This window comes from Podarcis raffonei, chromosome 7 (assembly GCF_027172205.1).
Source record: "Podarcis raffonei isolate rPodRaf1 chromosome 7, rPodRaf1.pri, whole genome shotgun sequence".
NCBI lineage: Eukaryota > Metazoa > Chordata > Lepidosauria > Squamata > Lacertidae > Podarcis > Podarcis raffonei.
Window position 1 is genome coordinate 40,726,927 of NC_070608.1, and position 72,089 is coordinate 40,799,015.

The 72,089-nt window shown below is 42.3% G+C and overlaps 1 long non-coding RNA gene across 1 annotated transcript; it reads left to right on the top strand.

Annotated features, from left to right (window-relative positions):
* The first annotated feature begins 27,996 nt into the window (after positions 1–27,996).
* Positions 27,997–54,376, top strand: LOC128417491 (uncharacterized). The gene is made up of 4 exons (XR_008331479.1): positions 27,997–28,155; positions 46,935–47,050; positions 51,904–51,994; positions 53,960–54,376. It is a non-coding gene; the product is annotated as an uncharacterized LOC128417491 (long non-coding RNA).
* The last annotated feature ends 17,713 nt before the right edge of the window (positions 54,377–72,089 follow it).

Genomic DNA, 72,089 nt, shown 5'->3' on the forward strand with positions numbered 1-72,089 from the left:
AAGGCGCTGCTGAAATTTGAAAGACCAAAGTCTACCCCTGCCCAAGGAACATATTGAATACTTCTTCCCAGTTGAACCCTCCCTCCTACCATCAGTACTTCCACCTTGTTTTACTACACCTGTGCTAATAGTTGAGTGGGACTTTACCATACTTCTTTTTAGGTAGAATTAAAACCATCCCACTACTTTTCAACAGGCATAATTGAACCTGGTTTAATTTAAACCTAAACCAACATCCTTCTCTTTTTTTTCACTACTTCAAGCATTTGGGGTAAGGGATGAGATTTTATTTTTAAAAAATGATACATTTCTCAGAACCAAATAGCCAGCCATTAACTGGCCAAGATCTTCTTTACGACTAACATAAAGAGCAGGGGTGAGTAACAAGTGGCTCTCTAGTTGTGTTTAGACCAATGGAAATGATGGGACTCAAACATCTGGAGGGCCACAGGTTCCCCATCCCAGTATACAGTTTCTGTAATGAGAGGTAGGGGTGTTATATGTGAAGTGAAAAAAGAACACCATAGCTTAAGAAACAGAGATAAAATTTGCAATGCTAAAGTGCTATGGGGTCAGAAAATCAAAGTGACAAAGAAAAATAATTAATAGGGAATTGAAATCCCTAGAAAAAGAACCTAAGGCACAATATCAGCCTCAAAGCAATCCACAAGAATGTTATTAATTATTTTCCATACAGTCATTTTAGCAGACAATGTTCTTTGCAACTTTTATCTCAGAACACTCTTGTTAGGAAAGATAATATTTCTATTCCCACTGTGACAATATATGTAGCATCACTAAGAAAGATCAGAGGAATCATGTTCCACAATTGGGATGGGGTGTGATTTGCCTGTGATCGTTCATTTAATTCAAAAGTCAACTGACATTTCCAATCTGGTCTCCTCAATTCAAATCCAAAAGCAGACCCTCTGGGGGCATGCTAACTTCAGAAGAGATAAGAGAACAGAAAGTTTTGAAAGCAAATTAATCAAAAAATATTGAGAAGACAAATAAGGAAAGGTCTTAGGAGCCTTTAACAGTACAATCCAATACATGTCTACTTAGAACTAAATCCCATTGTGCTCAGTGGGAACTACTCCCAGGTAAGTGCCTTTGAACTGCAGCCATAGGAGGCTAGACATATAAAGTCACCCATAGTAATTGCTATTCAACTAACTCTACAAAACAGTTCAGGTCAATTTATTCTAGGAGACATGAATAGCTCACATGAATATGGCTAGCAGTCTCTGGACTAGCACATGAAGTCTCGGTACTCTGAGCCAGCACTCATCATAAAAAATTACCAGGAATAGCAGAACAGCTTGGCCACCTATAAATGTTGAGCACCTGTGCACAGCATGAAAAGTCTGATCATCAAGATAGAATCAAAGAATAAGAACCACTGACCAGGGTCATGTGCAGTACAGGCAACTCCCTGTTTCCATGGGGGTTGCGTTCTGGGTCAAAGCATGTGTTGGCAGAGTAGGCATAAGCTTGCCCTGCCCCGTTACACCCCATCCCACCCCACTCTTCCCTCTTCCAGGTTCAAAAGGACTCACGTGTCAGTGGTCATACACCAATTGGACACACCTAAACTCGTCGCCGTCTGTACTCTAAAAAGAAAATGAATGACAGTAGGCTTCAGGGAGATGGGGAAATACTATTGATCTCCATTCAAACAATATGTAAGTAATTGAAACTTATAAAGAAAATTTCCAAAATGGCAGTATTTTTTTTAAAAAATAAAGAAATCGTGCCACAGTTTCCTGCTTAGTGGGATCCCATGACCACATTTCATTCATAAAGCTCAAAGGATGTTTCTCCTTTTTGAATCTTTCATAAGGTGTTTACTAAACAAATAGTGCTGTCAATATTGCCTCAGTTACATATATGTTATCTTTCCTTTTCATCAGTTTTGGAAAGTATGAGTCAGATTCTTGGCATAGCTGCTTGGTCTACCATAGTGAAACAGGAGCTTGTGGGCAAATCACCCACCTCGTTATAGCATCCAGTGCTCATTTTGGTCAAAATGAATTCCAACCACTGTCCCTATATGAAGAGTGGGTGGAATAAAGTAAACTTTATTGCATACAAAGGATATGCAACATGCCTAACAGTTCCTATGTATTTGCCTGCAACCTTCAGCCTTTCAGGATTAGCAGCTATACCTTCTTAATTCAAGGAGGAAAGTATGTGTTGGCCTTTTCCAATAACCTCTCTCGGTGACCCTCATCCAGACTTGATATCTCCACTATTCCCAGTTTACATACATAGAAGGTATTCTGAGGGAGACCAGCAAATATCACTATCCATAAACTGGAATGCTGTGAGCCGCTGTGACAGTAACCTCATGAGGAATTACCAGCCCATCTTCCCACAAGCTCTTTGGAGGTGATGAGAAAGTTCCCTCACCAGCACAATGTCTTGAGCTGCTCGTCCTTGTAGCTTTTTAAACAGTGCCCTAACCCAAACCTGTATTGGCAACTATTTATACTTGCAACTCTGCCAAATATCCCAAAGCCTTACCTCTACCTAAGTCCAGTCAACCATCTGGTTCTAGAACCTGTAGAAGCTGCAGAGGCAGTAGGCAGAAGACTATTATCTTTCATTTAATATGGATCAAGGGGGGAAATGATCCCTGCTTGACCCCAGAACTGGCACTCAACTAGTCTCACACTGGCTATTGGGATGTCATGCTAAGTTCCTACAGCAGTGGAGAAGCAGAGCATCAGTCTTGAATAACGTAGTCTTTCAAAACAGTCTCATCACACAGCCTGGACAAACTCAGCCAACCTATCCTTGAATAGGCTATGGAAGAGATCACTGATCAGACTCTGACAACATGCATAGGCAAAGCCATGGCTGCCACCCTTCTCTTCAATGGAAGCAGGCAAGGTGCTTTGCCCTGATGTTGTGGTACACGGGAAAGCACAAATGCATTCATAAGATGCATTCAGTGTTCCCCTAAGAAAGGTGAAAAACATTTAAGGGCACAACCTGGTTTTTTATCAATAAGTGCCAACCATTCTGAAGCGCTGATTAGCCTGTCCACATTTTCAGGTCACAGCATTTTCAGACAAGAGATCGATGTTATGATGCACAGACTTTTTTTAAATAGGGAACAGATCTGCTTCTTCACATTTGGCCTGCAATTAATACAAGGGGAAGGCGAAAGGGTGATTAAAGAGCAAGTGCAATTTCTGAGGAGCAGGGTAGATTGTGCTACAAAAGCCTAATACCTTGGTGTAGGATACAAAGCAGAGCCATTGCTTCATGATACAATGTGTGATAGTTTGATTAAAGTGAACACCACAGCCAATAAAGTTCTTAAAACCATAAATATTATCAAAGCCATAATATATGGAGAAAGAAATGCAAAGAACAGATTTAATGAGCCCTTGAATCAGACTTCGGCTTCTTGTGCCACAGAATTGTTTTCTCATGTTGGAACTGCTATTTGCTCTAAAGTGATTCTTACGAAAGGGCAAGTTCAGTGTAACCTTTCCCACACGCCTACACTGTAGGGTGTGCGCAAAGCTCACAGAGAAACTTCCATTCTCAGAGAAGTCACCACCCTTAAACTCCCCAGTGTGTCCCTGATTTCAATTTCATTAGCGTTGTTAATTATTTGCATTATTTGTCATTAATATCAAACTACTCAAACTGTTTTCACACCTTCTCTTGTCTGAGGCATCTCTTAATGCCTAAAGGTTTCAGTCTTGGAAACTGAATTGTTTTGGACGCAAAACAAGTGACTGGGGGATTTTGGACAGGATAGTTAAAGAAGACCACCATCACAAGAAAGGAGGTATATCTATATTGAATTTAAGATGGTGCATTTGCTTTCAAAAGGGCTTACTATTTAGGCAGAAGTTCACTGTGGTTTCTATTTTAGTTAAAGTACTTTCCCCTGACCCCAGTGGATTTGTGATAACATTTTTTTTTTCTGGAAACATCTTCTGTGTCATAAATACTACATGACTTCACTATAAGTTCAAGCCAAGAAGTTGGGTTATGAAAGAGCAAGTTCTTCTTCAGACACTATTATATTCCATGTTAGTAACCAGAATATAGGTAACTTGTGGCTTCATAAATTTGAATTTCTTCCCTTCTAGTCCTTCTCTTGGGACACAATTTTAACTTGTGGGGTGTTTTCCAAAAAGGAACAGGGAACCTGCAGCCCTCCAGGTCATCAGTTCCCACCATCCCTGACCACTAGGCATGCTGTCTGGGGCTGATGGGAGATGGAGTCCAAGGACACCCGAAGGGCAACAGACTCCCCACGTCTGCTCTATAACATGGAATGCCAATACAGGGGCTGCCATGGGAAATTAAAAAAAAATTAAGTGCCCAAGGCAATAAGTTGGGTAGCACTGAAAACAAAATCCTATGTAACTTGATGATGCATAAGTTATCTATACTCCAGAGTCCCTGTGAAGTACTAAAACTGATTTTTTTTTCTTTCCTGAGGGGCTGATTTCAGTCTTTTTGGCATTGCACACACAGCTGAAGTGTTGACTTACATGAAGCGGAAAAGGTGCTTTAGTGGTCAGGAAACATGCTCTGTCTCCTGAACCAGGAATGCAACATTCATGCAAACAAGAAAAAAGAAAAGCCCACCAGAAATTCTTCATGATTTATTTTTCTCATATGCCAGCCTGACATTTGTGCTTTTATTTTTTCCCCCAAGCAGACAATCAGTAATATATTAGCACAGGGGCTGGTAATACACAGGAGACTCTTAAGGCATGTGTGATAGAACATTAACTTTGGGAAATATATTCTACTCTGAAGCTGAGCTACTAGAAGGGGGCACAGGCAGACACCAACATTTAGAGAAGTAATATGGAAGGACAACAAAAACTGAGAAATGATTCTTTAAAATAAATAAAAAATCAAATTCTACCACAGTTGCTAACCTCATATGTGTTAATTGCAGCTGAAATTTTCTAAGTAGGTGCTGTGATTCTCCAGTGGTTTGACTTTGCCCCTGGAAGAGCACTCCATTGTCTCTTGAGACAGATGGATGCCAGCAACCAAAAAATGATTCTATTATTCTAGTGGTTGTTAACCAGACACTGAACAAGTGCTTCGTGAGCAACTGGAATTTGAAAGGGCAATGGAGCAAACTCTATACACATTCCACTTCTCTCCTTCCAAATACTTTTCAGAGTCAAGACTCCACTTTCTTTTAAACCCCAACCAATTTTGGTGGATATTCAAAAATCATTAAAATGCTTTATTGGTGTAATGAAAGCTGAAACAATTGCATAGAGCCATTCCTGAAAGAAATTCCAAGAACACAAAACTGGGTATGGCAGGCAGAAGTTGTCCCTGTAATGCTAGGGTACACGTGACTTGATTATAGAAACACACTCCAGCAATGAAATTGAATAAGCTTTTTAAAACATTGAGTATCATACAAGTTGTGTCTGTGCTGAATAAAATGGAACATAAACTATTAATAGAAGCCAGGGTAGCCCTGCTTTGAGAAATGCCAATTTTTTGCTGTCTCCCAGGGTATATAATATATTAGAAATATACTAGGTCCAAACTTCTGTTCTGCAGGAAGGAAAGGCTGTATGTAACTGCCATCATTTGCAGAGGGTTTTGTTTTTTTAGCCTGCTTCAACCCATTTTCTACAAATGCTAACTTCTGGTAGCCCATGAAGTGAAGGACAAGAGGTGCTGTTGGCCAAACATAGCAGCAGCAGCTATGGGATTGTTCCTAGTGTACTTCCTTGTTAGGACCAAAGCTCAGCCCACCATGCCAGCCAGCATAATCTCCAGGAGTTTAGCAGAAAATATTTGCTGTTATCTTCAACTCCTGGCCTAACAAGGGTCTGCAACCCTGACTCATTCCATGGGTCATCAGTTTTGGAATAAAAAGTTGGGAACCTGACTGTAAAATCTGTATTACTTAATGCAACTCTAGTAAAGAAAAGAGCGCTAGTCTGGCATGGTAGATAAGGGAATAGGCTTTAAGCCAGGAAATCCTCACTTGAAATCTTGCCTCCGCTAGGAATTTACCCATGACCTGGAGTATGCCACTTTTTCTTAGCCTCCCATCTATGAAATGAGGGTAATACTGGATGACCTTGCAGAACTGGGATAAACGTGTACAACATGGGTATGGCCACTTTGAAAATGTACCATATAAATACAAAACAATATGCCAGCAACACCCGGTCTCTATACAAAAGAAACAATGGACACAAATCTGACATCAGAAAGGGCAATATTCATAAGCTAGTAAGATAATTTTCCATCTTCTGGGACACTCTGCCAATGATCTGAAGGTGAGCATACTTCAACAAAGGGAGACCTCAGCATGAAGCTGAAAAATGGAACTTCATCTGGAAGTTCAAATGTATCTATTTGGACCTGTATAAAGACAATGGCTTCCTTTTCACCTACAGATATCAGTTAACTCAGCCTTGCCAATTTATCACCTGTTACTGTTGTTGTTGCCATCATCGTCACAGTTATTCTGACTGCATTCCAGCTCCAATATAAGCCTCTGTTATACATTATAGCAAATACATCCCCCCCTCAATAGTTAGGAGATTCATATGACCCACACTTCATATAGTTGGTCTGTGGCAGCGTGATGAAGAACCGGCCTAATCCTCTCCATTCCACAGTTCAGGTGATCTCTCGTGCAAACTGCGCCCTCTGAATAAGAACCCAATAGCACAGAAGCAGGATTCACATGATTTCCCCCTCTTGCCCTTTTGAAGCGGAGAAAGAGGCCTCCGTGCTGTTGGGTGCTGATGTACAAGGAATAAGAATCCAACTTAATTAAGATAGTTATTTCGCCACAGGAGACTTATCAATGCCCTATCCGGACTGAATTATCAGTCTACATGCACAAAAACATCTAATATTAAAAATGTATAAATTTTATGTGCTAACAGCACAGTCCTAAACTGTGACATTTTTGTTCGTTTCAGTCAAGGTGTTGCCCAGCTGTGGATTTTGGAATCCTATACATGTTTACTCAGAAGCAAATCTCACCGAGTCCAATTAATCTTACTCCCAAGTAAGGCTGTATACACTGCAGCCTTAATAACTTTCTGATTTTATACATGCCTATTGCTACCTTCATTCAATTTTCTCTCCCTCAGATTTTGAATCCCCCCCCCTCCCCTGCATATGCTGTAGGTTTCTTTGCCTAGCAACCCTCCTTGCCATATATTGGGAATTATCTGGGTAAAAAACAGCCCCATTCATTGGCGAATATTATAGAAATGCACACACAGGGAAACCCAATTGGTTCAGCTTTATTCCTTCCACAAAACAGTGATTAAAGGAACACCAACAACAGGCAAGCCTTGCCAAAAGGGAATGGGAATTTCAAAGTTTGGGAAGACTTCATGAAGGATATGATACATGTTTCTGGCAACAAGCCAGCAAAGGCAGTTGCCTCTGGATTTTTAACCATGGCGGGTATATATCGAAGAAACCTTGCAGACGGTAATCTGGCCATGTTACACAACTATGTCTGCTGCAGCATTATTAAGCAGGTGTATTTCCAGCTGGAAATAACCATGTCATTCTCCAAATCTGAATCACTGGTAATTTCCATCACTGTTCACCCTTTCCTCTGCCACCTGTACACTCATGTGTTAGTCAGAGGGTAGAGACAGTGTGCCGGCGGAGAACACAGGCTCAGAAAATCAAAGCCAGGAGGCGGGTGATGGCATAAGAGACTGAGTCTGAATTGTAACAAGGCTTCTGACTAACATTCCATCAGGGAAGCGTACAGGAAGCCCGGCAGAGCCAGGAAGGACACTGCCCTGGTGCTTCCTTTCTGCCACTTCAAAAATATCAACTAACAGGCCCGTTCAAGGAGTGCTTTGGACAGATCCTGACATAAACTCTTGGCCTTGGCCTCGTATTACATTGCTGAAAAATGGAAGGAAATAACTGCTAAGAATTATTATTGCAAACTAGGACTCACCTAGACTGGTAAAGAAACAGCGATTTATATGCGTTGCATGTGCGATATAACATTGTGCCACCAAATGGTGATGTGGAGTCCCGTTTTTCTCTACCTGTTTTCCCTGTTTAAATTTACAACACTTTCAACTGAAATGCTTCTTTGAGGTGCCTACATCCAGCCCTAATCTGTACATCTTAAGCCTTTTAGCAACAAGAGCATTGTTAGGGAATTTTTTAAAAAACCAAAGCATGGCATTTTATCTTCATATTGTGCTGCTTTCCTCTTTTGAAAACTTATTTTAGTTTATTGTAGATGGGTAAAGGTAAAAAGAAAAGGACCCCTGACTGTTAGGTCCAGTTAGGGATGACTCTGGGATTGCGGCACTCATCTCACTTTACTGGCTGAGGGAGCCGGTATTTGTCCACAGACAGCTCCCGGGTCATGTGGCCAACATGAGTAAGCCGCTTCTGGTGAACCAGAGCAGTGCACAGAAATGCTGTTTACCTTCCCACCAGAGCGGTACCTATTTATCTACTTGTACTTGATGTGCTTTCAAACTGCTAAGTTGGCAGGAGCAGGGACTGAACAATGGGAGCTCACCCCATCGTGGGGATTCGAACCGCCGACCTTCTGATCGGCAAGCCCTAGGCTCAGTGCTCCCCTGTAGGCCCTAGGCTCTGCGCGTCCCCTGTAGATAGGTAGTTTCTGAATTTTCAACCAGTGTCACATTCTGTAAATGGGAGATCCTGTTATCTAGGGGTAATGGTAACTCACAATATAGGATCATAATAATTTCTTACTGTGCCTCCACAATAAACTAAAAGGCTGCAACTGACATTACCCCTTTTCTGTCCCCCCATCAGAGTAGCAAATTTTGTAATGCAGTTCTCCAAGCAAACAATGTTTAGAAAAATGCATATATTAGGGGAACATATGCATAAAAATGAAGGTATTTTTGAAAATAACATATAAAAATCCACTATATTAGGAGAAATTATTTGCAAAAATGTGTACCTTAGTCAAAACTACACAGAAAAATGCAGAAATTCAAATTAAAACACCAAAAAATTTTCATGAAGATAAAAAAAAAATCACACAAAATTGCTACAGAAATGTGGAAAATTGGGTTTAAGATTGGAAAAATAAACTGAGAAAACTGAAATTGACAGATCGTTCCATCCAGCATCCCAAAGAGTAAGAGATTAATATGGGGGGAGAAATGTGGCAGTGGCCAGGAAGGAATGGGTCCAATTCTTCTTGAAGGCCCTCCTTGAATGTTTTAGCCAGGCTGAAATGTGTCCCTAACTATGGTGATGCCTCTTGCTTGCCTAGATGAAGCATCGGGAGGAGGTGGGTTGGAAACCTCTGACTTCTGTGTGACTGGAATGCAGCTCAGTGTACAAAGGTACAATTGTTGTCCCACCCACTTGCTTCTGTCCCCACCCACCACTTGCCTCTGGAAGGTTGTCCATGAGGAAATGTCTCCCTCAGGCTGGAAATGCTTCCCTAACCCTTAGAGCTAGAAGGTCAAAGGCCTGGGCATTCCACGCAACATATTTTACACCTAAAAGTAGTTTCTTCTTGTTTACTTTTACCACAAAGTGGCGTGTCTTTTGCTTGGTAGGTAGGAGAGAACGGGATTCCTTGTCCCCATATAGTTTACAGCCGTGACACTGTGAGAGATTACCAAGGGAGTGGTTTGGGCTGCCTTATTATCAGTCATGAAAATGGCTTGCTTTGGAAACTCTTTGCAGTATAATTAGAAGCCAGTCAGTTCAGGCCTATATTATGCATTAGAAGATAATGTAAGCACACTATTAACCAGTTGAAATGCATGAACTTGATACTTGCTTGTTTCTTGAAAGTCTTTCAACTTTTTTAAAAATATGAGATTGATTAACCAAGTCTAATTAAATTTATGAATTCAGAGAAAAATATTAAATGTTGTTAACTGTGGAAGGAACATGTGTCCTTAATAGCCCAGCAAGTTCACAAAGACAAATGAAATCAGTTTACAGGAGTTAAGTAAGCACAATATTTTATATATTACCGTTCAATTTGATCCAATTTCAACAATGCTGCATAAGAGTTTCAGAACTAATTTCCCAGACTGAACACTTTTTAACAAATGTTACTACTCATATCATTTCAAAATTGCAGCTACCAAACAACCAGAGCTTCACGAAGAAGATGTTTGCTTTAGCCTTGTGGATGAACTGCTTTTTGCCTCTTTGCCATTTCGCGCATTAAAGAAGCCCTCTCTGTTTTTGCACTACACTCCATTCTATGCTCTTTTAGATTGCAGAGGCTCTGTAAGAGGAGGAGGAGAGGAGGAGGAGGAGGAGGAGGAGGAGGAGGAGGAGGAGGAGGAGGAGGAGGAAGAGGAAGAAGGAGGGAATGCAGGCAGTCCCGAGTTGGATGCCATGGTGAGATTTTCAAATAGCACCAGCAAACAACCCTGACATGATACTTTTCCAGGGAAAACAAAAAACAAAACCACCAGTGAGAACTGACAAAACATATTTCTACTAATGGAGGGAGACTCTATAGATATCAAACTATTAGTAGAGCTAGCAGATCAACAACAATGGAGCCTTCTATTTTTTTATTTGCCCACAACAGAGGTCCCTGCAGTTGAAACTTTATTCTGTAAAGGAATCTGCGCCAACAGAGCACATGATTAACTGGCACCTTGGAAGTCGTCCCACTGAGCACTACACACATTCCTTAAAATTATGGGCTTTCACGATTGAAATATTGTGCTCAGCACTTCACAGGATCCAGTTCTCAGTTATCAAGCTCCCTCATATCCTCTTTCTTATGGGCAAAATCCACCCCAGTGCCAAGGCTCTGTGTAACTTGCATTCCCACAGAAACGTTTAGTCATAAAGCTACTTCAAAGAAGGCCAAATTAAACTCTTCTCCCATTTGCACTCCTTTCAAGCCCCTTCGTATTGAAGGGGGCAGGGAGCACATGTTTTTGAAATCCACACTTTCTCTCCCAAAGGGTTCAGTCAGTAAGACAAGCCTCACTTAGTCTGCCTGTTGTGTTCTCTTGGACCAACACAGCAACACCATTTCAAATATCAGATAGGAATTCCATAAGAATAATACCCATACGATGGGATAGAAACAGAAGAGTTGCAACCTAGCATATTTTCTAAACAGCAAAATGCATTTCAGTGCATAGCAAAATGCTTTTGGGAGTCCACCCTATTTCGTACTCATACTTTATAAATAACAAGTTTTATGTAAGCTATGTGATACTGTGCATATTATAACAATTTCCATGTCAACTACCAGTAGCAAAACTGATTTAACGGTTAACCCCACATTAAAACAAAACTACATGTAACAACAACCTGTTTACTACATTTCATATCAGTGTGAATCCAAGTGTGAATCCAAACTACTTGTTTGCAACTGAGGGCAAAACCTCAAATTCAGAAAAAGCAAGTGGTATAGCCCCCCAGAGACTATAGCTGAAAAAGAACTCTTAAGTCCCCTTTCTCAACCTTGGGTCTTCAAATGTTGTTGGACTACAACTCCCATCATCCCAAACAACTGGTCCTGCTAGCTAAGGATGGTGGGAGTTGTAGTCCTACCACATCTGGGCACCCTAAGTTGAGAAAGACTGCCTTAAGTTCTGATAGAGAAGCAAGAGCTCTGCTTAACTTCCCTTTACTCATACAGGAGTTACTGTAAGATCGTCTCATCTGGCAGCCTTTTTTTCCACTAAATGGACAAACTGTGAGAAATGAAGCAACATGCTGGCATCTGTACTTGCCATGGTAAAATTACTCAGACTTAGGAAGAACAAAGTTGCTTGTACAATTTATTCTAGAAAGGGAAGTGCCTGATTTGTTCTTTTTAAAGCTTCCTTCTCTCCGAGTCTCCACTTAATAAGATTCATGTTTGGCAAGCTACCTGCCTGGCTAATTCTTCATTAGGCAGAACCTGAACTAGGTGCATGCATGAAGGCCTGGCTTTATTGGAGCAAACACAACAAACGTTTTCAAGGGAATCACTGCCAGGAGGGCTTGGTGATGAAGAGAACCCCCCCCCCCAAAGTGCCCCATATTTTATTAGAAGGCAGGATGAGGAAGCCATCCCCCCCCCATGGAAAGCGCACAAATATGAGCTCTCTGGGTGGCAGATTTTACTGCTGGTAAAAATGAGTAGGAACTGTATCATATGATCTGGTTTTCAGAAAGATTGCCTTGAGTTGCGGTTGCGGTTTGAACTTACTTCTCTCCGTTCCTTCGTTGTACGGGTGAAAATTTTGAAACTTAATAAATAGAAGAGGCAATTTGGAAAAGCCAGATTAAAGCAGCAGAAGAGCCATCATTATCCTTAAATCATGGGGTAACCTTTGGGCAGGAACGATAGGAATATATTTTTCGATCAGAAACATCCACAATCCCCTCTTAGTTGAAGAGCAAAGGAACTCTCTGTTCTTCTCTCCCCTGCAGTCTCCTCTCCGTCCTGCTCTCGCTCTCGCTCTCCTTGCCTGCCTATCATCTTGCTCTAATTGTTTCCAGATTTGTGTGGGAGGTCAGGGCCCGGGAGTGCTGCTTCATGCCAAGTTTATAAACAGAGCAGTGTTTCCAGATGGCCACTGGCTCCAGCCTGGCTAGCAGGTTGATTGGGACCAGAATAACAACAGGTGGAGGACAGACAATGAATTCCTTGACACTTATTTTACTCCCTTTGCTTCCCTGCTCCCCCCACCCCACCCCACCCCACCCCACCCCATTCAGCAGCCACCACAGTTATTACCAGGCTCACCAGCAGACCCAAATATATTTCAGCCCAGGGAAGGGATGGAACGCACCAGAGGCAAACAAGTGACTTCCTCATCTCGAGGAAAGAGAAGGGCATGGGGTGAAGTCTGCCTTATTTTACTGCCACAGGCTACTTATTGCTGCTGTTCATTAGAGTTGCATGCTCAGCTTTGCAAAAATGGTGGTGGGGTGGCTCTTAAAGGTAAAGTAAATGAGAACTGGCATACAAGTGTGTGTGTGTGTGTGTGTGTGTGTGTGTATATATATATATAATTATTTTTACTGCATACCTCAGGTGCATGAGTTCTTTTTCTGTCCACCAAGGACCCCACAGTCCACTCTTTAGTTTCCCAGCTGTTGTTAGATAAGATGGATTTTAAAGCAATATATATTTTTAAAATGTTTTCAGTACCCCATTATTGTTTCAGACTGTGTAGGCACATAAAGATGTGCTTTTTTTGTGCACCATATTGCAGTCCAACAAATGGTGCCACTTTCAGACCATAAAACGTAATGGGATGGTGTCCCACACAAACAGAAAAATAAATCTCTTCAAGTAACTGAAGCAACTTCCTCCTTCACTGCTACCGTGGCAAAAATCCTAATCCAGTATTGCTAGCTTTAAAGAAGTTCAGACAGGGAGAGAATGTTACGTCCATTTCCTAATTTCTAATTGCAGACATTTCCTATAGTCCTGTGTGTACCAGTGGTGCACTGCAATTCACTTTACTAAACTGGAGAAACACCGCCTCTGTACTGTTTTACTCAAACTGGGAGCATTTCACTTATTTTCTCTTGCTGAACAGGAGCAGTTTGAAACATATGCCACAAGGAGGAAGCTACTAATTAATGGTACAGTAGCCCTGAAAACTTTAAATAGTACTTTTACAATCCACACTGGGCAGTCTGGCGTTGCAATTGCATTGCAAGTGAACAATTATTTTAAAAAACTAGCCTGAAAAAAATATTCAAAAAAACACTAGAATAGTGTCATCTGGATTCTTCATTTAAAAAGAGTGAATAATAGATGACAATTCCAGACTAAAGAGCTATAATACAAAAGCATCAAGTCTTTGCCTGTCAAGCTATCATCTAAAAGCTAATAGAGAATTGCTAAATTTCACCCTAGTAACAATGAAGCACATCGACTATTCACTGTAATTCTGTATCTATGTTAGAAGTACATAAATGGCAACTTGATTTCTAAACTAAATGTTAAAAGAAACCAAACCATTAAACATATAGATTCGTAATCCATCTGTCTGCTTGACATGTTTGTTTCTTTTCCATCCACTAAATATTTATTTAATATGCTGCATAGACACCTGGGAATGCTGCTGTTATTGTTAAATTCGGGGGGGGGCAGTTCAAAATGTGTCCATTTTTGATAGCATCCCTTTCCCAGGGTTTGTACAAATTCATCCCAAAATGTGTTTAGAAATGAACTACATAGCTGACTTCTAATGTTCCTGCAAGTAGCCAGCTATGCTTCTCCTCAAATAACTTCTGAAACACCTCAAACCAAAATGAAGTTATTTTTCCCTTTCAAAATCTTGGCAGGAGGGTGAAAAGACTTGTGTGGAGGAGGTGAGAAATACCATTTCCAAATGCTGAAAAAGCCAAGTAAACTGTCTGTGGTAACAACCCAAAGTCAACGACAGTACATTATTTATTACACTCATTCAAAACCATTGCTGTACAAAGTTGATGATAAAGAAGTTGAAGCATAGATACTGCAAATATTCTTGCAAATATAAACCTTAACTTCACAATTGGATTGGTTGAGGCTTTGTTCCTAGGATATAGCAAAGGCTACACATCCCTGTGGTAAGAACACTAGGGTTTATTATACTACCTAGGAAATTTCTCAATTTCGCCACATTATTGTCATTTGATAACTTTTATTTCTTAATGCCATTTTAAAAATGTTACTATACATGATTCCTGCATTGCAGGGGGCTGAATTAGAAGACATTTTTGTTCCCTTCCAATTCGCTAATTCTCTGATTCTATTATTATTACTCTCTGTGTTCCACAGACATCATGCAGTGCAATAACCTGTGATATTTTTTTTCCAACCACAGACTACCAGATTGGAGCTACATGTTGCTTGGTTCTCACTGTTATCATGGTTTCTGAATACCGACTAGAAAGCAAAACTCGTTCTATGTCAACGTTCTGTACTGCAAAGTCTTTCACTCAAAAAAGAGAAACAGGCTTCTTTGTAATTATTTGCATTTGGTTGTGTTGTGCATTCTTGAATTGATTTCCCACAGTTATGGTATTTCAACATTCACAAAATGATAAGAGTACAGCATTGTTTCTGCTGAAATCCAAACTTTACTTTTAAAAAGAAGCAAAGGGATACCTAGTAAATGAAGAAATCAGCCATATATGCATGCGACAAGGAGCTTCACTGCAAACTGAAGTCTAGACCTTTTCAATTCCCTTGGGGGGGTCTACTTGTTAGTATCCTGCCTGATTCTTTCTGGCGTCACTTGCTTCTGTGCAAGGCCACAATAAGCAAATGTGCCATATCAGGGACTCGAGTTTTCCAGGTGCAAATAAGCTATTATGAGTGACAATCTTCATGCCCCCTTGTATGCATCTTTGGTAGGGGGTCCCACGCAATATAGTCTCAACAATATAGAAAGCCCCCCATGCTATGCCTCTGGTTACAGCTCATCAGTGAAGCTCAGAGTTCTGCTCAGTGACGCAAGGGAGACAGTGAGTTGGCTATCCATCCATGCTAGTCCTCCTAGGCAACTCTTCAGAAGGGGCGAGAACCATCTCCTTATCTTAACTGATACATGCCTTTCATGTTCCCTCAATAAAGTTGTGGCGTGTTTAACCTATTATTCATATCCCTCTACAATATGTGTTCCTCAGAATAGCAGAGCTTGTGTTGATAGGTGTCTTGGTGCAGACCTGCAGAAGGCTGAGGCATCTTGAAATCAAAGAAACTCTCATTTAAAATCAGTCTCTGTATTAATAGAGTTCCATTTCTTCCATTAAAGCTATTTCTGCAAGCAAGATCAATGGGGAGATATTACAAGTATTTATAGAGTTCAGTAGAAGCCACTGCTAAGTTTTCTTTGTAGTAATGTGGTAGCAAGAGGCTGATATCTTAACTCTAAATGGTAAAAAAAGAGAGCCGTATTAAGCTGAGGATTTGAAATGTATGGGTTTTGACCGCAACAACATAGAAAATGTCCACATTTCAGCCGCTGGTCAAATGTGTCTGAGGTTTTCATCCAGATGATCTTTCCTTATATAGCGATAAGAGTTCCAACCTCACCACCTCTACTTACAGTATTTCCAGAAATCAAACTCCTGTTGCATCATAACACCACACTTTACAATTCCACATCTGAATCCACTGGAATAAGGAAACAGAATCTGCCTCAGCTAAAGGGATTTATTACTTTCTGATTCGACAGTAAACTTGTGGTATTTTTCTTCCGTTCTCCTCACCTAGTTGTACTTTACAGCATTCTTTGCTTACTCAGCATATTACTTAATGCCTGCAATTCCAATTCTCTCTCCCCCCCCCCCATTTTTGTGGTTTCCTTTCCCTATGTTTTTGTTCTTCTTCTAGTGGTTCTCTCAATTTCTTTGTTTTAAGTTCGTGCTTATTCTAAAATGTACCGTGATTTATTTTAGGATATTTATATTTGGAACGGAATTATAGTCTGAAAATTTATGCAATAAGTACATATTTTGGTTGGAGAAATATTACCCTGTCTGTTTTGTTTTGTTTCGAAATACTGTTTACAGTTGACAAGTTGTAATTCAATTACTCTGCTGCTAAACAGGCAAAAAAACAAAAAACAAAAACCCCCAACAATGATAGTTATGGAGACTTACAGCTCAATCCTATGAATGTCTACTCAGAAGTAAGCACCATTCCTGATAGCTGCATCAAAAATCTCAGGTGGTCATAATTGGGCTAGTGAACATGTAGGTTTTTATCTAAAGCAGAAATTATTTGTTTCAAGTTTTTATAGGATGCACTTGTCCTTCAAATATGCCCATCTTCACATTTTCTTAATCTTCTCAAGCACCTGAATTTGTATGCAGAGCAGTTATAATATATCTGCACACTTTCACACAACCATTTCATCACAATTCTGGTGTGATTTATTTATTTATTTGTTGGTTGGTTGGTTGGTTGAATTTATATACCGCCCCATTCCTGCAGGACTCAGGGCGGTTCACAGAATAAAATCAAAACGTAAAACCACAAAATACATAATCAAAATAAAAGCAACAACCCAATGATATCCCCCCCCACACACAAAAAAAACACATTTTAAAAGGGCATAGGATATCAATCAAATCAACCAAAGGCCTGGTTAAAAAGGAACGTGTACCTTTATGGTACAGAATCTCTTCCAAAGAATAACTATGTTTATAAAGTTTATAAACACCTGTAACATGCAACTAAATAAGGTTTTTCAATCCAAAATAAATTGGCTCATTTCAGGACTGGAGACTTACCTTCAGCAAAGTCAATTTGCATGGCTGTAAGCCACAAAATTTATGCAAATGCTTCCCATTTTTGTACACTCTGAAACCCATGTTTAAACATTTAACTGACTGGAGGTCTTAAACCAAATTCTGATAGTAGTTTCATATGTTTCCAAATCAATGGCTCCATGGTGTCTGCGATGTCATAGTACTTCCATATCATGTGTCTGGAAGAGGAATTATATATCTGTTCTTGAACGGCTGACACAACCTTTTCAGAAGTCCTGCTCTTCTATTAATATAAGTCTTTATGGAATAATCACTATTGCCTGTCTCTCTACTATTCTTGTCTTACCATTTTCCTGTTTGGTATTTTATGTTACATGCATTATATCAATTTCGAGTTGCATACCTATTCAAGGAAAGGGGGCTGCAAATGGCTTTTTTCCAGATTTTCTGCAAGTATAATCCATTTGGAGAGGGGGAAATCAGGTAAGGCAAGAATTTGTGGCTAAAGCGTGGTTTTGCATAAACCTACTGTTTAAGTTTGGATATATGTTATTAATCTAACTGCACAGAAATAAATAGTCTGCAATTTATGAGGAAAATGCATTCTTACTCTATATTCAAACCCCCAAGATTGTGTGGGCTAAAGTAGAAAACCTATCAAGAAAAAGAAAGGAAAGGAAAATTACATCTGTAAATCAATCCATACTATGTTGTTTCAGTTGTGTAAATCTTCAAGTAATCCCACATGTAAATTAGGAGTCAAATAATTACTTTTTGTTGTTGTTGCTTCAGAGGTACCATTCTGCTTAGAAAAGCATATTGGCTGGAAAGTACTGATGACAATTTTAAAGATACTCCCAGAGAGGAATGTGTTCTGATAAATCATTAGGCTTAGATGCTTATCTAATCCATTTTTAAAGCAAATATAGTATATCATTGTCCTTTAAGGTAATTACCTCATCCTATGATCCATTCAAAGCATCTTGTCATATGAACAGCCGGTTTGAATGGTACATACACAGATTAGCTCTAAATAATTTTACAGACTCTAACAGGAAATCTAACATATTTCCTAATTATCTGTGCTTTTATCTGTAGCATTTTTCTCATTCATCTTCTTGCTGCTCAGCTTTTCTTCTTTCTTTTTGGCTCTGTATGCAGTAGAAGGTAGATATCTGGCAGGGGTGAATATTTTACCGAAGCATTCTTTTACTTTTTTTGGCATTGTCTGCTTTGACAGAGCCAATCCCATTTGGGGTAGTTTAAATCCAGCGGGCGCGCACACACACACTCAACACACAAAAAGGTGTTTGGTACTCTCAAAGCTGTCTGCGCTGCTGTATACTGTTTATTCAGTGGGCATACAAGCACAGGTCTGTATGCAGCCTTTTCAGGTTCATAAGAATATTTGTGTTAGTGCCTTGTGTTTTGTATCTAGGGATAGTGAATTAACTGCATACCTCTCCTTTAAGAAAAACCTAGCCACCGTTTACCTCCCTCCAACTAGGAGCCAGACTAGATGGGATACCATTATTTTCTTAGAGTAAATAACAGGTGCAGGGGACCCTGGTAGCACCCATTAACCCTTTTGTCACAAGGCAAATAGGAGGCCCAGGGACCTAATCCACAGGTGCTACTTTCTCTTTGAAAATCACACAATAGATGACTGTGTAAATGTTGCCACTTCTGGTTTGGCCCGTGGAGAAACGGGGCACCAGCAACGCTTTTCTAGCATGCTACTAGGGTGCTGTATATCGTTCTATCCAATAAAATGGTTACGCTGTGGAGCATTGAGCAAGATTCAACAAACAAGACAAATGCGGAGACTAGAAGAGCTAGAACAAGTGCTCACAGACTGAACAAGTCTTCAGCTGTTGAAAAGAGAAGGTACCTCAGAGACAGAGGTGCTTAAACCATGTGGGCTAAAAGGCCACACACCCATCATATTAATTCATATACACAAGCCTTATTCACATCTTTTTCATGTAGGAGGCACTCATGTGTAGCCCAAGGAGCAAGGCTGTGCTGCTGGCCCTGCCCTTGCCATCATATGACCACTTTAGCCCCACCCCGACATCCATGTGGTGATCATGGACCTCTGAAGAGGAGACTTTGCTGCTCCTCACAATCAAGATGCCTGAGCAAACAGGGGTCCTGGTTGCATGTAGAGGTTTCTCTTCAGACACCCACACTCAGCATTTTACACATCAGTGTCCTCCATGCAGCATTGCAGGACCCTCTGGAACAAGTGTGCTTTTCTTGATGAGGACAAAACAATGTTTTCCTCACATCCCTGTTAGCCCCACCAGCTCTTCTAAGTGCAAGAGTCTAACTACTGCTCCACTTACTGCGAGATGGTCCTCCCACCAAGTCACGAGTGGTTATCTGTAGGGCAGCTCTGCGATAAATGTCCACCTCCCAGTTTGAGAGCTGTAAGAGGTGAAATAGCAACACTCATTTCAAGAATCCTGAGACAGTTGCTGATTGAAGGCCTCTGAATGCCCCTTCCAATGAGCCTTGTCTCTTAGACCCCCTGCAATAGTGCAAGGGCCTCTATGATAAGTTCTCATCTACCCACTAGGGAAGAGGTTCCTAGAAGGAATGGAGCAGCAGGAACTCTCTTGTACTCCATGAAGCCAGACAACCGAGTTGCTGATCTCCTCCTTCCAGGCATCCAATAGGAAATAGGAGCTTGCTTGCAGAGACTCCTGTCACAATACTGAGACACTGTTCAACATAAATGAATCACTGTTAATTTAATACAATTAAATTAAATCATCTAATTAAAAATTAATTAGAAGTGTCTTCTTTTATTTAAGCATTCCTTTTTCAAAAGGGGTTCAATTATTTTGTTTATATTCATTATTTTTAAAGACAAAATTTCTATAGAGTTCTTTTTATGCAAACCCTTCCTCTTTTTTTAGTTTACCTATTAAGTGATGCTGAGTACATAAAAAGCAGTGTGCAAACTAACAGCAGAATCCTGTTCATGTCTAATCAGAAAAAGCCCCAGTGAATTCACTGAGGCCTACTTCTTGGTAAGTGGGTATAGACAGGATTGCTGATTTAAAATGACATTTCACCAGAGTCAGGCAGCAATGCTCAGAAACCTTTAGCAAGTTGTGGTCCAAATAACACTTTTAATGCATCCTTTTGCATTTGAGAAACCTTAGATGGAATTTGAAAGGCGAGCAAAGGAAACAGGTACATTGGAAAAACAAGATTCCTGAATGCCTGTGTGGGTCTCAAGATTTGTTGTGTGGGGCTCCATACTGCAGTCAATATGCCATATCCTCCAGCTCTCAACACCAGCCTAATCATGTTCCGACTAAACTTATGTTGTATTATTATCTTTAATACAGTAGGATTAAAATTGAAAGGCCCGCTGAGTGTTTTAAAAATTCGACCCATTTCATTTTAGTGATTATGAAGTGTAATATGAAACCCCTATCACAATTTCTCCCTTCAACCCTCAGCTCCTCTGTTTCATTTATATGCCTTCCCCTTTAATTAACTATGAAATAAGATGTCAGCTTCTCATTCCATGCAAACTTCTCGTTCTGCTATTAAAAACCTCATATATTGTTAGCAAATAAATAACTCAAAGATTCAGTTAGGAAATCAGTCCATACAGATTAAAACAACCATATCCTCTGGATGTAGAAAAGAAATTAAGAATCCCCCGAGTTCCAGTTGGCACCAGGATGCACAAGTTATTTGCCGTTCAGTAAAACAAAACTTCCATCTATAATCTTTTTATTCTGTTTTCAGATAATATAAATGGAGGGTTGGAGGGATTTATTTTTTTAAAATCAGAACAGATGAGTTTGGCGGATCTTTTTGTTCTTTTAGATTTTTACTGTTTAAATGGTACATACAATAAACACATATGTACCCTTCTTGTGGGTTAAAGCATCTTCCTATACATTAAAAAGAGGCACTGAGAACTTTAGCAGAGACAAACCGTTTGTTTTTCATTTGGTTCGGGATAATGAATGATAATAATAAAAATGATAATAAAAAGGAACAAATAAACACAAAAGTGCCACTTTTTCCCACTCCAGCCTCAAGAAAGAAAGAAAGAAAGAAAGAAAGAAAGAAAGAAAGAAAGAAAGAAAGAAAGAAAGAAACCACTATAGTAATACTCAGGCTTTTAGCTATTTAGGTGAAAAGCAAAGCTTCTGTTTTTCTAAGGCACTATTTTGACCTCAAGTAGATAAAGCACATTAAACAACAAACATTCTGCAAAGAGTTACTGTGTTCTTCCCCCCATCGACTCTGTTTACATTAGGAAATCTACCCAGGGACTGAGGGGAAGGGGAAGGCGGGAAAGCTGCCTTTCATCGGCTGCTCTCAGTTCCACTGGCTCCAGTTAAAGCTGGCCCCTGTTTCTCGGTAAGCTTACTCCACTCCAGATGTGCCTCGGCTCCAGAGTGGCTGCCATGTACAGTAAATCGGCATCTGAGGGCTCGTCAATCTGTGGAGTAGAGCAATTGTGGTCTCGCCAGGCCGCCCCACTGGCACAAACAGAAAGTTGTGCTGCTAACTGGTGAAGGAGCGCACGGGGGGGGGGGGCAGCAGGGAGAGGAGCAGGCAGGAAGGACTGGGTCGCCGGCAGTGTGTGAGAGGTGAGGGGTTAGTGCCCGACAGAAAACGGGGAGGGCTCCTGGGGAGGTGGTCCTCCTTAATGCATTTGCAAAATTACTCGTAAATGTTTTACGGATTAGAAGCAAAGGGGAATGCTATATAGCGTTTGGAATTGTTGGCCGTCTATAGGTCCCTGTGGAGACGCTGGTTTAGTACGACTTGTAACCAGAGCAAGAGAAACATAAAATAGCTTGGGAAACTCAGCCAATTAGTCATTACATTGTAGAATGTAAAATCGTGAAAAAGAGAGGGGAGAGCAAGCAATGGCTCCAAACCATTTGCGTTTTGGTGTGTATAATAAGAGATATATATAGAAATACATTTCATTTACATCGTGGGAGTAAAGTGGCAAGAACAAGGTGCTTTGTACTAATGATAATGTGGTCATTTGCATGAGTTATAATGTGATCATTCTAACCTAATCCTTTATGTCTGCTCACACCAGCCATGCTGCATTTGGGAACCTTGCTGTGGTGGACCCAGGATGCAGTGAGCACACATTGGTATGGTCACAGACTTTACGTACCTTGGCTTTATTTTCTCACCCTTCTTGCCAGCCCTCTGTTTCCCTATAGGATCACCAGCCATGTTGGGGTTGAATAGGAATTTTTTTGCCTGCTCTGAAGTACTTTTATTCACCTGCTCTGTACTGAATTTGGGAAATATTGGTGTTTAGAAGTCAGTGCTGTAAAATGGATTGATTTGGTTGCATGGTTAAATATGTCACATTGTTGGCACGAAGGTGCAAGTAAGGTTAAGGTGGAGATCACGTAACAGGTCAGCGTCCTTAGGCACTTTTGAAAGTTAACAATGTTTCCAGAGGTCAGCTGTTTAGGGTTGTGGTGCCCATAGCATGGATGTGAAATGTTCCTGAGGCTCAGCTGCTGCACTTGCCCAAAGTTGTGTGGTCCAGGATTGGTTGGGGCAGGTAGGCCTCCCTATTCACCATAAAGTAGGGTCCAGGCTTTTTGCCTCTTGGAATGGGCAGGGTTTGGCTCGCCCAAGGTTGAAATTGTTAGGTTCCTACTCTTCTCATTTGCAGATACTATAAATAAACTGTGGCTCTAATTCAACCCATCACTTGTGTCTCAACTCTTTATTTCTGGATCTGTTCACAAATATATTTCTCTTCTCATGACATTTATCTGCTGTCACTTTGGAGACTGACGAAGTATCTAGGTTATTTTCTTTAGTATACGGTAAGATGCACTTTTATTTCTGGCCCCTTGCTGCCTCCCTACACAGTAAAATGATGCTTTTAGGAAAGTGAACTCATTAACATGGTTTCTGACATAATTAAGGGACATTTGGTTCTGTTTTCTGATCACAGATTTTATACTCTGCAAATGTAAATCAAATTTGCTGAGATGATATTGCCCAGTATTGACAATTGAAATAGGCAATTTTAAAACAAAACAAATCGTTCAAAGTCACGGTTCTAGGATATGTTTAATACAAAGGGTCGAATTAGTGCACCCTATGCCCGCTGCTCTCTTACACATACTCACACCTGAGTAAATAATTTAAACAGGAAAAAGAATCCACAGTGCAGGCCTCATGGAAGTATGACACTGGATATCCTTCATGTACCAGACCACAAGAAAAAGCAACAGCATGCTTTATAGTACAATAGTCAGTTTGATCCAGCCTCTTATCTATTCCTGATAAGATTCTACAAAGACCAATAGGTCACCTCCGGACTGTCAGTATTTTTCTGGAGGGATTCAGGCACATACAAGAAAGATAGGTTTGGCAATTGAAATGAATTAATGTGCTCTGCTGCCGTGGTGCAACAAATTCACTTTTTTCCAAAATGGAAAAAAGTGTATGCGAAATGCACTGAGAAGTATGGAATGAACAAATTATTAACGGGAAGATGTATAACTACCACACAAGCAAATCAGGATGAATTCTCATTGTCCAGGCACCAGGCTAGGCCATCCCCACAAACAAATTGGAACAAATGTTCAAGAAAGACGAGGCATAGGCTAACCTCCATACAAGTTTTGTGTAAGCAGATCAGGGTGAGAGCTCAATAAGCAGGCTGTTTGGAGGAATCCAAGGAGACCCTTCATATTTATTGTCCTTTGTTGCTGATGTTAGTGCATTTCAATGACCTAAACATAAAATCTGTCAGTGACTGTTCATCGTATAAAAACCAGACCATTCCCAATCGTTGTCCAGTGTCCAATTAGTGGTATGCAAAGCTAAGTGGCACAAAAACTGCATCAACACTATTAGGTAGTACAGCAGAGTTACAAAACATCCGGCTGCTGCAGTCTTGCTCTTTGTTGATGTTATGAAAAGAAGTTAAAAATATAGGCTCTTGATGATGTGCCAGACTTAGATGGTTATATTTACTGGTGTGCAATTTAGAAAGCGGCTTCCCTGTAAGTGTTTTTAAAAATTAAATAAATAAATAAAATAAGGAAAGGTATTGTGAACTCATCAACATCAGCCCTGTTAAGGAAACAAATTATTTGAGCCAATTTATCAACACTGAGAATTTCTTCATGACAAGGAAATACGTTATTAATCAAGATTCAAGTTGCAGTTAAAGCACATTGTTCAAACCTCAGAGTTCATTATAAAGCTATAAATGGAAATTTGAAAAAAAGGAAAGAGGATCCTGATTTTTTAACTCCCTAGAGCTGAGGCTGCATTTTTACTCCATACTAGGTTGTTTACACATCAGACATGTTGCTGATGTAGACTCAGGCAATCTACACTAGACATCTGGACAGTTGTATGCATACAGTCCATGCAGTCTGAACTGAAGGTTATGTTGGTGGCTGCACTGTGTTGGAAGAACCATTGTAGTACCAAGTCATCTTGTGTCACTCTTCCTATGCTCCTGATAGCCTTCCCTTCTCATCTCTTTAAGATGCAATGCCTTGTGAAGCTTCAAACCAGCCTGCTGTTTTGCCTGAGTTTGCTGTACCTTCCAGCATTTGAGCAAAAGCTTGAGGGAAGGGCCATAGCCCAGTGGCAGAACATTGGCTTTGCATGCAGAAGGTCCCAGGTCTCAATCCCTGGCAGCATCTCCAGGTAGGGCTGGGGGGCGGGAATCCTGCCTGAAACCATGGAGAGTCACTATCAGTCAAAGTAGACAATACTGCACTAGATTTTAAAGATACATGGTTTAGGGTGATTTAGATAGCAAGTAGTCACCAAGCAGTGCAATACATGTGGATTTGGACTATCTGCCAGGATAATCAGAAATAAGAGCCAGTGTAGTATAATGAGTAGACAGTTGGACTGGAGGTTCAATTCCCCACTCTGCCTCGAAGCTCACTGGTTGGCCATGGATCAGTCACTCTCTCTGCCTAATCTAACTCATGGGTTGTGAGGATAAAATGGGAGAAGGGAGAACTACATACACTATACTGAACTCCTTGAATAAATTATGGAATAGAAAATCTATTTAATAATTGGGATCAAAATCTTCTTCACAGTAAAGATTTGAATCCATCATGCATTTGAATCCATCCTACACAAGACTGCAAATATTAATGTACAATGGGGAGGGTACTCCAAACGCACCCTTAAAAATATTCAGCTAAGAGGTTGGTCTTCAGCTCCCAATGTTGTTGATTCTGACTGAACATCCAATGTTCTGTAGCCACAGTCTTAGAATTCCTAACTTAGGCACTTGGCAAGCAATCTCATGTTTCATACATTTAGCATCCAGTAGTTCTCAGGCAATAGTTTCACGATGTAAGATGCTTTAGAAAAACCAGGCCATTAATTTTTGCAGCTAAATGTGGACTTTGGAAGCCAGCTTTAGATCCTTTATTTTGACAATCTGAACCCAAAGTTCACCCATCTCAGACTTCTCTGTGGTTTTTGGTATCTGCAGCTTTTATTGATTGTTGAACATTGATGGCTCTTGGTACTTGTTTGTTGATTAACTCATTCCTCAAGATGCTTAATTAGTAAAAGATCTACATTGTGGAAAACACTGTTTACACAGAGCAGTCAAAGCCCTCTCAATCAATTAGATATGCTTTCTGGTTTGTATTCTCCTCAGAATCAGTGCCTTTCTTTTTTCAGCCCAGAGGGCCAAGAATCTATATTCTGGTCACCTCTCTGAAACCACAGGAGATCTTGTAAATGCCCTGACCCCTCACACCAGGGCCTGATATATCATGCGAGGACTGTTCAGAGGTTCTGTAGAGGAATTTCTTCAGCACAGAGGGAGGCTGACCAGCAATGTGACCTTCCATAAAGACAATATGAAGCAGCTCCCATTGACAGACTGAAAAGACTTCCTCTAAAACTCATTTGTGGGCACAGTCTGCTCTCCTAGAGTACTGCAGATTGATGTCCTTAAGTCTATGTTACTGATTATCCCAAGCAATTCATGCTGTGTTCTTTGTCTTATTTAATGAACAGAAACACCGAGGAGAGCTAGTAAGACATGGAGAGTTTTACATCCCAAAATGTCTTGACAAAGGGCGTAGACAATTGCTCTAAGTACAGGTTTGAAATGTTGCATTGTTTTTATTTTCATTCCAAGACCTTTGTGTCGAGAGTGGAGCAAAAGAGGAGAAAAGGACAGCATACTGGATTGGATCCAAACTTATGTCATTTGAACTTACCTTCCATTAACATCAATGGGCATTAAGTCCTGACTAACTATCCCAGATGGTTTCTATGGTAATTAAATGTAACTTACTTAGTCTAAGTTCACATGTAACAGCTTTGGAAAATGTGTAAGTGCACCTTGTTGCCCGCATTTCATTAGCTTTCCATATATTTGTAGTTCCTGTTATTTATCTATGTATTCGTGTTCATGTGCAGGCACATGGTCCTATGTATGGACTTCCAGGCTTTTATGATCCAAATATCCAGAAAATATTTAAATATAAAACATAGTCACCTCAAGGACTGCCTTTCCTCCTATGAACCAACCTGCACGCTGTTACCATCATCTGAGGCCCTTGTTCATGTGCCTCCTCCACTAGAGGCCTAGAGGGTGGCAACATGAGAACAGGACTTTTCTGTGATGGCTCCCTGTTTGTGGAATGCGTTCCCCAGGGAGGCTCGCCTGGCACCTTCATTACATATCTTTAGGTACCAGTTGAAAAAATTTCTCTTCCATTTCTCCTGAACATTTTATGGCCTTTGAAATGTGTTTGTGGGAGTGGGGTTATTGGTCTGTTTTTGCTATTGTTTTATTATATAATTTGTGTTCTCATTGTGAACCAGTCTGTGATCATCATATGAAGAGCAGTATACTAATTTAAATAACAACAACAACAACACTAGCAAATTAGCACATTAAGCTTTAGGTACATTTCAAAAAGTACTTAAGGATGTGTTTCCTTCCCACTTCCATTACTAAATGGAACAATTCAGTAATGCAGAGCATCAACCAAGGTTTCATCACAGTGGCTTGGATGCTGCAGTTCTGCTCAGAGAGAAATGGGATACAGTGGTGTCATGTTATATAGAAAAGACCAAAGTGTGGTGAGCTACATTGCAAGATTTTTTTTTTACTGCACATGTCACTTTCTCTTCCCTGCCCCTCACAATAGCTAACTAGTTTTCTGATTCTGTAAAAAGTGTGTTTTATTTTGCTGTTGAACCATCCGTTAGGTATGCCTCTGCTTTTACCTATAAGATCACCAAATCTAATAACACTTCCTATACTTGAGATACCACCTATACTTCTGTGGGAAAAGAATGAAGCCATCCAGGTTTGCCAAATTACTCCTACTCAAACCATCCATATAGAGAGCTGCATTTATGAAGCTGACCTAATTCATCCACATGAAAGGACTGGAACATATGAGGCTCCCTTATAATGCAGCAGCTCTCTTAGGTTATTCATGGCCCAGGACAAGATAGCTGGTGTGCTGCTGGGCAGGAGGTGGAGGAGATAGGGAAACATGGGGACTGTTCTCCAGGCAGCCAAGAGGGCAAGGAGGAGAAAGAAGCAGGAAAGAGGGGCTGAACTTTACATCTTTATCTGAAGTCATTCGCAACTTCTTTGGCTGAGCCTGCAAGTCGTAAATATTAATGACAGATGTTTGAACAATTCTCACATTTAAAACCTGTTATTCACAAAGTCACAAATTACAGTTCAGGGGAAAGAATAAAGGTCAATGGTGCAACCAATCTGGGATGTGTGTTCTTCTAGTCCTAAGTATACATTTTGTGCTCACAGTTTGCAAGGTGCTGAAGTGAGTGGCAGCTCGTTTTACAAGAGCATGGCATATTGGGGCTAATGGTAGTGGGGTTCCCAGCTTTCCTGCTTCTCCGCTAGCATCTTCTTTGAGTCTGCAGAAAAACACTGTGAGTTTTCAGATACAAATTCTTAAGGGAGCCAGAGAGCTGCACCTTTCATGAATTAATCCAGGGTTCTTAAAATGCATGGTTCTGTTTAATGTGGAACATCTGACACTAGGGTTTGCATATCTCTTTGTTCACATGCAGAGTATTAAAGGGAAATGCTGTGTAATCAGTTTAATCAGGTCAGGGAGGGAATCAGGACACCCATTTACTGGCAAAGTCCCAGACTCTGTGGGTACAGAGTTTGGAAATCCTATAAATGCATTTAGTTTTATATTGAATGACTTAATCCTGTTTGGCTGCCTATATGGGGACTTGAAGAATAGGCATGGCTTTCCACTGAATCCCATTCTTCACCTGTTCTTTGCAAACTGTTTTTTTCTTAAACTTCAAAAGACAATCGCAGATGGTTGGCTGATGGTTAAGCTATGTTGCTGCTTTAACCAGATAAACTATTAATTGATATTATGCTTCTGCAAAGGAGATGTCTAGCCACACAGGATGAAATGTTGCACTCAGGAGAAGACATGGAAAATTACTCTTGAAATCAATGGGTGTATGCATGCAAATTGCAGCTGCAACTTTATGACAAATTAATATGGGAGATAGTACATTTCTTAGCTTGTTCTCTGTTTCTGCTCCTTTTAGTTCAGCCACTACTCAGTCAAATACATAGGCTGATAGCAGACATTTGTCTGAGTAACCTAAGCAACTGCGAGCCACCAACAAGCCTTACAAGTGGAGGTTTTTATCAGTCTGTATCTGTATTGGATTTGAAATTGTTTATATATATGAAAATGTTTATATGTGTCCTTTTTGTTGATGTTTTAAATTGCTTACATGTTTTAAATTGCATACATACATCCATACACACACACACACACACACACACACACACACACACACAGCTGCCCTTCTGGGAAACCATTGCATCTATGCTTCTGACATTTGGCAGAGCCTTCAGAAGGATCAACGTTGCCTGAAAATTTCATCCAATTCTGCTCAACAATTAAGAAGTTATAGATGTTTCTTTTTCTAAAAAACAAAACAAAAAAAACCACCACCAGCACACATATTTTAAAAGTGCCCCACTCAGAAGGTCCTGAACAGATTTAGCTATGATCTGGCAAGCTTTATCCACTCTGGAGAGGTACTATGTCTGCAAATTTTACCTACTTCTGTCATAAAGAAAATAAATTATAGCATGTTTTACATTTCCCAATAGTGAATGGAAAGAGGCAAAGTAGAGTTGGACAGAACCCAAGCTGTAAGCATATAGAAATAAAGACGGGTCCCTTTACCTTTACCTTTTCTGTGTTGCTAACACTAAGTTGTCATCAAATGAAAAATCTCCAACAAAAGCTCTTAATATTCTTAATTACCTCTAAAAGTAGATCTCAGCATCTTGCTTTGATACTTGCCCTTTGACTTTCAGTGCTAGCCTTAGACCCTTTTGCACCTAAACACACAGTCAAAATGGTGCCCGTTTGCTCAGGACCAGGGCCTAGATACAGGAAACTGGCATTGCTTCTGGATTCTGCTGTTTGAAAAAAACTGCTTCATTTTGCTTCATTGTAAAACTGACTCTGATTACACAAACTTCCTTTTAATATTCTGCATGGGAAGAAAGAGATCTGCAGGCCCTGCTGTCAGATGTTCCACCAGATGTTCCTCTTGGCTACACTTGCTGATATGCCTACTTCCATTTCTTGAAGGCCACATTTTAGCATAGCTAAAGATGGATTTGATGAAGTGGTAACAGATTTGGTCAATTCCAAATCTTAATTCCTTGCAGTAGATTTTTGAAACCAAAAGTTTAAATTCAGCATGTCTTGCCTTTCATTAAAATATCTCTCACCAAAACATTTAATAAAACAAAACTAGGATTTTACTGAATGGCTGATACCCATGGACATCTAATATACTTTTGTCCCTTCCATCCAAGGTGGCATTTTATGGGCTTGATTTGCCTGTAGGGAACTGTGGTGCAGGGATTTACCCTAGTAATTCTCACCTCCCACACACAGGACAATCAAAACAGTGTAAGAAAGAAATTCAAAACAGCATGATCATCCCAATCACTGGAAAGGCATCTTGAAAATCTTAACTGTCCTTATGGCACAGAAGCCGTCAAGCGACTGCTCTTTGTTACAACAAGTATTGCTCAATAACCAAACTCTGCACAAATTAACATACTTGGCAGAAATATCCTTGTTTTCGCATTTCATGGAAAGACACTGGCTCACTCCCCAAACTGGATTGGTAGGTAAAATAACAAAAGCACTGATCAGACTATTTTTTAAAAAAATAAGAATGGCAATGTGTGTGTCTCTTGAGGTTCTCAGACAATGAGTAAAAAAAAGTCCACATTTCTTAGCCTGTTATAGCATGTTGCCTGTTTGGCTGTTGATGTTAATTTAACTGAGGGGCATTCACATTTACCCTTTCCTGTCTTTTCCCTTAACTTATTTTACTTGCTGTTTAAATGTACGCCCCTCTTCCACAGCAGCTCTTTTAATAATTATACATAAACTGTGATGCACAGTGTTAGAATTGTTGGACTGGAGAACATTCTGCCTGATTCCCTGCCAAAAAGGGGGTTCCTCAAAACATCAGCCCCTGCTTCCCAAGTTAACTCCACAAAATCCAGAGTACAGTAGTATCACAAAGCCCAACTAATAAGGCAAATTTGGTACAGAACACCCATGTTAACTTGTACCAGTGTCAGTGGTGGGGAACTTGTGTCTCTCCAGAAGTTGCAACAATTCCCACCATCCCCAACTAGTAGACAAGCTGGCTGGGGATGATGGGAGTTGGAGTCCAACAACATCTGGAATACCACATGTTCCCCACCCCTTCTAGAGATTCAAGCAATGTCTGTTTTTATGCTAAAGGGGAAGCGTGATGGCCTGGGAATCGGATTCAGAGGCTGAACCTGAGGAATCCCAGCCTGCACAGGAGTCCCCGCCTCCAGAAACAGCTGAGCCAGGGCTGGGGCAAGAGCCTGAAGGGTCCTCACCTGTGCTGGATCCTCAGGTGCAGGCACCAGCTGAGTTTGCTCTGGCTCCTGAGGGGATGGAGGACCCATTGCCTGCAGGTGCTCCACCCTCGGCCCCATCAGAGGAAGCTGAGGTTGCCTCTGGGTCTGGTAACTCTCCAGCCTCTCCTGAGCTGCAGAGGCTCAGGGCAGAGAGGTGGAGGGAACTAAGTTCCCGCAGGAGGAGTGCTCGCCTCCAGGCCAGGAGAGGCAAGTCACCTGTGGACTGGGGCCGCCCTATGCCTCGGAGCAGATAAAAGCCAGCCAGCCCCAGTCCCAAGTTGTGGGAGCAACATCGTTGGTAGCCTGTTCCTGCCTGCACCCTGTCCTGCCTCTCTGCCGGAGCTCCTAAACTCACCCGAATCCCTGCCTTGGACCCAGCTTCAGCTTTGACGGACTGTCTCCATACTGCACCCTCGACCTCGGACTGGACTCGGACCTCGCCTCTCGGTTAGCCCCCGGGACCAGCACAGGAAGCAAATGATCTAGTTGTCTCACCTGGGCAAAATTCCATTCTGGCATCACACATGGCAATCAACAGACATAAAGCAAAACCTCATTTCCATCTGATATTCCATGTTGATTTAAAATTAAAACTAAAATTCCAGGCCTTACTGAAATTTGACTGAGTAACAGAAAAAAATACAGAGTAAGAGCTCCCAGGTTTTTATGCCACAGGGATACCTCAGTCAGCAGAGCATGACTCTCTTAATCTTAGGGTTGTGGGTTTGAGCCCCACATTGGACAAAAGATTCCTGCACTGCAGGGGGTTGGACTAGATGACCCTGGTGGTCTCTTCCAACTCTACAATTCTATGATTCTTTGATTTCAGTGTTGGCTCCTTGAAAGCTGGTGGCAGTGAGAATTTCTTGCCCAGGGCCCTCTCAAAACACAGCACTGAATAATGGGGTCAATGGAAAAGGGGCTTGAAGAATAGCAAGATAATGAAACAAGGCCAACAGAGTGCTTTTAATTGGCCATGCAATAGTCATTAAGCTTGTAGTCGCCTTTTCAAAGTTGCCACTGAAGATTGCATAATAGAGCCAGCATTAGTCATCCAGTTCTACATCTTCCTTTTTGAAAAAGGAAGGAAGAAAAGATGCATTTTATATTTACTGCAATATTTAGCACATTAAGTGCTGCAATTACAATTGCATTTGTATTTGACAGTAAATGCTACTTTAAAATAGCGTTACAGAAATTATTTAGTACAGTGTGTTGATGTGACAGTGTTTGATGTTTTAATGTCTATTAAATCATTGTTTTACATTTTTCTTTCAGAGTGCATTTTTGGGGGTGGGGGGGAATAGAAACCCAGAAAATTATTTCAGGCACATTTAGGAAGTCAAAATTAGAGGATAGTGCATGCCCCTACACAGTAGGCAGAGAGGGGTGACAGGGGGCTCATCCACATACTCTTTTTGCCCTGTGCTTTCTAGGCCCAGGTCCACACTTTAAAGCTCCATGTCCAAGCACTTTTTTTCGCCCTGCTGTTTCCCCCCCGGAAAACCCACTCTTTAACACTGAATTGGTACAAACAGCAATTAGGATTTTCTGCAGTTTGTTCTGATTCACCAGTAAAGAGCAGGATATGGAGCTTTAAAGCACAGACCCCTGTGTCTAGAAAGCACAGGACAAAAGGTGAGTGTGGATGAGCCCTTACACAAATGCCCTTGCATTTTGTGTCACTGGGCCAATTCACTGCTGGAACAAGCATCAAGATGGCATGCTTTCTCCTCGCACTCCTTATGCCACTCACACTCATACTACCTTCTCAATCTAAGCTCTCAGTTACTTCCTCCTCCTCCTCTCTCACCTCATAATTTACCTTTTCATCCAGGGGAAAAACAACAACAACCCTGATTTGCAGATGCCCTCCAAACAGCCTGCAAACTAGCTTCACACAGTTTGAGCTGAAGTTGAGGTACACAGGAAGGAAAGAATACATAAGCACACGACTCGTTCACACAGTGCCAACCTGTAGTTTGTCATACAGCTGAATCAAGTGGCAGTGTCTGGACCTCTGCTTTCCCAGGTTCATTCTGAGAACTGTAAGAAAAGCAGGGAATTGACTCAAGCCAAGTAAAACCAAAGCAAAAAAAACAAAAAACCCACTATGGAACAACACAGAAAACAGCTCCCCAACAATCACACAGTTAAGCTGTGGCTGGGGTCAGCCTGACCTAAGTGGCTACAGCAGTTGCTCAAGAATGGGGATAAGACCCGGCAGCTTAAAAAAGAAAGTGATGTAAATTCTCATCTCCCAAGAACGGGTAAGCAGAGCATTCACTCTCATTAGGATATTTCTTCTTTAAATAAACCCTATGAATAAGTGCTAGAAACCCAGCACTTTATATACATATAAAAAAACCTTTTGCTTTAGCTTTCCATTCCAGCTCCTTCTTTGTGATGAAGAGGTCCGAGCATTACTCTGAGTGGGAAAAGATCAGGCTGTTGGATAGGGACAAGAAAGGGAATGTGGTTTCCTGAAAAGTTTCCAGAAACGACATGGGAAAATAATTCTTGAAAGAGATGTGGAACTGGAAACACTTCCTTTTGGAGCAGCATTTCCACAGTGTTGTTTTGTTGGGCCAAAAGTAACAACAGTTCTGCTATTATTGTTGCGAATAGGGTGAGCACGGAGGGGGAAAAGTAATTCATGCAACAAGCAGCTATAATTTCTGGGGCTACAGGCAATGTCTACAATGCTGAGGCATGGCATTCATGTGGTTTCTTTAACCTGCAACTCTGCATTTAAAAAAAGATGGGGGGGCGGTTTCTTCACATCCCACCAAAAGCTGTCAGAAGCTGTGTTTCCAGGAATGCTTTGGGCAGCAAGAATCTTAGCATAAAAACATGTCTTCATTCTTTTGTTTTTATGTCTACATATCTCCCATTTTCAGACTTGTATGGAGCACGTTGACTCAGTTTTTTCTGCACTGTTCCCTTTAATGCAGCAACAGCCTGCTGTGAGCCAGTTACCATGCAATCTTGTACGTTGAGTTCAATGGGATTTACTCCCATGAAAGCAAAGAAATGCTTGCAGCCTTAGCTGAGGAATCTACGTGGCCTAAAAACATAACATGAACTGGTTGCTGTTACAGCTTCCACGGGAGAATCTTAAGAATCTGTTTTCTCTTCTAAACAAGACCAGAGTTTTACAGCAATCATGGCTGCAGAGAACTGGGAAATGATTGGTGTATTTTTGGAAAGCACAAAAGGCTCTGGGGAATCCTGGGATGAGAGGAAGGAACTTCCAGCACAGTTCACACACACACACACACACACACACACACACACACACACACCCTTCTGTACCCAATCTCTGACATAAGCAAGGAAAACACTAAAGTAGATCAGCTGCAGTGCATGCAAAACTAACATATTTATTGTGGCATAAGCTTCCAGGGACTCAAGCAAAGCTTATGCCAGAATAAATTTGTTTGTCTTTAAGGTGCCACAAGACACTGTTGATTTTGCTGCAACAGACTAACACAGCTACTCCCCTGGAAGTACACGAAAGGTAAATATTATGGTTATCAGCCTAATAAACTGCCCAGTTTCACTGATTCCTATCAGTCTATTCCCAGAACAGGGGAAAGCTGAGTTCTCCAGATGTCCCTATCATTTGAAGCTGGTCTGTGCTACCAGCACATTAGTGGCACCCAGGCTATGGAATTCCCTCTTCCAACATGTGCACTTGATGTATTATTTACAATCATGTACACGCCAGGTTCTTTCATGCTTATTAATATTTGAGACATATTTTAATTGCTTGTAGTCAGTGAGGGGGTGAGACATCCATGCCCATTAGAGCAACTGCCTGCATGCTGAGTAGCAACTCTATCCATCTGCAATCCCAAGGAGTGTGGCCCAGCAAGCCAGAAGCCTTGGGCAGGGTCAAAGGGCATTGCCAGTTTGGTGCCCATTTGAGGAAAACACAGCAGTTTTGGGATTCCCTCTTAGAAGAACAAACTCTATTAGTTAGTAGAAGTGTCCTGCAAATTTACCATGAATTAAACCATATAAGCTCAAGGGTTTGGTTGTTTGGCCAAAACCATCTGAAGAAATCACAAGTGCATCAATATGATAAATGAAAATCATTTGGGATGGAAGGGGGAACTGAAAATATAAAAAGATCAGTCTATGAAGCTATATGAATTTGGAAAACCTAAACAGGTGGGTCAGTTAACTAAAAGTACCCTGAGTGGTTTAGTATTGCAGCCTTCTAAATTGGCTTTGGCCTTTCTTCCTTACAAGAGGAATGTCCCTTACTGGGACTCAAGGAAGCTGGCAATTGACCATGTAAGCTACCTTCTTGGGATACCCAAAAGTAGAACAGATCTTGCTGAAAGGAGTTTGCAGGGTAGAGCTTGGGTAAAGAGATCCTATTTAACTTTTAAAAACAATAAAGCTTCCAGCTTTAATCCCTGGAAAAAAAACATGTATTATGTAAATATGGGGTAGTTCCATCTCAAGTATTTTATGGCAATATAAAGAAACCTTTGTTAAATGTTGGGAAGTGCACTCCTTTTGGGAGCCAGCATTCAGAAAGCCAGAGTTAAACCACCTGTACAGGAAGAGCGTGATCCTCCAGAGGATGTAATCAACTGGGATATTCCAGCTGTTGTTACACCAATTTGGTGCTCTTTAAAGCCCATTGTAGTGTCCATTTTACAGCATGATAAGGCTGAAAAGCATACCGCTTCACTTACTGGTTATCCTATGGAAACTCTGGAGGAAGAGCTTTTGATTTCTTACTTGGACCTTCCATACAATGAGCAAAGGGCTATTTTGTATGGATTATTTGGTTAGGTCCTGCTGCTGGGCTTTCCATGGGTGTATGGTTGGCCACTGTGATAACAGGACACTGTACTAGATATGCTGCTGGCCTGATCCAGTAGCATTATTCTTATATTCTTATGTCTGCTCAGAAGAAAGCCCTACTGGGTTCAATGAGACTTATGCCCAAGTTAGTGTATATAGCATATAGACTATTATGTGCTTTGTGGAGTACAACTCTAAGGTTCCCATGCTCTGCTGTCTCCTCTCCATTTGGCTTTTCTCACAGTGATTTACAACAGGAGAAATTACCTCACGCTAGCATGCAATCAAAGAATTTAGGAGATAGGGATAGAGTTTAAAACAACAGCCAATATACTCTGTGCCAATGATACAGTCTTTCTTTCTTTCTTTCTCTTTCTTTCTTTCTTTCTTTCTCTTTCTTTCTTTCTTTCTTTCTCTTCCTTCCTCCCTTCCTTGTTTTTAAACTATTTTAATTCATAACTCTAAAACTTGCTGTTAATTTCATTCTTCTTATTATTTTTGTGTGTGAACAGGGTTTGTCTTTGCCTTTCTACTATTATACTGACCCTTGAGGAGGGGCTTTGTGAGTGGTCTCCCATGGTTCAGATGCATGGTTTATATCCACCAGAAGCATTCAGCATTGCAGGCCTAATTCTGTAGAACATCTGTGAGCCAAATGTCCAGTGGGGGGCGGGGAGATTCCAAGGGCTCCAAAATGGCACGTGGGATCTCTTGCTGCTGCCATGCTACCCCACTCAACAGCTGTTGGGTGGGAAGTTGTATGTACTGCAGCAGGCTCCCAACTTAACACACATTTCTCTTCTTCTCACGGGGGCCTGGAATGTAAGCCCCACATAAGTGGAGAGTTGCCTGTATTCTAGAACATGGCTTTAGAGGAGCACGTGTAAAGATAAATAGTGTTACAAAGATTTCATGCCATCCCCAATCTCTGCCAAGTGGTAGCAAGATTCCAGACACTTACCCAGGGTTGTGTTTCTGTAGGAAATCAAGACGCAGTGCAGACTGTTGTGTCTAAGAAATATAGTTTATCCTACACGTATTTACACTGGAAGCTTTCAATGGATGGAGTGCAGAGTTTACGGCATTCACATCTCAAGAGGGGCTTGTTCCCCTCAGGAGTGCAGCATCAGATTCCCAGACATTTCCGTGTCTCTGTCCCAGCCTGCCTGCCAGCCCGCCTGGATGGTTCTGCCCTTCAGCCCCTGCATCAAGTTCTACCAACTTCCTCCTTCTTGTTCCCAGAAAACCCCTTGCCAAACAACTCCTCCCCTTCTGTCTGCTATCCCAAGCCTAGTATTAAAAGGTGACAATTTTTCTGTTACCTACATCATCGCTCAGCATAACCTTGGCAACCATCTGTTGCCAAGGGACCCAAGGACTTCTCTGTGATGAGCCATCAACACCTTTTGTCATGCTTAATGGCCTCAATCCCAAGTGCCGCCCTGGTCTGAAAAGGAAACTTAGCCTGTACTTTTTTCCACTGGTCTGGCATCTTCCCTTTAATACTCCAAATGTCATCGAAATTCTGCCATTTTACTAATTTCTAATGTTCACTAACTCTAGATTTGCAACAACAGAATGGGTGCTGGAAAACACTGCATTCTGAAAAACTTTGATGAAACAATAAATAATTCAATAGGATCAGGGTGCCAGTTATGTTTTATCCAGTGAGTTCTCTGCTCTGTCAGAACTGTGGCAAAGAACAGCAGTGTTTTCAGGTCCATTTGAAAGAAGAGTTACCATTTTTACAATAACTATTCACCCTCTTCTACGGTCCCCCAAATAGGAGATGGTGGCAAGGCACCTGATTAGTTGTCCTTTCCATTATTCAGTAAAAGGTCCTCTTTCCATACAGCAATGAAAGCAGCAATAAAAGATTTAAGGGACAGATCAGCATGAAATTGATATCCTGAATGGTCAGTCAGATTTAGAAAACTTGGCTGCTATTCCACAGAATCAGACAGAACCAAATGCTGTTAGCCATAAATAGCCAAATGCCTCTTCTCCCTAGCTTGCATAACCATTGTAGTTCTGATCATATCTTTAACCATGCTTTTAAAAGTAATCTAAGAGACCAGTTCATACACTGGCTGGAGGAAAGAAACCCTTGGAATGTCACTCTTCAATAATTGCTAAAATGCATATTGAAGCAGCTGACTGGTAGCTAACTATAGCTGCTGTAAAATTAACATAACAGACTTTGATCTTTTCTTTACATATTTTCAAATTCAAAGTGTTGCCCATAACCCTGCTTTAGTCTAACGCTGCAACACCTTCTTTCTAAGTTAAGCACAGCCAGTCATACACAGTCAGAGCTCAAGGAAGAATCAAAATGAAAAAGTCACAGTTAGGTGTGAAGTGGCTTTTCCACTTAAATAACTGGAGCCCAGATTAAACACATTTATTTGGAGGTGAAAAAATACCTTCAGAGTTCTTTGGAAACTTATTTCCAATAAAATGAGAGCTTCATCCTCAGACTGCTTGCTCTGGAGTAATCTCATTAATCACATCTCGGTTCAAATTGGCAAAGAGAGTCATGATTGCTATGTGAAAAGTCTATCCAAAGCAGTTTGCAACAATAAAAGCTGCATTTATATTACAAAATAGTACAAAACACACGCAAAATAATAAAACCCATTCAAATCCTTTATACCATAATCCACTCTAGCAAATAGATGGCGCCTACTCAAGGAAAGGCCAATCAAAACCAGAACATCTTTGGAGCTTTTCAAAAATCTTGAAGAGTAACAGATTGCTACTGGAACAGAGTTCCAAAGCCATGGGACTACCACAGAGAAGGCCCTGTCTCTGGTGGTCACTAATCTAGGCAAAATACACTAGAGATGGAGGAGAAATTCAACTCAGTTTGCATTTATAGCTGAACCTACCTAATTCATACTTTTTGAATCAGTTTGTAAACCAAAACACAAACATCCTTCAAAATGTACACTTCCTTGCATCTAACAGTGCAATTCTCTGGCCAAGTAATATATACAAAAAATGCACATACTAGGATAAAGTGTGCATAAAACCACATATATTAGTGGAAATAGCATGCTTGAGAAAGCATTATATAATGGAAAATTGCTTTGCAAAAAATGTGTAATGCGCAAAGTTTCATAAAAGACTCTCTAGTTGGAGAAATTCACACTAATAACCATTATTTGGTGCAATTCAGCCAATTGATTTCAGAGTGCAACTGATTTCAGAGAGAGAGGTAAGAAATCTTAGCTGGAAATCAACATGTCTTCAAGAGCACCTGACTTAGCTGAATCATGCCTCATACCTGTTTGGGCTGAGTTGTTTGAACAAGTATATAAATCTTCAAATACCTTTGGGAGTCCCCAGCCCCTATCCTTCTACCACCAATGCTCATGAAAATCACAGTGCTTAAGCTCGCCTTAATCCTTCAAGGCATTCTTTGCAGATGGTGAGAACTGCCTTCAGATGCACCTGTTATACTTTGAACAGCACAATGCCATAGAGCCTAAATCTAATGAGTCATTCTGCACAACCAGATGAATTTACAGTAATAACTGCTTGCAATTTTGCTGATTATTCCAGGGTGTAGAAAAAGGCTGTGTGGGATTGCTTCAGCATAGGGATCAGCCAGAACAATAATTTAGCTTGCAACTCCTGCCAAGGAATGATGCCAGTTTTTACCTGTTGGAAAACTGACATGGACATGATGGAAATCAACTTGTCTTTGCATGTCAGGTACAATAGTGTGTGAGCAGGTGTTTTCGAACTATAGCTGGCTTAGAATTAAATAAGTAATTCCTGGTACCCAGAAAATACATTGCAGTTTATTGGGGTGTCCTAAACACACAATAATGGCAGACAGGCAGCACTGAAAAACCATTAGTTTAAGTTTGCACATTTTTCTTAGGCCAGCTAAATATTCTCTCATATTTTCTGCACTTAGCACCACTCCAAGCCAGGGAAGAGGAAACACTTGCTTAATATCTTTTTGTGGTTTCTTCTACCTAGAGCATCTAGATTAATTCATTAGCAATGAAAAGGAACCCCAGTAGCAATAATGAACAACTAATACTTAAAGAGACCTGCTACAAGTAAATTTCAGCATTAGATAGAACTAAATCCTGCTAGATGTTACACTGTTATATAGTTAAGATTATGACCAGAAGTCAGAAAGGTCACATTTCTTCCTTCTGCACACATAGTGAATATATGATCTCCAATACCAGTGGTGACCAGAAATGTAATTATGTCAACCAGAAGGGAAAGCTTCTTGTATACTTTGTCATAACAGCTGGAAGAAATAAAGAAAGACACTAACATTTGAGAATGGTGCCAGGATGTGGAGATACAGGGACCAGGGGTGGAATGGGGATGGGGTTGCTACAAATATTTGCTCACCTGTCTGCAGAACTGGCAATGTTACAGGCAACACATACTGTAACCCTCATTCCATGCTCTTAAGACATTGATCTTTTAGTGTGCACACTCACTTTGGAACTCCCTGCTTATTGACATCAGACAAGTGGCTATTCTAAGCACTTGCTAAAAACATTTTTGTTTAGGCAAACCTATTCAAACATGTAGAAGCTGTCATTTGTTTTAATTTGGTTTTAGCTTATTGTTAATTTTATTGATTGATTGAAAAAAACCTAGAAAAGAGATTTCCTGGATGCCATTTTAGGTGTCCAATTTCCTTACTTATTATTTATTTATTTATACATACATACATACATACATACATACCCCACCCATCTGGCTGAGTTTCCCCAGCCACTCTGTGCAGCTCCCAATCAAGTGTTAAAAACAATACAGCATTAAATATTAAAAACTTCCCTAAACAGGGCTGCCTTCAGATGTCTTTTAAAGATAGGATAGCTGCTTATTTCCTTCACATCTGAAGGGAGGGCATTCCACAGGGCAGGCGCCACTACCGAGAAGGCCCTCCGCCTGGTTCCTTGCAACCTCACTTCTCGCAAGGAGGGAACTGCCAGAAGGCCCCCGGCGCTGGATCTTAGTGTCTGGGCTGAACGATGGGGGTGGAGACGCTCCTTCAGGTATACAGGACCGAGGCCATTTAAGGCTTTAAAGGTTAGCACCAACACTTTGAATTGTGCTCGGAAACGTACTGGGAGCCAATGCAGATCTCTCAGGACCGGTGTTATGTGGTCCCGGCGGCCACTCCCAGTCACCAGTCTAGCTGCCGCATTCTGGATTAATTGCAGTTTCCGCGTCACCATCAAAGGTAGCCCCACGTAGAGCGCATTGCAGTAGATAACTAGAGCATGCACCACTCTGGCGAGACAGTCTGCGGGCAGGTAGGGTCTCAGCCTGCGTACCAGGTGGAGCTGGTAGACAGCCGCCCTGGACACAGAATTAACCTGTGCCTCCATGGACAGATGTGAGTCCAAAATGACTCCCAGGCTACGCACCTGGTCCTTCAGGGGCACAGTTACCCCATTCAGGACCAGGGAGTCCCCCACACCCGCCTGCCCTCTATCCCCCAAAACAGTACTTCTGTCTTGTCAGGATTCAACCTCAATCTATTAGCCGCCATCCATCCAGAAATTTCCAGACGTATGGCAAGCCTATTGTTGTCATTTAATTTTTATATAACTTATATGTCAAAATAGTTTCTTAGTGGTTTACAACTAAAAAAAACCCCACAGTTAAAATACACAATGACATTAAAACACCCTGAATTAAAACATACAATTAAGCAAACAATTAAAAATGAGTCTATATCTATCAAAAGTTAGTTTCAACAACTCAGTCTGTCAAAAAGATCTGAGAAGCACCTGTATTTTCATTGGCAGGTGCCTGACACGATGTACTCCAAAATTGTCATAGGCTAGGAAATTCAACATGACTGTAATAGCGATGTCTGTAACCATCCAGAAATGACTCAACCTTTTGTCTCTTAAAGTTTTCTTCAGGACCAAACAAGCATAGTCAGCATCAACACCAATAGTTTACTTCATATTGCAGTAACTGGTATGTGTCTTCTTTAACCAATATTGCTAAAGTATATAATGAAGTATATACTTTAGTATATAATGTATATACTGAAGTATATAATGAAGTATATAAGTATATAATGAAGATAATCTTCCAAACTAAAAAAAAAAGAAATCTGTAGGGGGGACACTAAACTTTACTAGGGAAATCTATCCTTGTTGAATCAACCACACCATGCAGCTTAAAATGTGAGCATTTATCTCACACAATTAAAAAGCCACATCCTGAGTTCATCCACTCATCTGAGTGTGGTGTGCAGTGTTTTCACATCATAGAAATTGTTTTAATGCAAGGTTTTATTGCTAATTATTTGCAGAGAAGACTTGTGGAATTAGTGGTGGTTTGTAGAGCAATCTTCCCCTGGCACCCACAACTTTTTTATTGTTTCTCAGCCTGTTTCAAGCACAGATGAAATTCATCGTTTCTGGATGGGTCAGAGGGTGGGGGGAGATGTGAAAAGAAGAGAAAATAGCTTGAAACTACCATTGTGGAGAAAATGAAACCAGATGCATGGAGCGGGAAAGATGCTGGTGGGAACAACATTGAAATAAAGCACATTTTTCCCTGGGAGATGACAGCCTTGTGCAATCCCTCAAGGCTTCCTTCCCACAGACATCTCTCCCCTGCGGAAAAGATTCTCAGGAGGAGGCGCAACCTAACCTCTGGGAAGAGGCGTCAACAGGGAATGTGTCACCATCGCCAGTGAAATATTTCACTTCAAACCTGCATTGTCCTGTGTTGTCCCCCCACCTGATGTTTTAGGGAGGCAAAGGGGGGGTAAAACACCCCACCGCCTCCTCAACAAGAACTGAGGAAAGAAGCACCCTCAAGCTGGAAAACCGAAAAGAAAAGATTTTGTCTGATCCTGTTTATTTGGAGAGGCTTGGCCAGTGCTTTCCAGCAGGGTGATTCCAGTCTGCTCTGAACTGACACAGTGACATGATGACTGGGCTTTGAAGATAGAGTAGCAGTGTTTATGTGGAGAGCAGTCGTGGTGGAGAGGGAAAGGAGGGGGGCAGGAGGCGTTGGGAGGGAGATCGGGAAACTGTAACTCATTGTGGATGGGCTGGCCTGGCCTGGGTGGCAAGCTCTTAAAGCTCAGAACATTCATCAACCTGCCTAGCGGGCCGACATGCTGGAGCCACAAGTTGCTCTCTCCCTCTCCGACTGTGTCAAGCGTGATCTAGTCCAACTGTGCGGAGACAGCACAGCCCCGGCCAGACAAGCCCTGGTCAGTGCAAATAATCACAGCTCTGACTCCTTTCTCTGTTACTCAGCAAAGCCTGGCCACCGAACACAGCGTTCTCACAGGAAGTTTACGTCAATTCTCTTCCACACATACACACACTCACACGCACAGAGTCCGATTCATCTCAAACCCCATTTGAATCGCTCAAGTTACACCCAGGGCTCCATTTGGCCTTCTGCCTTCACTTTGAGACATTCTTCACCAATTAAAGCCTCATTTCTTTCAAAGCTTATATCCCTAGCGCAAGTCTCCTAATGTCTGTAGCATTGCTTCTGGCTTATCACCAAGGGTACTTTTGCCATCCTTTTCGCAGGGCTAAGGAACTGCAGCAGCCTTATACTGACCTCAAGGAGAGCAGTTTTTCCCCCCATATCTACCACTCGTTTCTTAGCAATTAGGTTATAAATATGCAAAAGTAACAGACACAACACACACACACACACACACACACACACACACACACACACAAAAACAGTAAGATGTTGAGAGCCATGCAGGAATCCAATATCTCTGCTGGAATTTTATTCTAAGAAGTCCACTCTCGCTGTGTAATGTGAACAGATTTACATATTTGGAGATCTGTCACATTCTATTCTGGAAGCTCATGACAGGAAGCAACAATATGACGTTTTGGGTTTTGTTTGAGATCAGTGAGGCTTACTTTCAGGTACATGTGTATAGGACTGCAGACTTACATTATTATTTCAAAGTAAAATAAGTCTGCAAATGACAGGCAGAATGTGACAAGGACAAGAAGTCTTAAAATAAAGTTCTTTGGTCCATATTGCAGAGGAGAATCAGACAACTTTTTCCCAATTACTGCCATGTTCTGTAACCTGCTGAGAACCCATGGCCCTCCAAGATGTCAACATCCAACTTCTGTTAACCTCAGAAAGTGTGGCCAATGGTCGGAGATGACGGGAGTTATAGTCCAGCAACATCTGGCTTCCCATTCCTGCCATAAACAGGCACAAGTTAGCAAGTATAATAATAACCTGCATATTCTAACTTCTTGTATAATTGGGGGTGGTCAGAATAGCCAGGTTTAATTTATCCATCTCAGCCTTAAAATAAAATCCCGTATTAATGGGATTTTCAAGGTGGTTCATATAACCATTTGCACTGTGATGGTTACTTATAATCCCATCATACAGTGAATGCAACCACATGGACAACCAGAACTCGGGAGCATCTGGCCACAAAGTGAGACAAATGTTATCAAAGTTCAGCAACATGCCATGAATGTGCATGAAGTTACTGGTGCATGGAGTCAAATGCTCTGCTGCCCACACAGGGAGTCTCTGATCAGCTACTATGGCCCAAAGGGGATTAAGTTTGCAGCAAACATGGATGCTTGTCAAATATATGGTCAACATATAAATGTCCATTTAACTGATGATTAAAACACCAAATAAATAACAACACATAAATACTGGAGTGTTTTCTTTAGCATATTGCTTATCCTCTTATCAGTACTTCTAGCAAAGATGCCCAGGACACACTGGGGAGCAGCAAAGGGGGGAATTAAGGGCTGCTGAATCACAGTATACATACAACAAAAGCCATGCTAGCAACTGATGTTTTGCCTCTGATACCCAACAGGCATTCTAACTTGTATGAATTGATTTGGCATTAGTGAAAAGTGCAGGTGCTAAACAACTCTGGCATTTAGGAGCAAAGAACTTACTTGTCCTAACATGGAAAATTTACATATTCTAGAGATGGTAAAATATCTCAGGGCAATTAGGTCATGGCATTACTATACATTTAACTACAACTTCCATCAGCCCCAGCAAGCATGGTCAAAGGCCAGAGGTGATGGAACCTGTAGTTCAGCAACTTCTGAAGAGCCACACCTGCTATTTGAAGTGGGCATCTAAAAGCTGGTTTTAAGAACTGACATCCTATCACTTTTGTTATGGGGTCCTAGAAGTGCTTTAAGGGTCCCATTAATTGGTGAAGTCCTATTCATTTAAAAATTGTACTGTCGTGTGTTATGTCAGTTCACAGAATAGTCAGTCCCAGGGCAGTGTTCTGCCATAGGGACAGCATGATGGCACTTTGGGACTGCACCACAGATTATGCCCAAGCAACATGAATTTTAGTTTTCAGAAAGAAGTGCCCACGCTGCATGGCAAGATGATTAAAAAATAAATAAAATTATCCAGCCACAATCCAGGAGCCATGTTTAGGCCCAGAAAAATCAACAGGCTTAATTGCATCCAGCTTTACACGAGATGCTAACTTCTGACTTTTCCCATTAGCTTTCAGTGCTATATAGAGGGATTACTGTACATTTTTTTAAAAAAAAAACTGTCTGAGTGCCCCAATCTACTGCAGCTGGGATTGCAACCTTTGGCATGTCATCAGGTTTGTGAATGGTAACCCAAAAGGTATGACTGTGTCATTAAATATATAGGTGTGTAGTATGTTTGGGTTATTCTTTTGTGTTTTAATTTATTTGTATTGCAGTGAAAAATTCTTTGAGGGCACAAAAAAGGGCTGGATTTTGCTTTGCCAGTAGTTTGCCCATGAGTAAAAAGGAGTGTTCTTAAGGCCAGTGTTTGCATGTACTTATTTGTATGTGTATGAATTTGCAAAATCAAAGCCTGGTCTTACAATGCAACCTGTTGTCTTCAGGTTAGGCTTGTTAAATGATGACAGAGAAGTCACACACCAAAAGAGTGACACCACCCTTAGAACTATTCCCAAGGGAAAAAAAGAAATTGGTGCTGCACTAGACTTAAGGTGACCTTTTCTTAAGTGATAATATATGTGCACAACGCTAGCAGGTTGCATCACGATGCTAAACCTTGTGATCTAATTATTCAACCCTAATATAAAGGGCAGGGCCTCATGGGAATGATACATTCAGAGCAATACCAAGAACTCTGTTTCACAATATCAAGGGGGAAATAGTGTCAGGTGATCCCTTAACATGGGAAAGTTCTATTAATAAAGGGTTTGGTTCCCTAGACTTCTTGCAAAATGAAAGCTGGACTACATTAACAATATAAAATAATTACCTCTGTCTTCGAAATTAACTTTATTGTACTTTATGTTTATTTTTTATGTCTGTTCATTTTAATTTTTGTGTTTGTTTATTTTAACTTTTTGCATGACTCAAGGAGCAGTGATTTGATGACAAAGTCTAAAATCAGGGTATAAAACAGGTATGGGAAATGTTTGGCCTTCCTGTTGTAGGGGCCCATATAGTCCTTCCTTCTTAAACACCAATCAGCTCCTATTTGTATCACACAATGTGGTTCAAAATATGTTGATCAGTTCTGATTTGTACTATCCATACATATATTTGTTGACTGATGAAGAGCAGCTTGGGGGTGAGGGGGATGCATAAGCTACATTGCCTAACAACTTAAATCTGTGATAGTGTAGCTCCTGAATAAATCAGTTATTGACACCAATGTCATAGCCAGCTGATTAAAAGATGTAAAATTGAAGCTCATCAGGTCACCACTCCAGTGACACCTAAATCAAAATCAGCTCCTGAATACACCTTTGGTCTTAGAACTTACGTGATGCCACTCATGACCATAGTCCTCACCCAGTGCTATGTGTTTGGATGGAGACATTTTCCTCTGCTAATTTTAATTCAGTCTTTCAGCAGCATTTAACCCTATTGTCCATGAAATGTCACTTTTAACACTGCAGGACCAGCAGGTGTCAACTGGATGATTCACTGATGGATTGACTTTTACCTAGCAGGATGTCTGAGAGCAGAGCAATTGGCCTTAGACTCAGCGCTGCCCTTGGGAAAGAGTAAATAGGTAAATCATTGGTTTCTTATATCAGTATATTGCCCACATAGTGCTTGATGGCAATGATTATGGAATTAGAAATAAAAGATTGGAATGTACACTGAGCACATATGGACAGTGGTGCAGAAAGGTAATTTTAGACCCCGAACTTAATGGTCTAATGGGGAGGGGGAGCTTTAGATAGCCATATATTTTACTTCATTTGTGATGCACATAATTAACCTTTCTCTTCTCTCTCCTCCTCAATTCCATGTTTTACAACTCCTTCTACATTCCTGACCTGTTAGAGCAATAACAGAAAACAGTGTGCAAGCCCTGATTTTTGTTTTAATGCATGCCCAGGTTTGCATTTTAAATTAACTTAAGGCATACTACCATAATGATACCAAAATATAGGATTTGCTTCTACTACCCTGAGATCCTGTTTACTTGTAAATATGTTTGTCATGTTTATTATGGCAAACAGCCAGCATAATTTACTTGAAAATAAGCCCCATTTTGTTGCAGAAAAGGATAATAAAAATAATAAAACGAGGATCTGTAAGCATGCACATGCCTTGCTGGCTACCCATCTCCCCCAAGTATAAAATGCTTCTTATTTTCAAAATGCCTGCTACGTTGACCAGCATTGGCCTCTGAGGGTTCCAGCATGTGCTTGGCAGCCCAGGGTTGGTGCCAGATGTGCTTTCCACTGCCCCTATTGTCTGCCATTCTCTGAGTGATCACTGGGGGGCTAGGCTGTGGTGCCTGGGACTTAGGTCCCAAAATCCAGGCATAGCTGAATCACTGCATACAAAAGGTTCACACACTCATAAGAATGAAAATCTACCACGGGCTATTAGTATGTTTCTAAATAGAGTGTGCCTCTGGAGTCGGTATCACTGGCAATGTCTCTATGCCCCACCAGGGGCCCACTGCCAGTCTCTTGAGCTCCCTGGCTCTGCTTCTCCTCCTCTTCCACCAGATTCCCATCACTGCCTGCTCTGAGTAAACCACAAGACAAGAGGCTTTCTTGGTTTGGCTTGCCCTTTTCCCTTGGACCAGGCCTAGAGGAATGGGGCAAGCAAATGGGTAGTGGTGGCAACAGCAGTAAGGAGGCCTCTGAAGACATCTTGCCAAAGGGCCCAACCCTACTGGAGCTGGCACACTTTCTACCTGCCAGCTCACAATTTCCAAATTTCCCTTTTTTAATAATAATAATAATAATAATAATTTATTATTTGTACCCCGCCCATCTGGCTGGGTTTTCCCAGCCACTCTGGGCGGCTTCCATAGAAAACCAAAAATACACTAAAATATCACAGATTAAAAACTTCCCTGAACAGGGCTGCCTTAAGATGTCTTCTGAATGTCAGGTAGTTATTTATCGCTTTGACATCCGATGGGAGGGCGTTCCACAGGGCAGGCGCCACTACCGAGAAGGCCCTCTGCCTGGTTCCCTGTAACTTTGCTTCTCGCAATGAGGGAACCGCCAGAAGGCCCTCGGCGCTGGACCTCAGCATCCGGGCAGAACGATGGGGGTGGAGACGCTCCTTCAGGTATACTGGGCCGAGGCCGTTTAGGGCTTTAAAGGTCAACACCAGCACTTTGAATTGTGCTCGGAAACGTACTGGGAGCCAATGTAGGTCTTTCAAGACCGGTGTTATGTGGTCTCGGCGGCCGCCCCCAGTCACCAGTCTAGCTGCCGCATTCTGGATTAGTTGTAGTTTCCGAGTCACCTTCAAAGGTAGCCCCACGTAGAGCGCATTGCAGTAGTCCAAGCGGGAGATAACCAGAGCATGCACCACTCTGGCGAGACAGTCCGCGGGCAGGTAGGGTCTCAGCCTGCGTACCAGGTGGAGTTGGTAGACAGCTGCCCTGGACACAGAATTGACCTGCGCCTCCATGGACAGCTGTGAGTCCAAATGACTCCCAGGCTGCGCACCTGGTCCTTCAGGGGCACAGTTACCCTATTCAGGACCAGGGAGTCCTCCACACCAGCCCGCCCCCTGTCCCCCAAAAACAGTACTTCTGTCTTGTCAGGATTCAACCTCAATCCATTAGCTGCCATCCATCCTCCAACTGCCTCCAGGCACTCACACAGGACCTTCACCGCCTTCACTGGTTCTGATTTGAAAGAGAGGTAGAGCTGGGTATCATCTGCATATTGATGGACACCCAGTCCAAACCCCCTGATGATCTCTCCCAGTGGCTTCATATAGATGTTAAAAAGCATGGGGGAGAGGACGGAACCCTGAGGCACCCCACAAGTGAGGGCCCAGGGGTCTGAGCACTCATCCCCCACCACCACTTTCTGAACACGGCCCAGGAGGAAGGAGCGAAACCACTGCATAACAGTGCCCCCAGCTCCCAGCCCCTCTAGACGGTCCAGAAGGATGTTATGGTCGATTGTATCAAAGGCCGCTGAGAGATCCAGCAGAACCAGGAAATTACTTTTAAATAAAGTAATTGCTCTGATATACCAGCCAGGGAAATCTGGCTCTTCCTTCTTTCTGCCCCCGCCCCCTGCAACTCCACCCTAGTTCCTCATACTCCCAAATCCATTTCCAACTCTTTTCAAAGAGAGAAGGGGAGAATGCACATGTTTGCATGAGTTCTTGAGGAAGAACAATGCTCATGTATGTTTTTTGGCATGGGTCGCTTGGCAATTTAAAATTGGCAACGTGGCCCTAGAGGTTCCCCACCCTTGCAGCAATACCTAATAGGAACCAATAGCATAGCAGACGGGGAGTTAGAGAGTCCAAGCCTGAAAAAAAATAATGCATACAAGATGTTCAACACTTTCCCACATAATAAACGTGGGAATCCCATAGAATTTGTCCCAGGACTTGAGGGATTTTTTTTTAAAGGAATCATGTTTGCTACACCCCCAATTTCACCAACCCACTCCAACTGCAAGACGATAAGTCTAAGGAGCCAAAGCATTTCAGCAGACACCTCTAAGTTGTCCACAAGCAGCAGAATACAGTGGAACAGAGAGAAGCAAAGAGGCTAACGCATTTCTCAAATGGAAAAGCTACATTCACAAAGTGCTATCATGCAGGGAAGATAGAATGGTTAGGTTACCTCAGATATAGCTGAACAACAACTTCCATCATCCCTGCCCATTGCTCATGCCGTCTAGGGCTGATGGGAGTTGTGGTTCATTTGAATTCCCTTTGAACTGTTTTAAATGTATCTGCTGTTTTTTTAATGTTCTAAATTGTGTTTATTGTATACCACCTTGAATCAGTTGGGTAGAAGGTGATTAATAAATTGATACTAATAAAAATAATAACATCTGGTGGGTCACAGGGTCCCCACTCCTGGGTTAGCCCTAAGTCAGACTCTCATGGAAGAAGATCTGTTCTTATTGAGAGAGTTGAGTATGTTAGAGTAACAGGAAAAGTTGGGGAATAAATGTAAATGAAGAAGAAGAAGAAGAAGAAGAAGAAGGAGGAGGAGGAGGAGGAGGAGGAGGAGGAGGATGTTAACTCAGAAGACATCTTACTGAATGCACTTGAATTTACCATTTTGTAAGCGTGCTCAGCACTGCAGTCTTTTATTATGCCTGATGTTAATATTTTCACTCCATTTCCCCTTCCAAAAAAAGGAAAATCTGTCAAGTTAGTTAAAATATATTTATATAGTGTGTTTTTTTGGGGGGGGGGGGTTGAGCAAGCATTTCAAGAAGCTTCAAAATAAGATTATCATCTAGCTTTGCAGACACAGCAATTTACCAACTGCCTGACAAGTGTTTTCATATGAAGAAATAATAAATCACAGCATTGTCTGTTTTGGGAGGGTAATGGTTTTAGTTTGGTGACCCAAACAATCGTGGTTTCCTGATTTGTGTCAGCAGGGCTAAGGACTAACCAGAAGTGTGTCTAAATTAATTCAGTTGTGCTGTATTGATTCTTTTAATTCCCTTTTTAAGATGATAGTTATTTTGAAATGATTGCATTTGATGCTCCATTCTGTTGTTCCCATTGCTAAGACTTCCAGATGCCCCCTTTTGAAGAAGGTTCCTTCATTTCAGAACTTGCCTTATCAGGTGCAGCTACAGTGGTACCTCTGGTTAAGAACTTAATTCGTTCTGGAGGTCTGTTCTTAACCTGAAACTGTTCTTAACCTGAGGTACCACTTTAGTTAATGGGGCCTCCTGCTGCTGCTGCACGATTTCTGTTCTCATCCTGAAGCAAAGTTCTTAACCTGAGGTACTATTTCTGGGTTAGCAGAGTCTGCAACCTGAAGTGTATGTAACCCGAGGTACCACTGTAGATTAATTTGGTAGCTTTTAAGGTGCCACAAGATTCTGTGATGCCTTTACCAAATGTTTAAATTCATAAAATGTTAAGGGATTTACTGGTGTGGGAAACATAGTTTTCCATGCTCCATGAATTATAGAGCTGGAAGGGACCCTAAGAGTCATCCAGTCCAACCCCTTGCAGTGCAATTAAATTGGAAGCAGCTAGGGTTAGGAGAAGCTTACACCAGGTTCTCTTTTCAGTGCTAAATCATCTTAAGAGCTCCCTTATGTTTTGTTTCATGAACTTTCTTGGAGAGAACTCAGAAAATCCCAAGAGTTGGGGTTTTTTTCAGGATTCTCCCAAAAAGCAATTAAAAAACTAATTACAAGCCAAGCCTAGAAGAATGGAGGAAGGTAGCCCATAACTAGCTTTGCTGAAAACCTTCAGTTTGTGTTAGGTTGCTTTCAACAGCATGTTCTCAAGGGTCAGGTGGGGATAGCCTATTGTACTCAGGTCCTGCCTGTGGACTTCCCTTAGGTATCTGGTTGGCTACTGTGAGAACAGGATGCTGGACTAGGTTGGCATTTGGGGTGATTCAGCAAGACTTTCCTTATATTCTTATGACACAAACAGCATGCATGCTGGAGCTAAGGAGTCTGGGTCTGGTCAGTGCCTTGATGTGAGACTGGTTGTGTATCGCCGTTATCTCCATAATGGAATAAAGGTGAGACATAACTTCAATAAATCAAAGCTCATTGTTCAGCAGCAGAGTGGCTGTGGGATCAAAAATTGCAGTACTTCATTTTCTTTAAATACTTCAAAACACACTATTCAAATAAGTTTTCTTATGATATGTATGAATTTGATATTAATTCCAGGCAGGATTAAGTGGCACTGGCCACTCAGCTCTTTTCATTATGGAATGTGCAAGCATGTTTGTTTCCTGAGAGAAAAGTTGCCACTTACATCTTTCATGAACAATCCAAACAGATATATGTTTTTAATGTCCTTAAAATATACTAAAATGCTATTTTTTCCATACTGCATGTCTTATTTTCCATTTGCTTGTTCTCTTCGTGTGAATTGTGTGTTCCAACAGAGTATTCATCACCTGATGGGAATGCCACAGATTGCTGCAATCTGCTGAGATATATATTTCTGAATCACCTCACACACTAGCCAGAAATTCATTATGTCAATGATTTATTGTCTCTGGTGAACTTCTCATTGCTGCTGAGAACTTAAACTAGTTCAGCTGCTCTGGTTGATGAGGTACCAAAGCAGATGACAAGCCCACAACAATGTCTGGAACCCCAAGCTGGGAAAAGATGCATCTAGAGTGAATTGAGAAATACTGTCTTAAGGACAGGAGAGAATCTGAGTCTACATCTGAGCCCTAGTGCATGACTTATAGTGGTTTTCAGGGGCCAGAACTTGAGATCTTCCTTCAATTGTCTCTCATACCTCATTCAGGTGAACAGCAAATGGTGCCTTCATACCTCCACCTTTGCTACACACCTGTATCTGCAAGTGTATCTGCAGGAGTGGAAGCATCCCACCTGTGGCCTGCTTGGATCTAGCATGGGTCCCAATTTGGCCCATGGGGCCATTTTCCCCCCAAACCTATGCCCACATGTGATGTCAGATGTGGAGCAGGTAAGGACATGGCTCAAAAGGAAGAATCAGGAGCTTAAAGTGAGCCCCTGATTGTTCCACTGGGATCTGCTGCATTAAGGAATTCCCCTTCAAGAACTCCCTAGTGCAGCTGAAGAGGCACAGGGCTCTGCAAGTGCCAATCATCAGCTGATCATGGTAGCACTTGGCAAAAGCACCAGGCAAATGCCAGTTTACACTGTCCTTTGACTTCACTCCCAAAGGCACACTCCCCCATTGTCTCCCAAGGCAGAGGGATGCCAACCAAACCAGCCAATATATTATACTGCCATATGCCGCTGCAAATATTTATAATGCCTAGACTGGGGACACCACCTTTTTGGAGTTCATGGGCACATCTGCAAACCAGAGAAACTGCTGGGGGAACCACACTATGCTGCAACCAAGGAGACACCCGAGCATACTCTGTTTGCTACAACAGAATGCTTCCTTGAAGCCAGAGAAGGCCTTTGTGAGCAAATGGGTGCCATGTTGGCAATCACTGGCCTAGGCTAACAAATTTCATCAAATGCTTATCAAGTATTTTGGTTTTCAGAGCACTGGTGTTATTATTTCTATTAAGCAAATGACACACTAAAAAGGTAGAAACACCCACCTCTATTTTTGAATGGGAAGAGAACACTGGCTTTTAAATCATTCCCAGGACTGACTCTATGACATATTTCTAAATGGTTTGCCTTTCAAAGCATCTAGTAAATTTTTCAACCTAAGTACTTTTTGGCATGTTAATCAAAAACAGATCTTTCCATCAAACACAGTCATCCTGACTGCAAAGGTCCCATCTTTCTTCTCTTTGCACATTTTTTTCATACAGATTTGTTTTTCCTTTTTAAGGTTTAACTTTAAAACCTTATAGAAACCTTCAAAGGTTTGCAACATGGAAGTAACACTAAGAATAAGTTTTTTTCTATTATTTCCACACACACCCTTAGTGCTTCAGGTGCTTCATATCTATTATCTCCATTATCCTACAAAAACTGCTAAGTAGGCTGATATTGTGATCTACATTTCAGAGATGGCAGTCAGAGGCAGAGAGAAGACCCTTGCCGAAAGCCACCCAGTGGGTTCGTGGCTGAATCTGGATCCAGTTCATTGCTCAGTTTCTTAACCACTAGGCTCTAACAGTGTTTCAGTCTGTTAGTCCTCAAAATAACAGCATAATAAAAATCTACATTAATATGGTGGGTTTTATATTTCCTAAATGAGGCAAAAATGGAATTGACCTCTTACTCTTTATGAGTCTGATAGAATTATAAGAACTTATTATCAGCAAAACATGCTGCTATGATTTCATCATTAAGTTTGTTCTGTCATATATTTGTGCAAAAAGTTCTTATATGACAACAACCCCACTTCCATGAAATGTTCAGGTTTGCTGCTTGACTATAACATCACAGTTTATTTCTCTATGGCTAAAATCAGTGGTATAGCAACTCAAAAGTAACCCTGAGATGGTTCTTCATATTCATTAGCTGCTTCTTCTGCCCTAGCTTTACTGGAGACAGAGAGAAGTGGATGCAATCTATTTTATTTCTTGCAAAACCCAGAACCATCATCCATAGTACCTGATCTCCATCTCTGCCAGTAAACCACTGGGAAACCCAGTTCAATTCAGTGTCACAGTCATTTCAGCTTCCGATTCAGTTCCTGGCCTTGCTCTGATAGGAACTCTAAACTTCCTAAGCTGGTCCCCCACACACACACACACACACACACACACACACACACACCCCTAATCCATCACATATGGTGCCTGCTTTCTTTCTATTACTATCTCCCTTTTTTGGTTATTTCAGTGCACAGTAATTCTATTGGTGGTGAAAAGCTGCACTAATGCTTGGCTTGCAGAGTATCATCAGAATACCTTTGTTTGTGTCAAAGGTATCTGAAGACTATCTCCCTAATATATTTGCAGCCCAGTTGTTAAAATATACCACCACGCTATGTTTATGCATTCAGACTATATAACAGAAGTAGCTATACAGTATAACAGAACTAAGCTTCATTCTACCCAGATCAGCTTCAGTGCTGGTAACTAAGCAGAGAATAAGCCTTACACAGAAAAACTAAGAACAAGCTACAAAACACCAGAACCCAGATGCAAATACTCTGAATTATGTTTATCAGCTCTTTGGCAGGAAGGAAAGAGCAGGAAGACTAATCCTGCTCCCTGATCCAAACAGCAATTGCAATTTAAATCAGATTAGGTGTGCATTGCCTGGGGCTGGTCAATGCGGCTCAGAAATCATCTGTGCACTTGCAATAGCCCATTCAGCTAGGGATAGAAGCACAGAAGCATGCTCCCACAATCATATGACAGTTAGCTGGATCAGATCAAATGTGGTGAGCCTGCTTCTCTTGATGTCCAAGAGGGGTGAGGAACCTCTCATCCACGGACCAAATATGCCCTGTCCCAAGGTTCAAATTTGGCCCATGAGGCTGTTTTCCCCAAACCACACTCTGCCCCACATCTGACATCATATGCAATGTCAGGTGTGAGGCAGGTAAAGATGCAGCTGCCAGTGCACAATCAAGAGCCTTAAAGTGCACTCCCTGGTTGGCAAGGGAAAGCAGGCTTTCGGTCTTCTGCCAGTCAGCTTCTGGCTGGCAGAGCCAAATCCTGCTGGATCATCTTTGCTAGAGAGGTCCCCATAGGAACTCACACAGCCAGTGCCTGCAGGAAGCAGGCTTGTTCTCTACCAAACATGCCAGTTGTACGGGACACAAAGCTATGGAGGTAAAATTGCAAATCTAAGGCTACCTTCACACTGTACATTTAAAGCACCATGATACCACTTTAAACAGTCATGGCATTCTCAAGAGTGGTTTAACAATCAATTCCTCTGCCCAGGGAACTCTGGAAACTGTAGCTCTGCGAAAGGAATAGCAGTCTCCTAACAACTTCCAGTACCCTTAAGAAACTACAGCTCCCAGAAATCTTTGAAGGAAGCCATGTCCATTATGGTATCATAGTGCTTTAAATGCTGTTTGTCTTAAATGTATGAATTGTTGCTTTATTTGTTTTAATTTTGGTAGACTGCCTTGAATTTATTAGTAAAATGCAGAATGTAAATGTTTGAAACAGATAAATAAATATGTTTCCTAGTGGTGGGTGCCTAACTTCAGCCATGTAATCCATTATTTAGGAAGTCACTTCTTGTTATCCAATGTTCAAATATGCCAATTTGGATCAGTACTGCGGAGACACGATGTCTCTAAAACAGGCCACATATTTAGTCATAAATATGTGTTTCTATGACCCATTTTAAGCATCTATGTTATTCTGTTGCCTAAGATGTGGTTTAGTCAATTTCAGATGGACTTCTGAAATGCTTAAGTTCATGCTTAAGTGCACAAGGATGAAAGTCTGGAGCAGTTAGCAGAAGCCCAGGTAAAGAATCATGTTTCAATCTACTTCCGTTTTTAACCTGAATGTTGATTCTAGGCAATATAGTTTTTACACTAGAATTACAGGCATGGGAAATGTCCAAATGGATTCAATTATCACTAGCAAAAACAGTGTTAGAGACAGCATGAAAGCCAGACCAAACTGCTTCCAATATACAAGCTGAAAAGAAAGAATGTATCTACAGCCCCAGCTCACCCAAGAGAATTACACCTGGTGGCAACAACAGTGACAATTACACAGTGACAATAAAATCTGAGGATCCCTGCTGTTACAGACACACTAGTGTCCTCTGAAAATGTGAAGTTATTTTCTCTGCACCATCGAAGGCCTGTGGTGGGTCGGCTCCACTGATCTGTTGGAGATTTTGTTTAGAAATCTTCTTCATGCTGTTTATGTCACTAACAAACCCAGTTCACCACAAACCTAACACTGCCACCTTTTCTTGTTTACATACCTCCTTTCCAGGACATTACTGCCCTCATCTACTAATCTAGCTCAGCGTGTGAGAAAACAGTTTCTTTTTTATGTGAAGTTTGTTAATTATCTTTCTGGAAGCCATTCACTCAAATGCCACCTGAAGAGACCTCTTGCTGTCTGTGTTTAATTAATGCTCACATTCCTGTATACAGAGAGACTTCATCAAAACACAACTCTCTTTTTCACAGGGCAGGAGCATCTTGAGAAGAGAAAGCGGCTTCAGCAGCAGCTAATCTTTGGGAAGTAAATAATTTCTGAATGTAAAATAATGCATATGCTAGTGGGACCTCTGTTAGATGCAGATCACTTGCCCTTTCATGGAAGCTAATGTTTTTCTACTATGAGGGAGCATTTATACTTCGCATGAAAAATATGCGGTCCACTCATTTGTAAAATAAGTGTGAGCTCAAGCCATGCACGTGTGATTTACAGAGTATTGCTTGACCTGGCAAAGCTCTTCCTCAGTGTACACTTTATGTAAGGTTCTGTTAGAAGGATTAGATATAAAGAATAATTGTCTGATTTTGGACCAGGCAACCCCAAGATTCCACCTGTAATGTGATCCTTTGCTACAAGAAAACCAGCCTAACCATTCATCCTTTCCTTCTTAATGTGAGTAGCCAAATTCTCGTAAAATGGCTGGACAAATAAGGATTATGGAGTTCTGGCCAAAGACAGGTACACTATATCCAAGAATAGTATTGGTAGGTTGCCATTATGCATAAATAAGGTGGCAAAAGTGATTGCCAAGTGCTCTCACTCCCTTTTCAGATTTGAGGGTCAAGTACCATGCATGTGTTTTAGTATTTTGGAGGTTGGTCCAATGTTAACGGAAGCAAATATCTGCAGCTTTTGAGTTGTTCAGAATCTAACTTGCAATAAATAAATGGGAAGGGGAAAAGAAAGCAATGCCCAACCTAGTGTTAACATAAAATATGATGTAAGGAGGGAACTGCGGCCCAAGATAGGAAAAGAGGCTATAAGGGAACACTTAGCTACTTTAAACGAATTCCAATCTCCAGGGCTTGATCAGCTGTGCCCAAGGGTACTAAAGGAGCTTGCAGATGTAATCTCAGAGTCTCTGACTATAATCTTATAAAATTCTTGGGGAACGGGTGAGGTTCCTAAAGATTGGAGGTGGGCAGTTTCCGCCCTCCCTTCCCTACAGGTGGGTGGGGTTTGCGGCACCGGGTGGGGGTTCACCTGGACGGGTGCCTCCCACCTGCTTGGGTTGGCCTTTGACCCGCCCTTGGCCAGGGAGGACAATGGACGGCCAGCTGAGGGTGGGGCTAAGGCCAAAGAAAAGAGGCTGACCCTTTCAACCAAGCCTCACTTGGTTTTCTTCCTTCCAGGGTCATCTTCCAGGTTGCTGGATGTGTTCCGTTGAGCAACCAGGTTGAGGTAAGTCTTTTGCGTTGTTTGTTTACAGGCTGCTTGCCAGCCTTCTTTGATTGTTTTTCAGTGGCTGTGGTGCTGGGGCATAAGGCCCTTCCGCTGCTTCCGCTTGCAGGGGGGGGGCGCCTCGCCAGGCCCGAGAGGGTGGCAGGCGCCCTGGCAGTAGGCTTCATGATGGCTTTTTTATTTTGGCGGTGGCGCTGGGGAGGGGGTTCAAGGGTTGCAGATGTAATCTCAGAGTCTCTGACTATAATCTTTGAGAATTCTTGGAAAACAGGTGAGGTTCCTAAAGATTGGAGGTGGGCAAATGTCCCTATCTTCAAAGGGGCGGGGGAGAAGACCAAGGTAACTACCAACTCATCTTAGAACAAATCATTAAGCAGTCAATCTCTGAGCACTTAGAAAAGGATGCTGTGATTACTAAGACCCAGCATGGGTTTCTCAAAAATAAGTCATGCCAGACAAATCAGGGGAGTTTGGATTTGTAGCTGGTTGACTGACCGAACCCAGAGTTCTCATTGATGGTTCCTCCTCATCCTGGACAAAAGTTACAAGTGGGGTGCTGCAGGGTTCTGTCCTGGGCCTGTTGTTGTTCAACATCTTCATAAATGACTTGGATGAAGGAATTGAAGGGATGCTCATCAAATTTTCTCTTGACACTGAACTGAGATTCTTATAGTGGCTCCTAACCCATTTCCAAGCACAATTTCAACCTAGGGAGCACTAAACCAGGGGGTGGTGAACTTTTGGTCCTCAAGATGATGCTGGATCCCTGCTCCCATCATCTCTGACCATTGGACATGCTCATTAGGGCAGATGGGAGTTGGAATCCAACAAAACCTGGGGAGCCACAGGTTAGCTACCCTTGCCCTAACACACTGTCTTTTCCCACAAGAACTTGCCCAAATACTAACATCAACCCCTGATGCCCTGCCCTGAATCCCCCGTCACCTGAAGCTAGGGGGATGGTAACACTTTTAGAATTATCTAAATAATTTAAATGAATGAATAAGTAATGAAATCACATATTTTCTTTGTATTATTTTTATCACCACCACCATCATGACATCACTATTCTTTCTTTCTGCTGGGAGTGCATAGAATTGTGATTACACTTTGCTGGTGTGGTTATGGCACAGCTGCTGCTGGTGGTGTAGTGGGAGCATATGATTGAGCTGCCTGTCTTAATGAACTTGACTTGGATCAGGGCCACTGTCTAAGTGCTTTGCACAAGTCTCAGTACTTGATAGATAGATAGATAATACTTTATTCGGCTATAAGCCCACAAGGTAAAACCAATCAATAAATAAAATAGCATTTTACATTCTAAAATATCAACTAAAATATTTCAACGCATAATCTCCTTCACGTTACATACAATCTCTAGATGTACCATATTGTGGCCTTGAATATAAAGATGGTGGATAAAGTTTACTAGATTTTTAATAGTCATGCAGCATTCCATGAAGTCTTTTATATGAAAGAACTGAATTCAGGAATCTGGCAACCTGTAATGTTCTATAAGAGTCAATGTCCTGGAGTAAATAGGCTAGATGTAATTCAGGTGGTTTAGTAACAGTTTCCAAGATGATTGAACTCAGAATCCTTGATCGGGGAACAATATATAAAGGACAATTAAACAAGATATGATAAAGGGATTCTATTGATTTGCTGTCACATGCGCATAAAACAGAGGTTTTACCGTTAGAAAATCTATTACTCAGCACATTTGAGGGGAACACATTAAATCTGGCTCTAACAAAAGCGAATCTATGCGACGCAACCGATAAGGTAGACAGATATCGAGGTATCTGGGACATAAATGTAATGCCCTGATTTATCGGGGAACATGTACCTCCACCTGTAGTAAGATTTTGTTGCAAATCAACCTCCTCCAATCTTTGTTTGATGACCTTTTTTGCTGTAATTAGATCTAAATTTAGTATATCGGAAGGAGAGATTCCATAAGACAACAGTTTGGAATGGATTTTTGTTGCCCATGGGCTGGTAAATTCATCTCTCCAAAGGCACTGAATAAGATGGTAATTGGGCAATTTATGCCAAAGGGACAGCCAGTAATTAAAGGCATGTCTCCACATCAGGATCTCTAAGGAGGGGGTCTTGAGTTCTAAGCGAATAGCAGAGTTGCTTACACAGGAGGGTAGTTTCAAAAGGCGTCTGAGAAAAAGATTTTGCAATGTCACCAGAGGCATGAAGTTTACAAAAGCGCCCCATAGAGGGACCGCATAGGCCATAGTTGCAACCACTTTTGCACTATAAACTTTTAAGGCAGATGGAACATGCATAGCCCCCTCTGTAAAGAAAAAGCGTAATAGAGCGTAGATAAGGGCTTTGCCCTTATTTTGTAAGTATGTGATATGCGCTTTCCATCCCATATTATACTGAAAGTAAATTCCTAGATATTGAAATTTGTAGACTTGTTCAATTGGCTTCCCCTCGAGTTCCCACCTATACAATTTACGACTCCTGGAAAAAATTAGGACTTTAGATTTGGAATGGTTAATAGTAAGTAAATTTGTTTGGCAGTATAACGTGAAGATCTTAAAGGCCCTCCTCAAACCGATTCTTGAATATGAGAGGATCACCGCATCGTCAGCGTACAATAGTAAGGGGCAGCGATAGTCTGCAAGCCTGGGTGCATGAATGGTGGTTTGGGCCTCAACTAGGGGAGTTCTCATGTCACTAATATAGAGGTTAAAGAGATAGGGGGCAAGGATGCACCCTTGTCGGACCCCCTTATTTATTGGAACAGAGTTTGTGAGATCGCCCTCAGGTGTTAACCTCACCCTAGCGGCTGTCCCTTCATGTAATTTAATCATTAGCCACAACAGCCTTTTATCTATACCCCACTTTGCCAATTTTTCCCATAGCAGCTCTCTAGAGATACTGTCGAAAGCCGCCTTCAGGTCTATAAAAGCGGCACATAAAAGACCATGAGTGGGGGAAGAATACTTCCGCGCCAAATGATGTAGAATTATTGCATGGTCAATAGAAGCACGATTAGGTCTAAACCCGGCCTGTTCATGGCCTATCAGATTGGAATCTTCGGCCCATTGGGTTAGTCTGGTTAGCAGGAAGCGAGTATAGATTTTTCCGATGATTGATAATAAACTGATATTACGATAGTTTCCTGGGTCCTCTGGTGGTCCTTTTTTGTATATAGGAATTATGATGGACTCCTTCCATGATCTAGGTATCTGGCCCGTGGCATTAATTGCATCAAAGATTTTTGCAAGAATTTTGGCCCACCATGCTGGGTGTTGTTTAATAGCTTCCGCCGGGATCAGATCGGGCCCTGGGGCTTTATCAGTTTTCAGTTTAGCAATTAAATCAGCTATTTCCTCCGGGTCAGTATCTGGCCATATGGGCAAGTGGCATGAAAGAGTATCAGAATGAATGTTAGAGATCACTGTCTGGGAGAAATATTTTCTTAGAAATTGTTCCCATATCGGGGCTGGTATAACCGTCAATGGGTATTTCCTCGATCTTTTGTTGATTAAATTCCAAAAACCACGAGAGCTGCGAAGCTTAGAGGCAGCAATCAGCGCTTGCCAACGTCTTAGCTGCCATTCATGCTTGGCTGACTTCTGTGCCTGTTTGTAAGCAATTTTGGCCTGGAAGTACTCTGGGGGAAGAGTTTCAGCTCCAGAAGATTTATATCTGTTGTAGATACAACAGAGAGAGAGTCTAGCTTGCTTACATTTGGAATCAAACCAAGGTGCACCGAACCTGGGTTGATCTCGGTTAACCAGGTGAGTCGGCATCGTAAAGAAGCTAGTTAAATCTACAGAGAGGTGGGAGAACCACTCCAATATCCTATTAGGTTCAGACAACTCCGCCACTGAAACAATAGGGGGTTCGGAGATATTCCTCTGGAAGAATTCTGCGTATTTTTGGGCCTGTTTCATAGACCATTTAATGCTTCTTACTTGAGCTGCGGCATTTAAACCTACATGAATTGGGTGTGAACCGCTAACCGGGTGCCAGTCAAGCGTTAGCTTGGCCGCTAGAGGTAGGTGGTCACTAGATTGTACATTGTCTACCTTAAAATAAAAGAAGTTTGAGAATAGGTCTTCTGAAACTAGAAGGTAGTCTAGGACACTATTTGATGTTGTGCCCAAATGAGTGAATTCACCTGGCACGTCCGGAGGGCAATTGCCATTCAAAATGTTCAAATTCATACGAATGGCCAATTGATAAAGAAGGACTCCCGCCTCATTCGCTCTGATGTCCTTAGATCTTCTTGATGTAAAAGAGATTAAATCAGATTTTGGGTAGTGGGGAGGAACCCACCACTTGGCCTTGATTATCCCATCCCAATTGGCGCCTGTACGTGCATTAAAGTCACCACCCATTATCGATGGAATATTAGGGTACATAACATAGCATGCCAATAAATGCTCTTCCAGGGAATCCCATCTATAATGGAGGTCCGATATAAGACCACCTGGAGGAAGATAGACATTGGTGATTAATAGGGAGAATTTTTCGCTTGAAATCAGACCTGTAAAAGCAAAAGGAGGAAAAGTCTGAACTAGCGAGAGTTTAGCGCTCATTTTAAGCGATATGGCGATTGCAAGACCACCTCTGGACCGGCCACCTTTTTGGGAGGGACTAGCTGGAAGTGATATCAGTTCAAAGCCATTTATGTCTATTTTCTCTTCTTCCCATGTTTCTTGCAAAAGGATTATCTGAAAAGAGTTTATATAGGACAAAAATTCGGGATCTAATCTTTTCCTTTTCCAGCCAGCAATATTCCAACTTAGGACTGCTAGCTGGGGACTTCTGTGTTGTTCTTTTAACAGTCAAAGCGAAGGAGGGGCAGGCTCTCTGGAAGAGACAGAAGATGTAACAAAAAAAACCAGTTATTTTACATTGGGAAGATGGTAACTGTGAGGAGCCCTCCAAATTAAAATTTTTAACAATTTGGTTCGACTGTTGGAACACCGAGGATGATCTACTAGAAGTAGATCCCTGAACAGGAGGTTTCTTCATTTCGAAATTCTTTGTACAACTTGACAGAGAAATACCCAGAGAGGGAGAAATTAAGTCCGTCGGAGAAAACCCTCTAGCAGATTTATCATCAGGCATTAGGATGATTTTATTGATGCGTCCCATCGGGTCTTCAATCGTTTCCGACGACGGGTCCCGAAGTGTAACATTCACATTTTCCTTTAAAGAGGGTAGTTGAGGGGACATCACGGGGGCGGTAATTGCGGAAGACTCTCTCAGGGGCATCACTTGTGGACTACTTCTATATCTGGTCGAAACTGGAGAAGATTCTAGCTCTGGCATAGATGAGTGAGTTAAAGAGGGATTTGAGTCAGGCAGGGAAATCAGAGTTTCGTCCTTAGGTGTGTTGGTCGATGGATGTAGATGAAGGTTAAGTGAGGATGGCAGAGCCTGGTCGTCTCGTGGAATAGCACTGGGGGCAGAAACAACTTGAAGATTTGAGTCTTGCAGGATGGTTTTTGTTTTCAAAGTGGGGCTGAGCTGAAGAAGGTCGACCACTTCTGTCCGGTGAACCCAAGTGGGGTTGTTTGAAGCATCGTTAGTATCTTCCCCTCTGTGTTGGACTTGCAAAAGCTGCGATTTAAGCGTGTCAAATCTTTGCATCATCACCGACTGTTCTTTCGGAGGGAGGGCTCTGAATGAATCAATAAGTTCCCTTTCATCAAGGGCAGTCTGCAGGTTTCCGTCCTCATATATGTCTGTTTGAGAGGGTATCGAGATTGGTCGAGAATGGCACGCTGCAGAATCATCGCAGTGGGGCCTAACAGTATTTTGAAGTAAGGCAGAGTCTCTTGTCCTAATGTCCTCACCGCCAGGGCACCTTTTTAGAAGGGGTTTGATCTTGCTATCTGCAAAAACCCTCGTTGCTACGATATCGGCCATGGACAAAAGCGTTTTCCGCCTAACAATAATAGATGGTATCTTTTCAGAGTGGAACGCAAGTATCACCTTCAAGAAGTTTGTCTGTCGGAACAGGGGCATCACCGCATATAGGTCAATCTGGTGTTTCTTAATTTTTAAAAGTTTGCTTAAACAGTCTTTAGCCCCTTCTAGCGATGACCATCTTCCTATTTCCGACCTGACAGAAAGGCAACTTTTCTTGGGTTGCAGAGTTAATATCTGATTATTCAATTGGGAATTTAAGATATATTTAATTTTAGTCTCCTTTCTTTTATCTGAATTGGGGTGAGGCAATAAGTTTTTGACCTCACAAACTGAAGATTGAGTTGTTGATTCAAGTTTTTCGACTTTCAGTAGGATATTGGATAATTGTGAAGATACCTCATCCAGCCTTTTAAAGATACAGTGAAGGGTCTTAATTACTAAGTGTAACTGCTCACAACTGGGGAACTCCCCCATATCAGATGTTAAACCATCATCCTGTGTTGAGAGTTTTTCTTTCGTATTCTCCTTTACAGGCTTTACTTTTGAAAAATTTTGAGTTGTCCGAGTTGGAGTGGCTTCTAAATCAATTAGAGGTAGGAAGCGATTTTGGGTTTCCACCGCAAAGCAATGCTCAGCATTGTCACTCCCTCTTCTATTCCGGTGTGGCACCAACCTTGATAGTTTTGGTTTAGGGGATGATAGGGGCTCGTCAAAGTCTCTCAAGCGTTTGTTCTGACCCATGCTTTCCTCAGGCCAAGGATTTTACGATTCTTAAAATAACATAATAACCCTCTCTCCAATTAGGATAATGGCGTTCTCTTCTCTTTTAGCAGCCGAGGCCGGCCCGCAGATAAGAGAGAAACAAGGAGCAGTCTGCTACAATCTGGAGCAGGGCCAAATCTCTCAGAAAGTTGCCATAGCATGTAGCTGCAGCAATTATAAAATGCTTCAAAGACTGACTGGGTCAGTTAAGATAAAATATAAAGAATTAAAAGAAGATTAAAAGAAATCCGAAGAGCACCGGTAAGCGCGTCTTACCTCGGCGCCATGTTGAACCCGTGATAAAAGCTAATAAAAACTGATAAAAGCTAATAAAAACTGATAAAAATAATAAAAACAGCATCAACTGATGCGGAGCTCAAGTCGACGCTACTACTAACGACGACGCCATCTTGGATCCTCGATGGTTGACAATTCATATGGCTCAAGTCTCAGTACTCATTCTCCAAGGCATAACATCAAGCTAGCTTTACAATTAATGTAAAGTGGGTTTGGGGGGTGTTTTTTAAAAATAAAAATAACAAAGCATGAATCTCCCAAAGAAACTATAACATACATTACATTGTTGGTTTGATATATCACTTGTGTTTTAAAGGATAAATCTATGTCTGAATACTTTACTTAAAATAATAAACTAGAATAAAAGACAAAGTTTATGCTCCTTGGTTTAGATGTGTTTTTTTTCTCAACCTGTTCCATGAGCTGTGTCCAGCTGAATCAGCTTACACTAAGTTTCAACAGTAGTCAGCAACATGGCGGTGGGATGCCACATGGCACATAGTATAATTCTCTATACTACAAAGATAGCATCTTATACAGTATAGTACTCAAATACCTGGAAATAATAATTTTTAAAAAAACCCGCCCATCTGACTGGGTTTCTATGTACAGTGGGTGGGATTCTGTAACACTGGTTCATGCATTAATATCCACAGATTATTGGTTGTTGGTGTGTTTAAAAATTGCCTTCTCAGTCACTAGTCACCTCACATATGCAAAGTGCATAAGTAATCCACAATTGTCATATATTATCAGAGTTGCCATTCATCTTTCAGCCATGGGGAGGGGAAGAAATAAAACAAGGAAAAGCTCGCATCAGTGAACTTAGCCTCATTAAGTCTGAGCACACATGACACGGCAATGCAAATGTCCTTGTAAAATTCACAGACCCCTGAGTTCACAGGAATGGCAGCAGCAGAGGAAAATTATTCCACATCCTGCGGAGAGGAAATTAAAGGTATCAGAGAAAAAAGAATTTGCTGCATGGTGCAAAATGCAAGTTTTTTGCCTCCTGATGCTGAACATCTGCCACATTTGTGTGTTGACTCACTCAGTTGAGTGAGAGAGTATAAGCATCTTCAGGCTTACATGAAGCCTATTCCAGACGCAAGCTGTCTATGCTGGCAGCTGTGGGAAGACCCACAGGAAGCAGGGACCCTGGAAGAAAGAGTGTGGGAGTATATCCTGTGAAGACAGATAACAAGTCATAACAGTACTATGGGAACTTCTTCAGCACCCGTATGAGAATGAAATTTCACAAGTCAAGGCCCTGGTTGTTTGTTCAAGGAGTGTGTGTGTGTGTGTGTGTGTGTGTGTGTGTTTTAATAGTCTGTTTTACATTTGACTGAATTAATGAAAATGTATTCTTTTTTATATTAAAAAAAAAATCCAAACTATTTTTTTTGCAGTTTTTCTTTTCTTTTATCAAGCAGAATTAAACTAGCCAACACCCTGGCTGAGATATTTGCCATGAAGCATAGAAAAAAGGCTCATCAATTTTAAGATGTTACCTTCAAGACTGATAAAGTCAGCAATGAGATTTCATTATTCTTCACAGGGCAGATGAAACGTTGCATGAATATTAGGGGTGTATACAGACCACAAAATTTGGTTTAGATCATGATCTAACACTTTGGGAAACATCCCACCTTGATCTAAAGTGCTTTCATCATTTTTTCCAAGAGAATGAAGCTTGCCAAATTTTAAAAAGATAGCCACAGTGATTTTCCTGTAACAGCAGCTCATAAAATTTAGGGCCCACTTCATTTCCATACCCCTCACTCCATTTACTATTGGTAAATTATAAAACAACTATCGTGGTTTTTTCCTCTTTTTGACAGAAGTGGATGGAATTTACAGGGGAGAGAACTAAAAAGGATTATGTAACTTTCTAGGTAAAATTGTTCCCTTGGATTACAGTGTTGACCTGCCCACCATAACAGATCTCTCCCTCCCCTGTCTGGTATTTGCAATAGTGGATGGCATGGATGGGGTGGCACTGCTCACCTGACCTGCAGTCACTTCTGCCACTGCTGCTTACTGGGACATAGAGTGGGAGGGGCAAGGGCAATGTGGGAGTGAGGTAAGTGTAGATGCACCGGTGAGAGCACCAGATTGGCTATGCCAGTGCATTTGCACCATGCCAACCTCACAGCTGCCTTGCCCCTTTCACTCTACCTCCTAGTAAGCTACAGTGACACAGTTGACCAGAGGTCAGGTGAGTGGCAACACCCCGCTACTGGATATTTGTTACCCCTTATCTCATCACTTGACTTAGGTGTTTGTCCTTATATGGTAAGCTTAGAGCCATTTAATTTTTCCTTGCTAGTTGCCTCTCTTCAACATTTTCTTATGTCAGAATCACCAAGTAACCAGAAATAACTTATGCTGCCTTGTGCAGATGCTCCTTTACTTCCAACAAGCCCCAAGTCTCTATGATGCACCCTGCTTCAACTCAAGAGTCACCCATCACAAATTAACATCCCTGTGGTATATTAATTGGTGTCATTCTTTAGCATTTCACAGTACAGTATATTCTTTTATTCAAACTCCATCTTACATTATAGTTTTGCGGCTGGATCTCCCAGTGCACTTTTCTTCTCCAAAAACTAGTCACACATGTCCATCTGCATCATGGACCCAAGACAAATCACTCTTCCCTGAGCTGCGCTTAAGTGCAGAAGGAAAAACATGCAACCACAAAATTGTGCTTGTATAGTTTCTCGTCTGTGAAATAGAGCAGATTAGAGGAACAATTTAAGTCACACACAATGATCCAAATCACACAAACACCACACACAACTTTTTAGAAGAAATTTCACAAGGCACTCCAATCGCAGAACTCCCAACCTAACATGTAGTGTGGCCTTTATTATCACTTCTTAATAAAACCTGATATATCATTCCTTCCTTGAACATCCTGAGCAGATGTGTTTTCCTTGGTGACAGCTTTTCCTTAGTGACAACTAAAAAATGTACCGTATTTTTCGCACCATAGGACGCACTTTTTCCCTCCTAAAAAGCAAGGGAAAATGTGTGTGCGTCCTATGGAGCGAATGCAGGCTTTCGCTGAAGCCTGGAAAGTGAGAGGGGTCGGTGCGCACCGACCCCTCTCGCTCTCCAGGCTTCAGGAAGCTATCCGCTAGCCATGGGAGACCCAGCTCTCCCATGGCTAGCGGAGCGCTGCATTAATCCCGAAGCTTGGGGCGTGCGGAGCTCAGTGCGCCCCAAGCTTCTGGGTGCCGGCAAGGTCTCCGCTAGCCGTCTAGACCTTGCCGGCACCCAGAAGCTTGGGGCGCGCTGAGCTCCGCAGCCCCAAGCTTCGGGATTAGCGCTCGGCTAGCTGTGTCTAGGCTGCGGATAGCAGCCTGCTTCCCGGAGCGTCGGGCGCCCTGAAAGCAGAGCGCCCGGCGCTTCGGGAACTCATCCGCAGCCTAGGCAACCCTGCGGGAGATCCCGCAGGGATGTCTAGGCTGCGGATAGCAGCCTGCTTCCCGGAGCGTCGGGCGCCCTGAAAGCAGAGCGCCCGGCACTTCGGGAACTCATCCGCAGCCTAGGCAACCCTGCGGGAGATCCCGCAGGGATGTCTAGGCTGCGGATAGCAGCCTGCTTCCCGGAGCGTCGGGCGCCCTGAAAGCAGAGCGCCCGGCGCTTCGGGAACTCATCCGCAGCCTAGGCAACCCTGCGGGAGATCCCGCAGGGATGTCTAGGCTGCGGATAGCAGCCTGCTTCCCGGAGCGTCGGGCGCCCTGAAAGCAGAGCGCCCGGCACTTCGGGAACTCATCCGCAGCCTAGGCAACCCTGCGGGAGATCCCGCAGGGATGTCTAGGCTGCGGATAGCAGCCTGCTTCCCGGAGCGTCGGGCGCCCTGAAAGCAGAGCGCCCGGCGCTTCCGGAACACATCCACAGGGTGGGGAGCCCTGCAGGAGTTCCCTGCAAGGCTCCCCAAGCTGCGGATAGCAGCCTGCCGCCCGGCGGGTGGGGCGCCCTAAATCAGAGCGCCCCTCGCGCCGGGCAGACATCCGCAGGGTGGGGAGCCCTGCAGGAGTTCCCTGCAAGGCTCCCCAAGCTGCGGATAGCAGCCTGCCGCCCGGCGGGTGGGGCGCCCTGAATCAGAGCGCCCCTCGCGCCGGGCAGACATCCGCAGGGTGGGGAGCCCTGCAGGAGTTCCCTGCAAGGCTCCCCAAGCTGCGGATAGCAGCCTGCCGCCCGGCGGGCGGGGCGCCCTGAATCAGAGCGCCCCTCGCGCCGGGCAGACATCCGCAGGGTGGGGAGCCCTGCAGGAGTTCCCTGCAAGGCTCCCCAAGCTGCGGATAGCAGCCTGCCGCCCGGCGGGTGGGGCGCCCTGAATCAGAGCGCCCCTCGCGCCGGGCAGACATCCGCAGGGTGGGGAGCCCTGCAGGAGTTCCCTGCAAGGCTCCCCAAGCTGCGGATAGCAGCCTGCCGCCCGGCGGGCGGGGCGCCCTGAATCAGAGCGCCCCTCGCGCCGGGCAGACATCCGCAGGGTGGGACATCCGCAGGGTGGGGAGCCCTGCAGGAGTTCCCTGCAAGGCTCCCCAAGCTGCGGATAGCAGCCTGCCGCCCGGCGGGTGGGGCGCCCTGAATCAGAGCGCCCCTCGCGCCGGGCAGACATCCGCAGGGTGGGGAGCCCTGCAGGAGTTCCCTGCAAGGCTCCCCAAGCTGCGGATAGCAGCCTGCCGCCCGGCGGGCGGGGCGCCCTGAATCAGAGCGCCCCTCGCGCCGGGCAGACATCCGCAGGGTGGGGAGCCCTGCAGGAGTTCCCTGCAAGGCTCCCCAAGCTGCGGATAGCAGCCTGCCGCCCGGCGGGTGGGGCGCCCTGAAGCAGAGCGCCCCTCGCGCCAGGCAGACATCAGCCAGCCCCACAAGCTCGGGGGACAGCAGGGAGGCGCAGCGCCACTATCCCGCTGTTCCTCGACCTGGTTCGGTTTCCCTGACCTGCTTTTGGGGGGGGGAAATAAAGGGAAATTTTTTTTCCTTTATTTCCCCCCAAAAAAACTAGGTGCGCCCTATGGTCCGATGCGTCCAATCGTGCGAAAAATACGGTATCTGAAAGATTAATCAGTAGAACCTATTAAGACATCTACAAATAACAGGTCAATAAAAGGATTCCTTTCATTATGAAGGACCATAGGTTTGTAATGTTTGGTCTACAGCAATCACATGCCTTAAGTAAACCAGCTTAAAAGAGCAAGCTCTCTTGCAAATTACAGTGAAGCATGAAGAATTGGTGAGCATCTTTCAAAGCATCTTTTGATTCCCCTAAAGCTGATGGGAAGTACTCTGGAGGCATAAATAGAACGCAGATGTTCAAAAATGCATTTTAGTGTTCTGCTGAACATATTACCCTACTGGGAGGCTGTTTCTCCTCTCTGGGGACATTCCAAAGAGAGCTCAGCTGATTGTCTCATATTGAAACAACATGTCCAAGATAAATTCCAAGAGGGAAAAAATAAAGCAGGACTACGCTTGGACCAAACATAAATCATGAAGCTAAAAGGCAGTTTATCTCTCTCTCTTTTTCTATCCTTCCTTCCCTTGTCCTGCCTCATCTCTTCCCCCTTTCCTCCAAATTCACTAAAGAGCTGCTCAAAGGGAACAGAGTGGTGGGTAAATGACTGCCAAACTTGATGATTCAGGCACTCACCACTGTTCCCAAGTGCTGCACAGATGGCTGCTTGATGGGAAGCCTACAGCTTCCAGTGCTGGAGCCTTTTCTTGCAAAGAGGAAGTGAAAGAAATTTCCATGCAGCGTTACTTCAGATCTCCTGTACGGCTCTTACAACACTTATTTCTCCAAAAGCTTGGATCTTGACCCTATAAACAAAACTCCGCAAACACATTTTTAATAATGAAGATGGGGAGGCAGGGAAGTCTAACACAGCTGGAGCTAAGGAGCAGAGCTCAAACATCATTATTGCATATGCAGTAATGAAAATGTACTAAAACATTAGAAGAACAAGGCATTATGTCACAGGATGGCCCAGCCCACCCCTATGTTCCAACGAGATATTCAAATCTACTGAGAATATGCTGCTAATTATTTTATGTATGTTGTGTCGGGAAGGTAAACGGTGTTTCCATGCGCTCTGGCACTCATCATGGTGTCCTGTTGTGCCAGAAGTGGTTTAGTCATGCTAGCCACATGACCCGGAAAGTTGTTTGTGGACAAACGCCGGCTTCCTTGGCCTGAAGCAAGGTGAGAGCCACACCCCACAGTCGCCTTTGACTGGACTTAACCTTCCGGGGTCCTTTACCTTACCATATAGAGCTGTTATTGGTGGCTGTCCCACAATCAGGAGTCTCTTTCAGGAATGCAGACTTTATGTGTTTGCTATTATTTGTGTTATGCAAGAAGTTAAGAGCATCATATATACCCACTCATTCTACTTTGCCAGCATTTGTATGGGTTAAGCTTTAATTGACATGAGTTGTTAAAAATTGGCTAGGCAAATTATAATTTATTTGCACATTTCATTATATACTTCTCCATCCTTGAGAAGCTGCCTTATACCAAAATAGTCCATTAGTCCATCTAACACAGTCTTGTCTGCATTGACTGGCTGTGGCTCTCCAGAATTTTAGACAGAGATCTCTCCCAGTCCTAGCTGGAGATACCAGGGATTGAACCTGGGACCTTCTGTATGCAAAGCAGATGCTCTGCCATTGAGCTATGGCCCTTACTGATGTATGGAGAGAAGGAAATGGATACATATTGACAGTGCTTTTTTCTGGGGGACGCAAGGGGATGCATACCCCTAAACATTTTTTGAATCTAGATTTGGCCTCACTGAGGGGCAGTATTTCAATATGAGTAGGAAAATGAGAGTACCCCTAAACATTTTTTTAGGGGGGAAAGCACTGCATA